This window comes from Dipteris shenzhenensis, chromosome 11, assembly GCF_047967505.1.
Source record: "Dipteris shenzhenensis isolate YYH24624 ecotype China chromosome 11, Dip_SZ_1.0, whole genome shotgun sequence".
Lineage (NCBI taxonomy): Eukaryota > Viridiplantae > Streptophyta > Polypodiopsida > Gleicheniales > Dipteridaceae > Dipteris > Dipteris shenzhenensis.
The window spans coordinates 20,862,898-20,934,986 of NC_141606.1; the positions used below are offsets into that span (position 1 = coordinate 20,862,898).

The 72,089-nt window shown below is 44.7% G+C and overlaps 1 protein-coding gene across 1 annotated transcript; it reads left to right on the forward strand.

The window, feature by feature from the left end:
- Window positions 1-18,751: 18,751 nt before the first annotated feature.
- LOC147896754 (ATP synthase protein I-like protein) lies at window positions 18,752-55,098 on the forward strand. The gene is made up of 9 exons (XM_087381618.1): window positions 18,752-19,303; window positions 19,410-19,465; window positions 19,559-19,643; window positions 19,752-19,847; window positions 20,096-20,176; window positions 20,284-20,375; window positions 20,500-20,595; window positions 37,278-37,346; window positions 54,778-55,098. Exons 1-9 carry the CDS (start codon window positions 18,932-18,934, stop codon window positions 54,896-54,898), a joined length of 1,068 nt encoding a protein of 355 aa, XP_087237744.1. The 5' UTR covers window positions 18,752-18,931; the 3' UTR covers window positions 54,899-55,098.
- The last annotated feature ends 16,991 nt before the right edge of the window (window positions 55,099-72,089 follow it).

Consider the following 72,089-nt stretch of genomic DNA (forward strand, 5'->3'; position numbering starts at 1 on the left):
CCCTATCCTTGTCCTAAACCCTACAACCCTTTTCTAAACCCTTGAACTCCCATGGAGGTGAAAACCTCCACCAATCCATGTGATCAACTCTTCTTCCTCACTTAACGCACGCTAAAACCTCTTTCCACACTTTAGCCTACACCTCTCATCGGAATACAACCCGAGGACCTATGCTACAACGAGCGACGACATGATTGTAGGTGACCAACACCCTCAGACCTTGGAAATGAGAGAAAAATGACAATATTTTGGCACCGCTGCCAGGGAGGTTAGCGCCTAGAGCAAAAGTAGATCACGTGTTTGCTTGTGGAAGAAAGGAAGACCTTTGAAAACCACCAAAGATACATCTCTCAAGGCAAAGGAGTATGAGAATCCTTTGAATTATTGCTATATTATGGGATTCGACTTAGTTGCACACTCCAAAATGGGGACTTCCAATAGCACATCAACTACGAATCACAAAAATTAACTCTCTAATGCCCTAATTTTCAGTCACTCCACCTTCTTTCCATCTTCGTTTCCCCCTCAGTTCCACCACACTCCTCAATTTCGTCCATTCCCACCACTTTCCATTCCGTCACCTACTCTTTGCTCCCCCCACATTTTCCTTCATTGCTGCCTTTCCCCTTTTGTTCTACGGTGCCTCCCCTCGGTCCGACTACCATCCTTTTTTTAAAAACAAAAATTCGTTCTTCCATTCCCTTTAGGAATCCCCCCTCAGCCCCTTTGTCACTCATCTTCCCCTCACCTCTCCTCCCCACCCCCTCTACTCTTATTCCCCGCCCCCTTATTCTTTTATTATTATTAATAATTTTATTATTGTTATTATTTTTTATTTTATTTGATTTTATTTATTTATTATTATTATTATTCATTTTTATTTTTTAAAACATCTCTCCCCACCCCTCTCCTCTCATCCCCCGCCTCATTCTTTTTTATTTTTTTATTTTTTATTTTTATTTCATTTTAATTTATTAATTATTACTATTGTTCTTCTTATTATGATTACTATTATTTTTACTATTATTTTATTTTTTATTATTATTAATTTTCAATTTTTTATTATTAGTTTGTTCTATTCTTTAATTCTTATTTTCTTATTATTTTTATTTATTTTTTAATATATTATTTTTAAATAAATTTTTATTTTATTTTTATTTTTTATTATTAATTTTTATTTTTTAATTTAAATTTTCTATTATTATTAGCACCCACCCCCTCTCCTCTCTTCCTATCCCCTTGCAATAGAACCTCTCCCTCACCTCTCGAGCCACCCCCTCACCCCTCCACTCTAGACTACTATTCCCCCCTACACTCGCTATTCACCCCTCGGTTCTAGACTACTATTCCCCCCTACACTCGCTACCCCACCCTTGCTGCTGCCATCTCTCCTCCCCACCCCTCCCTCTCCTCCTCTCGATTGCACCCCACCCCTATCGCTTCTCGCCCTCCATTGACCTACCTCCCCTATCCCCTCCTCTCTAAAGCAGCCCGGCCCCCTCCCCTCCTCCATGCCACTCCTTGCCCATGTCTTCCAACCCCTCCCCTCACCACTCCACCTCTCAATTGTAGCCCATCCCCCTCACCTTTCATTTCCTACTACCCCTCCCCTCCTCTCTCACGGTTTTCTATAGCAGCCCCCCTTTCACACCTCACTCGCCCCCTCCCTTGTGCCTCCTCTCCCTCTCTCCCTTGCCACGCTCTCCTAACCCCTCCTTGTTGCTCCTCGTCTCCTCTGCGTCTCTCCCTTGCCATGCTCTCCTCCCTCTCCCTTGACTCAAGTCTTACCTCTCCTCTACACCCCCTCACTCGGCTCTCTCAGCCCCCCCTCACTCCATTCCTCTCGACCTCTCACTGCAACCCTACCCCTCACCTATCTTCCCTCCCCCCTCACGCCTCTTTTCAGCTCTCAACAGGACCCCATTGCCTCTCTTCCCTCCCCTCTCAACCCTCCTCTCCACCTCTTCTTGCCCCCTCCTATCTATAGTCGCCCTCTCATGCCTACACCACAACCCCGCTCCAATCACCCTCCTACTGCCCATTCATCATGCTGTCATTCTATCGAGCTAGGCCCATTAGGAGGAGCGTCCATTAAACTCGGAGGCTCGCCACCACTCTGCTGCCCATCCCATGATCCCCCGTTGTGCCACCACCAACGGAGCAGGCGCCTTCACTGCCCCTAATGGCCTCTATCACCATCACCCCTCCAAGCCTTTCTAGCCGGCTGACGCCTTGCTAGCATAGCTTTTTCACCCCTTCTCCCTGCTCCCTAGTAGCACCACCACCTCATGCCCGCTCCTTCTACCAAGGACAAGTCAAAACCTAACAAAACCCTAACCCTAACAACTCATTAACCCTAACCTAACTAACCTTAGCCTAACCACAAGTTGTAGCCTTAGGTTAGTACTAACCAACTATAGTTAGTCTCTCTAACCTAACCAAAGTAATTTCAAACTAACCTTAGCTTGGTTAGAATAACACCAGGTTAGCAAACTTAACCAAGGTTAAATTTAAATAACTAGGTTGTGATTGGCTAGACTAACTAAACTGTCTAACAAAACTAAACTTAGTTAAGCTATTTAGATAGATTTAGTTGCCACAAGACTAGGGTTCATTCACACCTTGTCTTAAGGTTAAAATAGATTTACACATGAACTTATAGGCCAAGGACCCCCAAAATGCTCTCATTTCCACCCCCATTTTTGACTCATCATAACTTGTTCATTTGTGAGGCCCAAACTGGACCTTGTCAAAGCCCACCTTTCACACACCTAAAAGAGCATGTTTTGCATGAATTTTTCAAAACGTTTGAGATGATTTTGGGCATCATTTCCAAGGCCAATCATTGCACTGAATGCAAGCACATTTTGACAAAAAAATCATCATAACATTTAGTAGTCGTACGTTTAGAATTGTGTGTAATCTTCACCAGCAAATTTGGCTATTCAAAGGCAATGTCTGTACAACATTCTTGAAGATTTTTGGGCAATTTTGCTAAGGTATTACTCAAAGGGCAACACTACACTGACAAATTGTTTCATCAGCGATTGAAGAACTTCAACATCTAGACCCAATGAGGTCATCGAATCTTCATCAACACATTCTTTAAGTGCTCAATCTGACAAATTTGGTGGCACCAAACAATGGTTCAAGGCTCATATATAGATAAGCTGACATTTCAAGCATTCTACTGATCCACTGAATTATCTGGTCAATGTAACTAAGGGTCAACCAATAGTGAAGCACGATTATTTCTACAAGCTAAAAAATACTATCATAGAGAGAAATATGCCCCTAACGGAGCACTAGTTATTCAAAAGTTTTGTCAAGGGCTTGCATGAAGAAATCAAAGAGCAATTGGATTACTATGACTGCAAAACTATAACAAAGGTATATGATGCTGCAATGATGATTTAAGAATCAATTGAGAAGGATCGGGAAAGGATTGAAGCAATATTAGAAAGACAAGCTTCCAAATTGAATAATGACACAAGTGCAGTCGGCTCTAACTCCGCTGATGCACATAGTGCAAAGCTTATAGAATCATCAAACACACTGGACAATAACGAGGGCAATTTAGCAATGGTTTCAAGAGAAACCCCCTATCACTAACATGTGCACAATGGAAAGTCAATGCACAAGCAAAAAGAAAAAAAAGAAGATAGGAGCTAAGAAAGGTAATGTGAATGTGCAATCAACTGATGACCCAAAACCAACCCTCACAAAAGCTGATTGCACAAAGAGGGAAGAAATCCAAAGCATTACACCAAAAGGTTATAACAATGTCTCTTGGGTGATGCAAACCCAAAGTGTGGCATTCAAGAACCTATCGATCACCAGGGCTCTTCAAGTGCAACACTTTTGCATGAAAATGATGAGCAAATCATCCTCTGTGATAAATCTCAAAGATGGGTGCCAACCATGGAAGCAAAATTACATAAGGGCCATGCACCAAAGGATTTCCCAAAGACAACTACAAAGGTACAACCGTTGGCCCCACTCTCTTATCAAAACCCTCAAAGACCTACTCTTGACACATTCAAGAAGGGAGAACAACAAGGAATAGCCCCACTACAAGATCTACAACAAAAGGTTGTTTTCGAAAAGCTTGTGCAACTAGTGCATGAATTTCAGAATACTTGGCAACAATAGGTGACACAATTCACGGATCAACTACAACAAGTGCAGGATCAAAAGAACAACCTTACTTCATGCTATGCAAAACAAAACAATGAGATACAAGAGTTAAAAGAGGAGTTCATTAAACGCTAGCATTTGATAGCATCCCATATCAAAGATCGACACAATTTGTCAGACTTCAAAAAGGGAGAGTCAACAACATCAAGACAACAAGACGACTATCAAGTCAAGATGTGTTCAACAATAAAGATCATAGAAGACTCCAAAGAAAATCAATCTGAGTCAAATGGAAACCAACAAAATGCCAACATGAGCCATCAAAGAGAAAGAAAATGGTCCTTAACCAACAATGAGCATTCCTACAATCAGATGCAATCCAAATAGACCAAAAAAACATCTATCTGGGTACAAAAGAAAGATGTGCACTACTTTGTATCCAATATATATATCAACACTTGGATAGAAGTTTAAAGTGGGCATGGATCCCCAAAAGATGCATCATGCAAGTTGAGAATTCCCTTGCCCCAGGAAAACTTGTAACTCTTAATAAACCATGCAATGTGCTAAAAGAAGTATGGGTACCTCAATGATAGTGTGTAGAGCCTACAAGGAGTGACTCTATTACAACAAAAATAGGGCACACACTAGTCATGAAGTCATTGGTTACAGAAGTTTCTCAACATAAAGAGCTACAGCCATCCCAACCACAACTGAAATGCTTTCAATGCGTGAAGAGAATCAAACCCAAGGGATCGAAGGCAGAGCAGATACAAATCTACATAGATAGACAAAGCTCCTCTTACTACCTCTAGGCTCGATGATGAAGCCTTACAGCGCCATGTCAAACCACAAATAATTACAAGGTTTATCATCCATGGCAACAACGATTAAAATTTGCAGATATGATTCTCTCAATTTTGCACCTAAATAGATAGGTTAGGTCCATATACACATGCACAAGTTTTTCCACTTCAGACACGATAGATGCACAAATAAATCCCCATTGAAGAGGAAAGGCACCAATATGTCAAGCACTCAATCTAAAAATCAAGGCACAGTCCCCAGATGTCCTTAGGTGAATAGATGTTCATATTGGATATCTGCTTTAGGCAGCACTAGACACACAAAAAGCTCCAAGATTGCACTTTCATAGTCCTTAGGTGATAATAGGAAGTTGATATGAGCACCGCATGTGATATTAATGCAAATGAGTACAAAACCAAGTATACTCAAAGTTATTTACATGGTCAATACCAAAAGTTTGCCCATGGGCTCCAAATCCATACATGCAAGTCCAAATCCTCATCATTGACAACCTCATCCTTTTCTCTCTTACCAACATTCCTCTTGGTAAACAATGATCAAATGTGAAGATCCAAGGAAACATACATTCTATATAAATAGAATACATCCAGTAAAAGAGTATGTTTTTGTAAGCCAAATTTGATGCCAAACAATGTAATCAAACACAAGGCATTGCAACATCTACATACCATGTACAAGACAAAAAAGAGAAATGCCAAGCATTTTCAAAAGAAAAATTAGGTACACATTGTATTCAATACCCTCAACATCAAGTACCAACATTGTAAGACATCACTGACCTACAAATTCTTTTTGTGCAATCTACAAGAGAAGGGGAACTTTGCACACACTCAACAACAAGCCAAGGATTACTTGAATGAAAAAATCACATCAAGGTACATTATACCAACCCCAACAACCAAACAACTTCATGCAAGGAACATAGTTCAAAAAAGCATCGAATACCTGAGGATGGGTAATCAAATTGGTTTGGGGGAATGTTCACTGTGTGGCAACAAGGGCCAGAAATACAGTGTAGAGCAACAAAGATGAGGTCGGTGTGTGTGTGTGTGGAATAGTAGCAAAGTTCTTCTTGTAATATCATGAGCTTGAAAGATGGTTTGAGGAATCTAGTAAGGATAGCCAAAATCCTCTCTAGAAAAAATTCAATCATACTTGTAAAATCAAGATCTACAGAGAGAAATACTAAAACTAGAAAGAGAAAGGCTAAAAGCCTTCACTCTTTGAGGTATCTTCACAAGTGAAGGGACCCAAAGGTACCTTCACAAGTGAAAAGACCCACAGGTACCTTCACAAGTGAAGGGTCCCAAAGGTACCTTCACGAGTATCTTCACAAGTACCTTCACAAGTATCTTCACAAATAAAGGGACACCCAAAGGTAACTTCACAAGCGAAGGGACTCACATGTATAAATATCTCTCAATGGAATGAAGCTCCCACTCTTTGGGGTTCAGTGTTCAGTTTCACTTTGGTGTTCATGTGTTGTTCTCGTTGGGTCCATGCTCCCTGATTGTGATAGCATGCTCTAACCTTGCAAATCTCCCATCCTCCTCTTCCTCCCTTCTCCTCTCTCCTCCTCCTCCTCCTCCTCCCTCCTCCTCTGCTTCCTCCCTCCCTCCTCCTCCTCCTCCCCCCTTTTCCTCCTCCTTCTCCCTCCCTCCTCCTCCTTGCTCCTCCTCTTTCCTCCTCCCTCCTCCTCCCTCCTTCTCCTTCCTTGTTGAAGGCATAGCTCCACCCACGAGAGCACTAACCATGGGATAGCTTAAATACACCTCTGGTAAGAGGGAATCATTAGAACAAGGTAGTGGGGATCATTTTGTAACTGTAGGGACAGTTGTAACTGTCCCTAATAGCACTCCTTAGCAGCTTGATCCACCACATAATGTTTTTGACTAGGACTGTTACATTTTGAAACTTACTGTTGCCTTACAACAGTCGGACTGATATCAGATGGCTATAAAAACTTGTATCAGCTCCTATTGAGAGTATGAGTTGTTGAGTTGATGTATTCTCTATCAAAACATAATATATAAGAAGCATACTACCTTTTGCAAGATTTCCTCTTTGTCCTTTTTACATCTCGTGATAGTCTTTTATAGTCCATCCTACTGTTGTCTGACTATACTGTCTGACTATACTCTGACTACTGGCACCTTATTGTCAGGAGTGGAGATGTGTTTGTGTTTTTCACTTGCCTGAAGGCACTTTGAACACTATTGGCGATCCTGTCAACGTTCCTATCTCGAATTACCGTTGTTTGCTAAATGCACAACAACAACCACTGTCAATTACGATGTGAAACAACAAACAGAGAAACATCCAAACAACAACTCCAAAAAACATCAAGCTCACAATTTTGTCATAGGATTGCACATGTGTGTACAAATCTGGCAAATATGCCCACGATTACAAACGGCATTAGAAACCACATACGGTAGCAAATGTCAAAAAATATAGGAAAATCTATACTAGTGAATACACTCGTAGAGGAGGATCTCTAAATGCTACTTCAGCATATGTGCATATCCCTATTAAAGGCACTAATCCAAAAAGGAGAACTTGGACTAGATTGTATGCAAGTTATCATTCAGCGGCAACTATAGGAACCATGGTTTGAATCCAACAAGCGTGTCAACAGTCAAAAGATAGTTGACAGTCGCTCCTATTGGAAAAGCGATGTACGGCAGCAACATCAACAACGCACCAAAACAAGCACAATACATCACAATCGGCAAAGAAGATCACAGCATCAACATTACACTTCTAGTGTTAGAATAGCACGCAAAGCTGAGCTGACAACAACGCATTTCTACCACCATTTTCCTTTCATGGAACAACTAGCTCATGTCGGATAGCTTCGAAGAGGAAACGTCGCCTCGCCATATCGGTATAGCATATTTTACACAAAATAGAGCTCGGGTAGAGGCTGCTTCCCAAACAGATGATCCAGAGGATATCTTTCACAACCCTGATTATATTCCTAGTGGAACAAGTTCCTCTAATAATTCCGTACATAGCCAGGAAGTGCATGAAGCAAAAACTGAGCTAGAAAGATTGATACTCTCCACTCCAACACAGGAATTACTCCAAAGGACACTTACCACTAATATTGCAGCCAGTGTCTTTGTGACTGCAAGGAAGCAATTGAATTTCAACCCTCTCCCACCACCCCCAAAGAAGAACAAAAAGAAGCCTATCAAAGTTCAAGTTCAAGCTCAACCTCAGCACAAAATGCATAACCGATTGGTCAAAGCTGCAAAGTTTATCGACAAGAAAGGTCAAGATTTTGACAGCCATGTTGGGCAATTTGAGACAAGGTGGATAGCTAGTGGGTTTGGACAACTGCCAGATGAGACCAAGAAAGAGCAATTTGCTGCGACATTCAAGGGTAAAGCAATGAATTGGTTTATGTAGTATGGTATTGCACGATTTAGCACATGATGAATTAAAAATTGCTTTCTTAAGTCATTTTAGAAAAGAGAAAACACCATAGGACATTTTGAAAAAGCTAAGAACAATGAAACAAAAAGATCTCATGGTTGAGGACTATTCACAGATGTTTAGAAACCTCAATAGAAGGCTAATAGCAAATCAAAGACCTACCGAGGAGCAACTAGGAGACTATTTCTTCAAAGGAATAAACAAGGAGTTGAGAACTGCATTAGCTGGCAAGGACCAGCTTGGAGGAGCAAATGATTTTAACAATATGGTGGAAGCTGCTTAGAGAGCAGAGAGAAGACTTGGTACATCATCAAAATCCAAGAAAAAAAAGAAACGCCATTCAGATTCAGATACAGACACAGATAGTAAAGCAGAGGAAGATACAGATGAGGAAGACGACTCATTAGAATATGATGAGGATGATGAGGAATACTCAAAGAAAAAGAAGAAAGACAAAAAGCAAAAGCTGAAAGAAAAGTCCATAGCAAAAAAGACAGCAGAGAATATCTCCAAGTTGGAGAAGATGATTAAAGACTAGCTACTACAAAGCTTAAAGTCACCCCCACAACAACAAAAAGTTCCATGCGAATTCTGCAAAAAGGATAATCACAACAAAGAAAGATGCTGGTACAACCCCAACTACAGAGGCAGAGTACCACCTTACATTCAACAAACAACAGAATTAAGCACCAGCAATACCTGCTAATCAAATAGCAATAGCAAGACCACCACAACAAAGATATCAGAATGCAGCTCCAAGAAAGGCCGAATCAACAACCATGGGGGAACTAGCAGCAGCAAAGGCAAATGCAAGACCAAGCTTGCACCTACTGTGGTATGGATGGCCATAGGCAAGGCCCACCCTATGAGCTTTGGTGCAAGCACAGGGAAGAGAGAGGTATACCCATCATTCAATATGATGAAAGAAACAATCAAAATCATCAGCAACAACCTCCTCCAGGAGTACATATGGTCTATCTCGAGCCCATCCATCAGGAGTAAAACTACAATAATCAATACAATCAAAGAAATGTTCAGGCTTTGGCAGTTACAAGATCAAAGAATACAAAGCCACTACTTGGGCTAGGAGATGCCCCAAGGGAAACAGCCAGGCCAATGAACTGGCCAAATCAAACTGAGACAAGAAACAAAGCATTGCAACAAGTACTACAGAACAACGCATCACAAGATGTCAGAAAAGAACAATGGAATAACAAAAACAAAGGGATAATGTAGTATCAATAGATTTGCCGACAACAGAGTTCGCCTGTACACCACAACAAAGCAACAATCATGCTACAAATTTACAATGCAGTGGCAATTCATCAGGATAGTTTCCAAAAAAGATCCCACATCCACAAAATACTTAATCAAGTCAAATTTTTGCTCTAGAACAGAAAACAAACTTTCAAGTCGAAATAGCATCGGAGTTCCCAGAATTAAAGAATACAACTGAACAACCAGAACTAGGGCCTATGATCTAGGCCAAATCAACTCAAGGTAGTAAAGCTACTACTACAAAAGCCCAAGAGATGTAGCAAGACACTAGCATTCAAAATGAGGACAACACACTCTTTTGAGTTAATGGACTCCAAGGTACAAATAGAAGAGTCACCTCCAACACAAGCTCAACAACCAAGTAATGATGAAGAGGAAATTCATGATATTTACTCCTCAACAGTTGAAGATGTTGACTACCAAGTACCACTCATTGATGTAGACTACAAAAGGCAGAGAATCCTAGACGTATTGGTTAATGGAGGCTCAGGTGTCAATATCCTCTCAGAAGATTTATTCAAAAAATTTTGCTGTAATGAATTGGTTCCAGCTCCATTCCAGGTGAGGATGGCTGACCAAAGGAGAATTCAACCTCTTGGAATCCTGAGAGGGCAAGAGATTACAATCATGGGACTCACATTCACAATCACATTTGTAGTACTCCAAATGGAGGAAAAAGATTCTGCTCAATGCTTTTGGGTAGGCCATGGTTAAGAGCTGCCAAGGTCAAGCAAGATTGGGGCTCAGAGAGAATCACTATCAGGAAAGGGAAAAAGAAAGTTAAAATCAACTTATCCTCCAGAAGGTGTTTTCCAAGAAAAACACCGCCATTGGAAGCAGAAGGAATCAATATGATTCCAAATTTTGATGAAGACGAAGAAGAAATTTTCCTCAGAAGGAATCCCACTGTTTATCCTATTTTTGAGATTGATGTTATTAAAATTATTGATCAATATACTAATTCAAATCAGCAAATACCACATTCCAACACAGATCCAATTGCTGCCGCAAAGAACAAAGTCGAAAACTAGTCGGAGCAGGTTTTCACAGAAAAAAAATACAACAGAAGATACTGATGCAAACAAACATGATACACCAGAGGACATCACTTCTAAGTCAACAGAACAAGCAATCATGGAGGCAGAAATACAGTTTGAGGAACATATGCAAAAAAGTGCAAGAGTTAGGCAGGATGACTTGGAGGAAATGAACTTGGGAAACAATGACAACCCACAAACAGTCACGGTAAGTTCAAATCTCTCTCCACCTTTTAAAATGGCACTCAAAGAATTACACTGATATGAAAGGGGTAGATCCTAAATTCTACCGACATAGAATCAATCTAAAGACTGATGCAGTACCAATCATACAAACCAGATATAGGATGAATCCAAATTATGCCAAGCTGGTCAAAGAAGAGATTGACAAGCTATTAAGAGTTGGTCTCATATTTCTTGTAACACATGTCACATGGTTATCTCCTATTGTCATTGTTCCAAAGAAAAATGGGAAACTAAGAATCTATGTAGACTATAGAAAGTTAAATGTAGCCACTATCACTGACCCATTCCCATTACCATTTTGTGATTCATTACTTGATGTTGTAGCTGGACATGAAATTTACAGCTTTTTGGATGATTTTAGTGGGTACAACCAAATCAGAATGGCTCCAGAAGATAGAGATAAAACTACTTTTGTCATAGAATGGGGTGTGTTTGCATCAAATGTGATGAATGCCCCACCTACTTTTCAAAAATATATACAAGAAGTATTTGCAGAGTACCTCACATCTTTCATGAAGGTATTTTTGGATGATTTCTCGATTTTTGGAAAAATGGTGGAACACTTAAATTACGTAGCACTATGCTTTGCTAGATGCAGATTTGCTGGTCTCAGTTTAAATCTCAGTTTAAATCTAGCAAAGTGTGCTTTTGTTGTTAGTAGACATATTATCTCACAACAAGTAATGGAGATTGAACCTAACAAGGTTTTACACTTAAAGATTTCTAGGCCAAATCAAATGGCATTGCAGATTTCTAAGATACCTTGTAGATATTTGTTATCCTCTCACAAAGCTAATTAGAGATACAGAACCATTCCTTAGGGGAAGTCCTCAAGAAGATGCATTCAGCATTTTGAAAAAGATGCTCATAGTGGCACCTATCCTACAACCCCCTGATTGGTCTCTTCGTTTTGAAGTATTTGTGGATGCCTCAGATTCAGCAGTTGGTGTAGTACTAATGCAATAGAAAACACCAAAATGGTTCTGACCTGTGTACTATGCAAGTAGGATCTTAAGCAAACATGAAAGAAACTATGCAGTTACAAAAAGAGAGGCACTTGGTATGATTTATGCATTGCATAAGTTTAGACATTATTTATTGGTTATTAAGGTGAATTTTCATGTTGACCACTAGGCTTTGATTTATTTGGTAAATAAACAACAACTAACAGGAAGGCTGGATTCTTTTGTTACAAGAGTTTGATTACATTACAGTGCATAGACTAGGAAAACAGCATGCCATAGCTGATTATTTGAGCAGACTCTAGTCAGAAGAAGCTCCAACTGGCATCCCAGATGAACTCCCTGATGCAGGTATATTTATGGTAAGAATAGAAGAACCACCAAACTATATGACAAGATCTTATTTTTCCTTACTGATGGACTAATTCCAAAAACATTGAGTAGGGATCAAAGAAAAAAGTTAGTATTGCAAAGCAGACCTTTCCTTATCATTGCTGGAGTATTGTACAAAAGAGGTATTGACCAGGTCATCAGAAGGTGTGTCCAACACCATGAGCAAAAAGCTGTGCTAGCAGAGGCACATGGAGATCCAGCAGGAGGCCACTTCTTAAGTGATATCATGGGCTAGAAAATCTTGTAGGCTGGATTATGGTGGCTCACAATATTAAAAGATGCACACAATTATGCCAAATCGTGCTTGTCATGTCAAAGGGGTGACACCAATGGATAGTGACAGAATGCCACATCAACCCATTCTTCCATTAGGACCTTTTCAAAAGTGGGGATTGGAGTTAATTGGACCAATCAAACCTCCAGCCAAATTCTCAGGTAATCAATATATCCTTGGTGCTACTGATTATTGCACTACATGGGTTGAGGTTGTAGTATTGAAGGTATGCAAAGCTAGAACAATTGCACATTTTTTGTATCACAATATTGTAACCAGATTTGGTGTTCCCAATTGAGATTGCATCTGATAGAGGAACCCATTTCATTAACAAAGCCATTAGAAAAATGTCCAAGATGCACATGATGTTGCACAAAAAATCCACATCATATTACACACAAGCCAATGGATTGGTTGAAAGCTCCAACAAGCTCATGAAAAAAGTTTACAGAAGAACAATTGCTGATCACCCACAGGATTGGGATCAGCATTTAGATTCAGTGCTTTGGGCACTCAGGACAGCACACAAGGTGGCCACAGGGTTAACACCTTTCAGGCTGGTGTATGGTTGTGAAGCAGTGGTACCCATGGAGTTTGTTGCCTCAGAGTAACGATGGACAACAAACTTTCACCAGAAGACTTCATCAATGCTAGGTTGAAGCAACTTTTACAATTGGATGAAGATAGATTGGCTAGCTCTCATACAACTGACATTATTCAGAGAAGAAGAGCATCCTAGATCAATAGAAATATTAAATTCAAGCTTTTCAAAAAAGGAGACTTAGTGTTGATGTTCAACACTAAACTGGGCAAAATGCCAGGTAAATTCAAATTAAGGTATGATGGCCCATTCAGAGTGATTGATACCTATGAGCAAGGAACATTTTTGTTGGCAGACCTACATGGCAACTCCTTTGAAAAACCAGTCACAATGGTTTTCGACTAAAGCCTTACATTGGCCCTGATCCCACACAGGCGAAAATTAACACAATCTTACTGTAGAACCCATCTGAGGTACACAGTTATTCGGTCTTTGTTTCAACCTATCTACTCACTAATAGGGTATCATGTAGCTTTCCAATGAGGCCTTCAAAGATAAATACAGTACAGATGTCTGACAACTCTCAGAATGATCCTAGCCAGCAATCACATGAACAGCAACTATGAGTATAGTCCGACCCAATTTTGCTAACAATGCAGTAGAGATATGGCCACACTTTGAATACAGTTCACGTATACTCAAATTACCCTACAAAAAACAAGTGTGATGTTGCAAGTGAGAAGATCAAGCCACAAGATCAAGATGCGATGAGTTATACTCCAATGATGTTCCAACATGTTTTCAACCAAAGTCCAACAAAACCAACAGAGAACTCCGCCGCCGTTCCGACAGGGACCACACTATGCCAATCCGACTCTGATCCACTGCACATGTGCCGCATGTGCCTTTTTTGCCTTTTTGGAATCCGACCAAGGTCCGACACCTTGTTCGCGTGTTCAGTCTCGCATCCGATCTGCCACCCCAGTCCGACATACGTCCGACCATTGTGTCCGCCCCCTATTCAACCCTACAGTCTAACTTCGATTCTCCACAGGCATCGCAGCAAAGTCCGACTACGCTACGCCTATCTAACCTCACTCCACCCTCCGTCTACCAATTCACAGAACACACTGCTCTAGCCATACCGACCCGACAACACCCGTATGTACATAGCATCAACTGTACAAAAATCGAAAAGGCAGCTCACACAAACTACGCCCTCACCATGAGGAGGAGCATCATCACCGACCCAAGCCTTACCGACCCTATGATGCACACTCATATAAACAAGGAGGGATGGGAGGTGGATTATACACACACCCAATCGCTGCTTCATACTACCAGTCTAGCACATGCGACACTCCCAGTGAATCTCCAGACAAGCCCAGTGAACGACAGCTTTCGCACACAAGCTTCCCTTCAAATGGCTCCCAAACACAGTTTGCGCCTTACAACTCCCTTGCCTTCCGAAACATAGGATTCGTCACTTGAGCTCCTTCACCGAGCTGCTTTACTAGACGACGAGATGGGTAGAAGCAAAAAGTCCCTGACTCCAGCCAAAAAGAGCCCTCGCACAAGCCCAAATGGGGAGAAGGCGATTCTCATCACAGAGAATGAGGAGACCGAGTCTGATGATGAACCCCCCCCAACCACCACTAAAGAAGCAGATTGTGACTGCCAGTTTCGCAAGCTTCAAAGTTTCTCTAGACCTCAGCAAAAACAAAAAATGGTTAAAGAAGATAGGCCTACTACAATATGCAAGTGTACCATGGACATCCTGGAAGGCCCCGCAGGATCCTCTCGCACAATATGAAGCGTTCCAAAATTCAAGAGGTATTTTAAGCAACAATCTCATGGTGACACCAGAGATTATCTCCAAAGTTTTTCAAAAACCTTTGATTAGAGAGGAAGTTGCCTACAAGAAAGATGTCGATAGTGAGATGCATAAAGAATTTGGACCGCCTGAAACACAGAAGAATTATTTCTTTGTGAGTAATGTACAAGATACAGGCCGCCGCCAACAATTGGTATGGTACTTAGAGAGAATGCAGCTGTTGGTGAAGCCCAACACAATGAGCCGACATTCATATGCAATACTCCATGCAGCAGAAAAGGGCACACAAATCAGCTGGGCTCACCTATTGCATACACGTCTCATGGGGGAGATAGCAAAGAAAGATGAGATTTCCCAATTTTGTTTTCGAGGACGTAAACCATTCTTAAGGGGAAGGGAATGTTACATCAACCATAATTGCGTAAATTTGAGGCGGGAGACCAAGAGGGCTTGACATTGCAACAACGGACATGCAATTAAGGCCTAGGCAAAATAGATCTAGCATTCAGAGGGATGCCAAGAGAGGTTAAAAGGGTAAGGGCCTTGGAAATGACACTTGGCATCATAAGGAGTGCACTGGGCATGGGGGAGACTTCTAGAGGCTCCACAAAGGTAAGAGAGAAAACAAGGAGTACTCTGGTATGTCATGGTCAGGTGGAATTGTACAAGAACAAGCCCTCTGAGTCGTATCCCTCATGGTAAAGTCTTCAAACTCCTTGGTATCCTGATGGGTTTTGGTATCACCATGAAAGACAGATGGGACTGGGACTAAAAGGATACCTAAGGTCGAATGGACTTTTTGCACTAGGCCCAAAGAGGAGGGAGGTCTAGGGGTGGTCAACATAAACATGGCAACATCCAAATTAGCATCAACGTGGACTATCAAAGTAATACTACATCGTGAGGAAGATTGTGGGCTCAGCTTCTTTCCAAGCACTTTGCTAGTGTCCGCCCCACAAGAAACTCGAAGTGAAAAAACTACCTTGTGCTCTCAGCGTTATGCTACCCTGAACCTTGTTCATCAAAGGGCAATCATCTATAGAAATCCGTGTGGACTGCATATGAACTTTTTAAACCGCAGATAGTGTTCTCTGGGAAAGGCTCCTTCATGATGCTAGACTCCATTTGGGTTTGAGCAATCCATGGATGAAGACTTTGAACTAGGAGGGAGGATGTTTAAGAAGGGGCTGAAATCTCAAGGTGAGTGTAATGGTACTCTCACTAAAATGGTTACACCGCATTTGAGAAGGATCTCCCTATAGGACCCATGTAAATCCAAAAGCCTTCAAGAAAGAGAGCCATCACTACGTGTCAATTAGGACTCTTGCAATCTCTTCGGCTTCCCTCAGTCTCACTCTTGCCCTCACTGTCCTCACGGCGAGTCAGCCTGTCAATTCCACGGTGCTCTAGCTCAACCTCGATCTTTCACCAATCTTGGCCTCTCTGTTCCAAGAGTATTTCCCTGGGTTTTTTTGCATCAACCGCTATAGAAGCTACTTCAAGCATATCAGACCTGCTAGAATGAGCGCTTGACTACCTGCCTGCTATCATTTTCTTTGACACCATATTCCGTGTTTGACCTCTGCCAATCATGACCCGTATCAACAAGAGCATCTTTTGAGCGCTTTCTAGATTCGTAGGGATTAGGCTTGAGCTTTGAACATGTTGGCGGCAATAAATATGAATGCCTGAGGAAGAGTTTGAGTGAACGGGGTAAGTAATCTTGGCACCAGCTCTCGGATGTGGAGGTGGAGCCATACTCAGAGGGCAGGTTCGATGGAGCAAGGACAAGGCGCCTCCTCTGTGGCTCTTCACAAACTTGCTCTTTCCTCGCCCAACTAGCTGCATCTACGCTCACCTCTTGGTCTGCTGCTGGTCGCCTCAAGCTCGTGACTACTATAGTTGAAGCTTCAAGGTTATTCCACGCCTTGCTTATGCTCTATTCGACTCCACAGTTATTCAACGCTTCTTCTGGACATTCCTTGCAATACTATAGACCATTGCGGCTATCTTCAAGTTTTAGAGATCACTCCTTGCTCTAATTCCATCTGCTAATGCTTATACTACCGTCTAAGCTTAGCCTGGCTTTTCATTTTCACCAACTTGAGATGCTCTTCTTGAAGCAATCTTTCTGCAATCTTCATTGAGCTCCTTATTTTATCATCGCAATTCCCTACACAAAGACTCGAGCTTCTCCTTGATCAAAAACCTTTTAGCTAGTTCCACAGAAGCAATGTTAGCTCATTCTGATGGCATAGATTGAGAATTCCATCTTCCAGTGTGGTAACATAAATGCCACCTTCTATCTCCCTGTCTTTATCCTCGGGCTTTGATACCAAAATGAAGATAGAATGCACACAAAACACACAAACAGAAGAGAAATGCTCATGAACTATGCTCTTTCATTTATGGGGGAGAGAGCCACATTACTTCACTTAGGGCCTATTCCCATTGCCAGTTAGGGAGCACTCATTAAGGCTCTTAAAGGAGTGTCCACATTAGTGTGCATTCCCATTAGCATTTTTAGAATGTAGTTAAGTTAAATCTCCTAAATGCCGTTAAAAATGTTTGTAAATTTAACCCCTTCAAAATAGGTACTTTAAGGACTTTTAAGAAGAGAAAGAAGTTGGAATGTGAAAATTTAATGGTTAACTTAAGGTGAGCAGTGGGGATGATACTTTAAGCAAGATTCTTGTTAAGAAAATTTCATGTTCAAGATCAACTCGAAACGATACAACATGGGTACTCATTTCAAAGGACTTGAAAAGAAGAATCCATTGTGATCTTAACTTTAAAGAACTGACTTTGGATCGATGAGATAAACCATTTTGTACAAAAAATGCCCGAAAGTTTTATTTAAGACCACTTAGTACATTTAATAATGGGTTACCAATGGGAACATAATTTCCATTTTAAGGTTAACTTTAACTTAACAGAACCATGGAATATTTTTTTAGTACCACGGTATGCCTAATTCCATTGTTTGGAAAGAGGCAAACAACCTCGATCCCCACTACTCCTGTGCAGATTCAATAACCTATTGCCCATTGTCCCACGTTCTCGAAGCAAGTCACCACTATAAGAGCAAATATTTCTCCGATATGCTTTGCTCGTTTTCTTTTTTTGGGTGCAAGTTAACATGGGAGTTGTTACAAAGATGTGGGCTTTACGACCAATATGCAAAAATATGATTATGACTATTAACATCCACGTAATATGTGAGTATCTTATCCTTTCACGAGACTTATTCTCGAAACTTATATTCTTGGCGTTATATTCTTGGTGCCTAGGGAAGGGCTTGTTCTCTCGGATTATAACTCTTTGGGGAAGGAAGCGCGCCGCCTCCTTGCCCACACTATGTGTGGTTATAATAATTATATATTATATATTATCATACGAATATTTTCAATTGCTCGTCCATTCAAAACTACATGTTTTCAATCTGAATTCTTACAATATTCCTTCTTTTGATGCAAGGGAGCAAGGAAATCCAAGCTAGATGCCAAATCAAAAGAAATCGGCGCCTTTATTCATATGATTGTAGTCCATGTGACAATATTGTATAGATTGCAATGAGGATCGGTTATTATGAGCTCTTGTGAGTATCGTCTTATTCATGTATTTGTTGGGTTTCAACTCCCAAAATGCACAAACAATATGGGCATCACCAAGTCAATAATAAATTAGTTTGTTGGGTTTCAACTCCCAAAATGCACAAACAATATGGGCATCACCAAGTCAATAATAAATTAGCACCTAAGTTGATAAAATGCTAATGTAGAGTTTGTACCGTTGTGCTCTATGAATGAACAGGTTGCGTGCAGCAAATCTAGTGCTTAAAAAGCTATTGGATGTGGGATTAAAAGGCTATTGGATTTGAGTAGAGAATCTGGACGTGTGGTTGGAGGAGAGGAGGCACACACAAAGTTGCATCATCATCATCATCATCATCACCCAGCAATGGCGATCCTCTACACTTCGTATGCCTCATCACGCCCATTTTTCGAAGGCTCCGTTGCCGCATCCTCCCGCATCAATCGACCTTCCATCCCCACTGCTAGCGCCTCCACTTCCTACCAGAACGACGATGCCCAAGAAGACGATCAGATTGTCAAATTCAGACCCCTCAGACGACGGCAGCGTTGGCAATGGTCCAAAGGCGATGCTCCCGGCGAGTACGGCGGCCCTCCCCTCGACTTCCGGATCAGACGTATGTGGGGAGAGGCTGTCAAGGATCCTATCGTCTCCACCGACGATTACATTTGGAACAAAGATTGGCAGAGTCATTTGTTAGCTCCCAAATCAAAGGAGCCTCCCGCTCCAGCCTCCACGGTATCGGGATCTCGACATTCCGAACAGAGTGGGCGCTTCACGTCACTCTTTTTCGCTTTAGCAATTCCTATTTCCGTTGCGTCTTACTCCGTTCACTTGCGCACAGGAACAACAAGATGGAGCCGGGTTTCTAAGCCTCAACCGAGCAATCGCGCTTGATAGGTCCGGACTTTCGTTTGCCGTTTTGATACCACACTTAATAGCATTGCACTTTGTATTCATCATCGCTCATCCTGCTTGACTTTGGACTGCCAGCATCGATGTGGATCTAAGCAAGGAATTATTGAAGCCTGTGAAGTCTGTTCCTGAAGTGCAAGTAGAGGCTATCCTCACAGATGAGGTATACTAAAGTCCAGCTCTATACTTTATCTACTGCTTCATATGGTGTGCCTTTTGCTTTCAGACATTTAAATGAGCTTCTCGCTGTGGCCTCGCTTTGAAAAAAAAGACTACCAAGCAGGATAAACCACGTTGGAGAATGGCTCCTACCAGGGGTGAGCAAAAGCAATGGGCACGTGCTCGTAAGGCTGTCCCAGGCGGAATGGTATGTTACCAGCGGTGCTTTTAGACATCGCTTTGTGATACAAGAATCTTTGTGGACTGGCCAATTTACATCCAAGAGTTACACGATTGATTTTTGTGTCGATTACCCTTGTTTATTCCCTTTCTCTTAGTCTCTTCATATGGACCTGTTTAAAGCAGTTATCATAAATAGATGTCAAGATGGGGAGTTTCTTAACTTGAACGTGAAGGCAATTTTAAGATGTTAAGATGTGGAGTTGTTCCTGCCAGGCAATGTTGATTTCAGAGGTTGACAAAGAACAGGAAAGTCCAAAGAAGCTGTCTGTTGTGGGCAGGCAAAATTACCTTCAGGTAAGATCTTTGGTTGAAGTCATTCCTTTGAGTCCTTGGGCTGTGGAAACTGGTGGAGCAAGGCCACAGGGTAGCTAACCTAAAACAGCTGTACTTTTGGCATGCAGCTGAAGAATAACTTGTTCCTTCTTACAACAGTTCTTGGAGGTGCAGGTGCTGCATGTGCCTATGTGTTATACTCAGCAGAAGTTTCCATCAGGTATATCTTTATTGAGAATGAGTATGCTTGTTGTGCCATGGGAAGAAAATGGATTGAGTTGTCATTCAAAGGTGATTGTTTCTTCTTTGATTCCAAAAAAGGGGTTTATTCTGAGTGTGCGCAGCTATGGGGTTGGACTAATTGGAGCGCTAGTCTACATACGGATGTTGAGCAACAGTATAGACTCTATTGGCAATAGTGATGCTACAGGTGCCATAAGGTATGAATAGGGTGTGATTCTGTTTGAGTCTATGCTTTGTGCTTTTACTTCTGGTTTTTTAGAGCTGCTCTCTCTCTCTCTCTCTCTCTTATACTTTGCATGGCTGCATACACTCCCATACATGTTGCGCTCCTCTAAACCCCAACCTCTTCATTTTGTGCCTTGCAATAGTTGGTACGATGAGGAGTAATAGTTGGTACGATGAGGAGTGTAAGGCTCTTTGCCGACAGCTATGACTCAAGGCCAAATATAACCTTCCGAGTGAACCAGACACAATACACGAGTATTGTCATCTGGTATGCCTGAAGAAGCAGGTATTTGTCCGTTGAAATGAGGAGTTACTAAACGTTTTATTCAGCAACAACTCCAGGGAGTTTTCGCGCAAGTTCCTTGAGCGGAAATCACTCTCACCTCTTACCGACACTCAAGTTTGGCACACATATGCACACAGCCTTTACGATGTTCCTCACCAACCCGTCCCTCACCTCTCGCACTCACTGCGCCCGGCCACCTGCACTCTGTTTACCAGAGGTGGTGTCAAGGATGTGGCATTGAAGCTCCACAATGGCCGAGCGAAAGATCACGAGGGACTTTGTATTGAGTTTATTGCATATGGGATTGACATCCTAGCCCTGATCGTAGTAAAGCTATTCAGCGACACAGTGTGCCTTGGTTTCCCACACGCATGGATCCTTAACACTATCATTCTTATCCACAAGGTAGGGGATCCCATGAGCCCGGAAAACTATAGGACCATTACGATTGGGCATGTCATGTCGAAGATCTATGCATCAGTACTTGACGCAGAGGTCAGCTGGTTTGCAGAGATGTAGTGACTCAGGGCAGACGGGAGGGCATGATTCTGGCGGGACCATGGGACCATGGATCACATACCCATACTCAAGAATGTCATAGAGGAGGCCAGATTGTGGAAGTAGAGGGTGTACTGTTGCTTTGTGGATTTTCGCAAAGCTTTTGACACGGTCGAACACGCCTCATTAGGTGCTTGCCGGAGCTAGGATATGACCAGGAGATCATTTGGGCTGTTATGGCGCTTTATGAGAGAGTTTTAGGCCGAGTTCGGACGGGTGCCAGGTTGATAGAGGAGATTATGATGTTGAGACTGGCATCTCCAGGGTTGGCTGGCCGACCAGCTCCCACGCAGCAAGGGGCCAGAGGGGGTAGGCTGGCCGACCAGCCCCTGGCCGACCAGGCTCTGGCTGACCAGCTGGTCGGCCCAGTTGGCTGACCGACCAGGCTGGTCGGTCTAGGCCATCTGGCCGACCCCCCCCTGGCCTTCCCTATAAAAGGGACTCCCTCCCTTTCTCATCTTCACCACTTATTCCTGCAGCTCCTCAAGGCTCTTGTCTTCAGCCTGCTCCTGGCCATCCCCATCGGAGCCTCCTCTCAGCTGTTCTGTTGGCTGCCCACGCTCCCTCAGCAGATCCTTCCTCTTCGGGGCTCCTGCCTCCTTGCTCCAGGCTTCTACAGTTCCCCTCGTTCCAAGGTTCCTGCCTCTTCGCCCAGGCTCCTTTGCTTCCTCATTTCTAGGCTCCTGCCTCCTCGGTTCAGGCTCCTCTAGCCTCTTCGCTCCCAGGCCCCTGCCTCTTCGCTTCAGGCTTCTTCAGCCTCCGTGCTTTCAGACTGCAGCCTCCTTGTGCCTCTTTCATCTGCTTCAGTTCAGCCCCTTCTGCAGCCTCCTTGTGCCCCCTTTCCTCTGCTTCAGTTCAGTCTCTCCTGCAGCGCCTGTTTCATATCCTGTTCAAGATACCTTGTATTTCAGTTGCTGCCCTGGTTTATGGGCTGAGTTACAGCAGATCTGTTTGTGGCACATCTTGTTATCTCTAGTGTTCTCTGTGTGGTTCTGTAGCTTCAGTTTGTTTGCATCTTCCGCTGCCATTTTTAATATGGTATCAGAGCACCAGAATACTCTCTGATCTTGGAACTCCTGTATTGATGAAGTTGAAGAAGCTTGTCCTCGTCAGCAACTCTCTTTCCCGCTGACTACAGAGCTCTCTTCTTCCCCCTATATCTTTTTTTTTGCTGCCTGTCGGCAGCCCTGTTCTAGACTTTGATCTGTTCACCAGCCCCGTTTTCTTCAGCCCTTGGTTGCTGTCCACTCCCTGGTTTCAGTTATGGCTGATGAAACAAAGGATTCTACTCCGGATCTTCGCGTTCCCCCTATGTCCAGTTTCTTTCAAGAGTCTGACAAGCCTGTACGCATTCCCACTCTTCCTACATTTCCAGATGCTCGGCAGTTAGATGGGACCAACTATTCTCTTTGGAAAATTCAGATGGCGTCTGTATTGGAATCTTATGATCTTGCTGAGTTTGTTGATCCCGGGATCCCTCGTCCGTCACCTGAGGAGGAGCCACATGCTTCTCTTATCTGGGACAAATTGAATGCTCGTGTACGCTCGTTCATCTTTCTCAATTGTCAACCAGGGGTTCTCAATCATATCAAGCACCTTACTTCTGCACGTGCTATTTGGGAATTTCTTGATGGCATGTATCTTCGCGTCACTCCCATGAAACGTATCTCCTTGGAAGTTCAGCTTCGTCGCCTCGATCCAGCTACTTCCCCTTCCATACGGGACCACATCAATAAAATGCAGAGCATGCATCAAGACATCCTCCATGCAGGCAAGGCTATCTCCTCCGAAGATATGGCTATTACTCTCTTATCTCATGTTATTACTGACAGTCGATATGCAGCATTCTATTCTTCTCTTATTACCTCTGGCCGCCTCAATACCATCACTTGGGAGGAACTTGTCCCCATGATGATGGATCAGGAGGAACAGTTCATTAAAACCTCCGATGGTTCTTCTGAGGCTCTTGTGGCCCATCGTCCCAAACCTCGATCCAAGAATGCCCCGTCCTCTGCCACTAACTCATCTTCTTCAGATCCCTCCAGTGACCGCCCTGCTCCCAAAGGTCATTGCAATCACTGTGGCACTCCTGGCCATTATTGGCGCAATTGTCCCTACCGCAAACACAAACGAGCTGACGCACCCCTGGCCGCCGCGGCTGATGCCTCCCTTACCCCCACTCCTGCATTTGTTCACCTTGAGCTCTTGAATTCGGTACCCCTTCCTGCAGTAGAGTCATTGGCTCTCCATAGTTCCGATGCTCGTGAATGGATCGTTGATAGTGGGGCCTCTCGGCATATGAGCCCCTCCTCCTCGCTGCTCTAGGATCTCACCCCTCATTCTGGTCGTGTCTGCATCGGCGACAAGCACTCTATTCCTGTTCATTCAGAGGGCTCTCTTGATATTATTCCTGATGGCAAAGGGGGTAAACACTCTTCTCGTGTTCTTTATGTTCCGTCTCTCGGCTTTCATCTCCTTTCGGTTCATCAGATTTGTCAAAACAATATGAAGGTTGAGTTTGAAGCGGCCTCTGTTACCATCCGCGATCGTGCTACCGGACAGCCGGTTTGGACCGGCCATTCTACTAATGGTATCTACAAGCTTGTTGCCCTTCCCTCCCTTACAGGAACCTCTCTTGGCGACCTTTGGCATTATCGGTTTGGTCATCTACACATTGATGCTCTCCATCGTGCTTTCCGTGATCAGCTTGTCCTCGGCCTCCCTAACGTCGGCACTCGCCAAGGTCTCTGTCCCTCTTGTATATTGGGCAAACAACATCGCGAGCCATTCGCCCATCATGCCTCTCGCCGTGCCACCGTTCCGCTTGGTCTTGTTCACCTCGACCTATGTGGCCTTATGCAGATTATGTCACTGGGGGGAGCCTCGTACTACATGCTCCTTGTTGATGACTTCAGTCGCTATTCTTGGATCTATTTTCTTTCTCACAAGGATCTGGCTTTCAGTCGTTTCCAGACCTGGCTAGCCCTGGTGGAAAAAGAATCCAACCACTCGCTCAAAATTCTTCGTGCTGATAAGGGTGGTGAGTTCACCTCTCTCGAGTTTGATCGGTTCTTGAGTAGTCATGGTGTCAAACGGGAATTTGCCAACACAGGTACCCCTTCTGATAATGGCGTGGTTGAACGTAAACATCGTACCGGCGTTGAAATGGCTCGGACCATGCTAACTCACAGTCAACTCCCTCAGTCTCTCTGGGCCGAGGCCATGATGACCGCAATCCATACTCTTAACCGCTCTCCGACATCAGCAGTCCCAGGCATGACTCCTTATCAGGCTTACTATGGATCTAAGCCCGATGTTTCCCATTTTCGGGTATTTGGCTATGATGCTTATGTTCATATTCCTAAATCTGATCGTGGAAAGCTTGATCCTAAGTCCCACAAGCTCTTGTTCGTAGGCTACAACTCCGTCTCCACTGGATATCGCCTATATGATCCTCACCGCCACATTATCTCCGTGAGCAGGGATGTCCTTTTCGACGAGCAGGTCCTTCCACCATCCTCCGACTCTCCTCCTGTTCTTGGAGATCCGTCCGATGCCCCGGAGCCCTCTCTCCCTCCACCTGCCTCGTCCCCTGTTACATCACCTCCTATTCTCTCTCCTCCGCCTCCTTCTCCGGCTCCACCCTCGTCTGCTCCTCCTTTGGAACCCCGCTCGGTCCGTGTTTCGCGATGGCTCATTGATACTCTCCGCTCCTCCGGTCTTGAGGATCCCTACTCCGAACCACACCCTGATGATGGGCCTCGTCGCTCTCATCGCCACCCCCCACCGTCCTCTTCTGATCCCCTCCATGTCAATTACGCCCTTATGTCTCGCATCCTCGCCACTCGCGAGCCCACTACTGTTCCTCAGGCTCTGGCCCAACCTCATTGGAAACAGGCTATGGAAGCGGAAATTCATGCTCTTCTTCGGAACCACACCTGGGACCTTGTTCCTCGTCCCTCACACCGTTCCGTAATCGGTGTCCGGTGGATATTCAAAACAAAATACGCCTCTGATGGTTCTATCGACAAGTATAAAGCTCGGCTGGTGGCTAAAGGCTATGCCCAACGACCCGGCATCGACTATGGGGAGACCTTTGCACCTACCGCCCGGATGAGCACCATCCGAACGATCCTTGCTCTTGCCGCCCACCATCAGTGGCCCATTTTTCAAATGGACGTCAAATCTGCATTTTTGAATGGTGATCTTCAAGAAGAGGTATATGTGGATCAGCCACCCGGCTTCATTAATTCTCGTTCTCCTTCCATGGTCTGTCGCCTTCGCAAGGCCCTCTACGGTCTCAAGCAAGCTCCTAGGGCCTGGAATCAGCGTATTGATACCTTCTTCTGCCGCCAAGGACTTCATCGCTCTCTGACTGATCCCAATCTTTATCTCTTTCATGAAGGACAGCTTCATACCTTCATCATTCTTTATGTGGATGATCTAATCCTTACTGGGAGTCATACCAATCATATCCTTGCCATTAAAGTTGCTCTTCAAACTGAATTTGAGATGACGGATATGGGCCTCCTCCATTTTTTCTTGGGTCTTGAGATTTGGCAGACTAAGAGGGGGTATTTTGTCTCTCAGCAACGCTATGTTCACGAGCTCCTCGAAACTTTCCACATGGCTGACTGTCGGCCCATCACTTCTCCCATGGATCCCAACTCTAAACTCTCTGCTTCTGGGTCCACTGCTTATCCTGATGCCTCCCTCTACCGCCAGCTTGTTGGTTCTCTTCTCTGGCTACTTAACACTCGACTGGATCTCGGCTTCTCTGTCGGCACCCTCAGTACCTTCATGCAAACCCCTTCGCTTTCTAATTGGCAGGCTGCTCGATGTCTTCTCCGCTATCTTCAGGGGACCTCTACTTTCGGGCTCCTATATACTGCCGGTGGTTCCTCTCCTTCCCCGCTCACTCTCCGAGGTTGGAGTGACTCCGATTGGGCTGGCGACCCCGATTCTCGCCGCTCTACCACGGGCTATGTTTTCTCCTTTGGCTCTGCGGCTATCTCCTGGTCCAGTAAACGCCAACCCACGGTCGCCCTATCTTCCACCGAGGCTGAGTATCGGGCTATGTGTAGTGCCACCTGTGAGGCTGTGTGGCTTCGGCGCCTTCTTCTCGATTGTGGTTTTCAGCAACCCGCTCCTACCACACTTTTTTGTGACAATCAAAGCTGTATTGCCCTTGCTCGCAATCTGGTTTTCCATGCTCGGACAAAACACATCGAAATTCAGTACCACTACACGCGAGAGAAGGTTCTTGACGGTACCATTTTGCTCCTCTTCAGCACCACTTCTGACAACGTCGCCAACATTTTTACCAAACCTGTTTCCCCTCCCCTTCTCCAACGTCATACTAGCTCTCTGGGTCTTGTGCCACACCCTGGAGCTGAGAGGGGGTGTTGAGACTGGCATCTCCAGGGTTGGCTGGCCGACCAGCTCCCACGCAGCAAGGGGGCCAGAGGGGGTAGGCTGGCCGACCAGGCTCTGGCCGACCAGCTGGTCGGCCCAGTTGGCTGACCGACCAGGCTGGTCGGTCTAGGCCATCTGGCCGAACCCCCCCTGGCCTTCCCTATAAAAGGGACTCCCTCCCTTTCTCATCTTCACCACTTATTCCTGCAGCTCCTCAAGGCTCTTGTCTTCAGCCTGCTCCTGGCCATCCCCATCGGAGCCTCCTCTCAGCTGTTCTGTTGGCTGCCCACGCTCCCTCAACAGATCCTTCCTCTTCGGGGCTCCTGCCTCCTTGCTCCAGGCTTCTACAGTTCCCCTCGTTCCAAGGTTCCTGCCTCTTCGCCCAGGCTCCTTCAGCCTCCTCATTTCTAGGCTCCTGCCTCGGTTCAGGCTCCTCTAGCCTCTTCCCTCCCAGGCCCCTGCCTCTTCGCTTCAGGCTTCTCCAGCCTCCATGCTCTCAGACTGCAGCCTCCTTGTGCCTCTTTCATCTGCTTCAGTTCAGCCCCTTCTGCAGCCTCCTTGTGCCCCCTTTCCTCTGCTTCAGTTCAGTCTCTCCTGCAGCGCCTGTTTCATATCCTGTTCAGGATACCTTGTATTTCAGTTGCTGCCCTGGTTTATGGGCTGAGTTACAGCAGATCTGTTTGTGGCACATCTTGTTATCTCTAGTGTTCTCTGTGTGGTTCTGTAGCTTCAGTTTGTTTGCATCTTCCGCTGCCATTTTTAATATATGAGTGCCATTGAGTCAAACAAGGTTATCTGCTATCACCAACCTTGTTTGGCCTCTACATAGATGGGCTCGAGACCTTCATGGGAGCACTAGGGGGGTTGGGTGCTCCCTTGCCGGTACCCTGATTCAGATCCTCTTATACACAGATGATGTGGTACTAATGTCCTTCCAGAGGGCCTCCAGAGACATTTGGATGCATTGCAGGCCTTTGTGTGAGTCACATGATTTGAAGCTCAACCTTGGTAAGACCATGATTATGATCTTCAATACATCTTGAGGAGCCATGCACTGGGAGATAGATCCCCAGTTGGGATCGTCTCCTCACATACTTACTTAGGTGTTGTCTTCTCTGGCTCGACTTTGAAGATGACACCGACAATGCAAGCCCGGTTGAGCAATGGCCATGCCTCACTTGCCCAACCGGAGAGACACTGCTTCCACTCACACTTTCAAGATCCTCGGACTAAGGCTTTTCTCTTTGACTCCTTGGTTCGACCAGGCGGCATATATGGTAGCCCTTGTTGGGGACCCGACCTCTCAGACATAGAGTGGGCACAAGTAGAGCGACCATAGATTCTCTTGCTCTCACAGATGATTCGGAGGAAACCATTGGTGCCACATCATATCATTCAGGCTGAGCTTGGTGCTTCTCCACTGTAGCTAGATACAACATCCTAGACCATTACCTGACACCGTGTCAAATAGTATGGAGATTGCACATCGAGGAGATGTAGGCTGCCATGGCTGGCTCTGGCTTCGTCCATGAGTCTTGCAGATGGAGGGGACGGGAGAGGTTGGTATACACAAACACGTAGGTGGTTCGAGAGATTGGAACTCCACATGGATAGACTGCCCCCCTTCTAGTATAGCGTAGACACTCCATCTATCCCACTTGGGTACCACGAGAACTATGTCTTTGAGAGGATGTCTTATAGCTACACACATTTAGGACCTGGTTGGAGTCGAGAGAGCTTCTAGTGAAGCTCAATGTCTACAAAGATCACTCCTTCGCATCTCTGAGGAGGGCTTCATTGTCCCGCCAAAGTATACTCAGATCCACTTACCACACTCATTGCGGATCTCCATCGGGCAGTTTTGAGTATCATCACACCGACTTAGTATCAAGAGAGGCAAGGCACGACATACTCGGTAGCGGACGGACATGTGGATCACACTGGGTGACCTCCCATCCTTGTTCAGAGCTCGGACACAACCCATGGGTGTTACAGTAGCCTTGGTTGGGCGCAGAGCCATTGCCAGGAGATCAAGACGGACATCGCCCACAGACGTTAGTGCTCCATCACTGGCTATGCTTCAGCACGACCTTGCCCCTCACGAGCTCCCCTTGACATTTACACCCTATGAGGCCTCATTGTACTGGCCAGAGACGGCATGCCCTGGTGACATGCCCTGGTGACGTGGATTGATCAACGTGATGATGAGGGTTGTGATTATGATGATGATGATGATGACGATGATGAGGTTGATGATGATGTTACTACTGATGATATGACTATGCACTACTTAGGACTTAGCACTCAGCATGGGTGATGACACGCGTTTGGTAGCTCCACCCTTTTTGCTTGTTTTATCAGGTTTTCTACCAGTCTCAGAGACCCATCAGTATTCCGTAGACTATAATAAACTTTCTTTGTCTCTCTCTCTCTCAATGCGAAAAAACATGACATGCTTGGCCTAGGAGCTGAATTGATTAAATGGGGTGGAGAAACTTTTGACGGCATCAATCACAAACATGTTAATGGAGAAGGTTTTCCCCATCATTGGCAATGTAAAATAATAATTCTGATATATAAAGGAGCTAATAGAAAAGAGCAATGAACTACCAGACAATCATGGTAAGCAGTTGATGGCAAGCTATTTGGGACTGGTTTGGAGCAGAAGTTAAAGCCAGTGGGCAGACTATAATAACGTGAGAGTACCATCAGGGCAGGGTTCATTCAACAGTGGATCACTTATTCAATATGAAGTTAACTCGTAGAGGGAGCGCAAGGAAAAGGTGATCTTCTGTTATGCTGTATTGTCAACTTCAAGAAATGATTTGACACCATGCCAAGGCAGAAGCTAAGGGATAGAATGTTAGCTTTGAAATTCCACAGGGATATAAGAAAAGCAACTTTAAGATTACATGAAATGTTTTGGTAAAGTTGTCAAGATGCATGGTAGAAGGCTCATAAGGGAAAGAAAGAGGGTGAAACAAGGCTGCCCACTAACTTACCCCAAGTATATTCATTCATAGATGATCTTGGAAACTGGATAATGAGACAAGAAGGAGAAGGTTTCCAAATAGCCATGCATGTCATCATCGGGCGCTGATGACATCAGTGGGGATGTCATAGTAGCTAGTCCCTGCTACGCGTGATGGAGTTTATGGTTTTCAACCTTGTGAGTGACTATCATGAGATTGAAACTGCACTATGTTGTGTTTAGAGGATGAGTTTGGGAATGTTCCTGGATGCATCTAGGTATATGCATGTCATAGTTTTACTACTTATGGAAATGATGTGCTGATAAGTCTAATCTCCAAAGAGACTTGAACACAGACAAGACCAAAGTGATGATCATAAACTTACGTTGTAGTGGATTGCTAGGAGGACTCTATGTTTCGGGTCGTTGGGCTTCACCTTAACGTGTTTCACATCTTGCTTTCACTCAGAATGTACTTAAAGTTTCAGCACAAGAGGCTCTGCAGCAAGCTATTAATACGTACACTGGAGCACTTCATGCATCCTCGAAAGGTTTCTTTACAGGTTCTTCAAAGGACCCTGCTCATCAGATTGGCTTCCTTTCAAGTGCACATCAACTGTTCTTCAGCTGCAGTGGGTGAGCTAGTGACAGAGCCCGAACAGGTTGCAGCGACAAACACAATGACTCTTCACTTGTCTGGATCTTCAAAGATGCAGCAGATACATACAGCATTGTACGAGCCAGCGCCAACAGCCGATGCCCCCAGAGCTACGAAGGCTCCAGTATGGGTTGAATTACCTAATCTCCCTCTTGCTTTATGTAGCCAGGCTGAGAGGCTGTTTTCCAGCTTCGGCAATGTCTTAGGGGTCAAAAAACAAAACATTTATTAACCCAAGAGCTCACCCCCGAGTCTATGTACTTATGGATCTTGCAGAAGAGCTTTCAGAAAATCTGCCTATTTATTCGAAGTCCTCTCCTAGCCCAGCCCCTAGTCTATAAAAACTTTGGCAACATGCTTCCTCTATCGAGTAGCAGGACACACAGTCAAGGATTTTCCGCGAATGAAAGGCCTTAAGACTTTTACTTCTCAACACGATCAGCCACTTGTGACCTTCGAATGGGGGACTGTTAAATCTACGTTTGCAAGCAGTCTCCCTTCCAAGCAAGGCGATTCAAGCGGAGGCAATGAGAAAAACAGCCGCGACTACAATGCCTTCCTGCTGCTGCAGATTCACATCTTGCCAGGCCTCTTCCAGGATCTAGATCTGCTCCAAAGCCTTCCTTACAGCATGCTGATGTCATCACTGCCTCAGGGCATCTGTTGCAGCCTGCAAACCCTGCGCAATCTGGTCCTCTCCACCCATGGACAGACTTGTGGCACTTCCATGTCAGTTCTGCCCTCCAAGAGAGCCTCCATTTGCCAAGTACTCTTGTCTCTATGCTGCCCACATGGCAGCACAGTTTGCTGCCGGTGTGGCAGCCCCAAATCTATTTCTTTTGTCCTATGGTCCCCCAATGCACTCCTCATTTGGGGGCTCAGAGATGGGGAGGTGACCTCATTCCAACAAGGAGCTGTAGAGGAAGCGTCTATCAACAAAGAACAAAGGTAAGGGTAAGCCTGGCAAAGGCAAGGCCAAGAAGGACAAATTTGATGACGGAGCGGACTCTTTAGAGGAAGAAAATAAGAAGAAGAGGAAGAAAGAAAAGAAATGCTTCTATTGTGATGAGCTAGGGCATTTTGTGAAGGACTGCAAAAAGAAGAAGGCTGATCAGAAGAAAAAGGGGGCCAACTAAGAGTCAAAGGAGTCAAAATCAGCTCATGTGGTGGTCAGAGAGGAACTTTTCTTGGTGGCTTCTCTTGGTGTTGCTAAGATGAGGTATACAAACCCTGGTGTTACGGTCAAGATGTCTGATATTGAGAGATGGTCAGAAGAGGAGTAACACAGGTATAGGGTCCAATAAACCCTAGGCCTAGTTGGCAAGGATCTAGGATTAGATCTGAAGACAGCGTGGGGTCTAATCTGGGGCTAGGGTTAACCTAACGATAGACCTAAGCTAGCGGATGAGGTTTAGATCACTAGTAGTGAGCTAGCCTGCTATACTTGGCAGTGGAGTGCTAGCCAAGTCAAGGTAAGCCAAATTGGGCTGAGGCTTGACCTTAAAGCAAGGGATGCTTGCTTTTTTTTTTTTTTTTTTTGCAAAAAAGAGACTTCTATTAAGTAAGAAAGAAACTCACTAGAGCAAGCTCTGAGCGGAAATACAACATCATGAAATCATGAGGAAAAATAAAACCCCCTCAAAGTGAGGTGGAGCCTCTGTGCATCTGGCTCTCCAGATATGCCAGGATGCTATGCTCGCTAAAATCTCCCAAGAAGTATCCACAGAGGCATGTATATTTGTAAAAGGAAGGTATGGTACCACCTCCAACGAACAGGACTCACTCTGATGATGTCGAACCAAAATGGCCCGAGAGGAGTCAAGTCTCTCATAAAATACCTGAGGCCCTGTAAGAGAAAGCCAAGCCACAGAGCCCCATGTCATAAAGAATGTGGAGTGGGCAAAGTGACTGAAAATCCTGGCTACCCCCATCCAAATCATCCTTGCCTGTCTGCAATCCCATAAACAATGCTGAGTAGTCTCCAAAGCCGAGAGGCAACGAGGGCAAGTAGGGTTGTCTCCGAACTTGGATCTCCAAAGGTTCACTGTAATCCCACCATGGATAGAAAGCCAAAAGAATAGAGTGATCTTTCTATTCTTGTGGGATTTCCAGAGTCTCCTCCAGAAGCATCTCTGGAGATCCGCAGTGATATCAAATGTTTCCCAATGAGGAACTCTGGAAGGTCTCCAACCTCTACTACTGAGCTGAAATCTCTTGGCATTACTGACCGTGTAATGAAAGAAGTGGATGCTCTTCTCTCGATGCCTCTCCAGGGTCCCACTACAAATACCTAATGGGAACTCCCCCGTAGAGCCAAAGCCTCCAAGACCCGATGGAGAGTAGCTGGGGGTCTGGGTCGAGGAACCACTCTGAATTTGATCCCTGCACCAAAAGACCTACAACTCTGATAGGCTGAAAAGAAGACTCAAGCAAGATGTCCTCTGTGGATCTGAGCAATCTGCCACCATCATGCACAGTAAAAACTAAAGCATGCTTCTGTGCATCTCGAAAGGCCAAAACCTGAAGCGGAACACCGTCTCTCGTAAAAGTACCTGCCCAAGTGGAGCAAGTGAGTGGCATATCATCTGTGTCTACCCACTCCTCTGGAAGGGATGCCTCAATTTGCAAGATCCTCCCTTCACTCCCTCTGAGATGTCGTGTCAACTGAGACTTCGTCTCCTCTGGAAGCCTACGGAAAGCTTTCCAAGACCCCAAAGATGATGCAGGTCCCCTCTCCCACCTGGACCACTGCATGTAGAGTGAGGCACCAAGTGGTCTGCCATGATCATCTAAAATACTATCATTCCACATGATGGGTTGCCTATCAATCTCTTCATGAGTGGAAGGAGAAATTCTCCGAAGAGTGCTCCTGAAACTGGCCCATGCTTTCAGAATGGCAACCATGAGAGGGGACGAAGGTGATCTGAGGTGTGCTGTGGTGAAGATCCACCTAATACTGCTCATCCAGTCTCCTCCTGAAGAAGGTGTGCACCTCTGTATGTTGCTAATAAGAAAGGCCTTCCATGGTTCCTGCCCTAGCATAAGTCCCCGCACCACCATCTTGCATAGTAGAGCTCTGCACTGTAAATTAATATTGAGACCCCCTTCCTGTGTAGGGAGGATGAGGGTCTCCCAAGCCACCCTGGCTAAGGTATCTGCTGTGCCATCAAGCCCACTCCAAAGAAAATTTCTGATCGGTCTCCTAAGTTGAGTGATGTAGTCCCTAGAATAGCACCAGCAAGAACAAATAAACCATGCCGTGGCCAAGAGAACCTGGTTGACCACCACAACTCTAGAGGCAAGATCCAGCTTGGCTGAGCTCCAAAAAAGGAGCTTCCTCCTGATGCTCTCCAACACGGGAGCAAACTGCTGCGTGGAAGAAATATCCAAGCCGACCTGGCAGCCCAAATACCTGACAGGCACACCCCTTTGAACCCAAGTGAATCCTATGTCAAGCCCCCAAACTGGAGTGTCCTCATTACTGATCCAAAAATCATTGGATTTATGCCAATTTATTTGTGCCCCCGCCGCCAAGCAAAATAAATCCAATGCTGTCCTGAAAGAAGTGAGCGTCTGTGGAGTGGCATCCAAGTAAACTGCTGTGTCATCTGCCAACTCATTGTCAAGTAACTCCTCTTCCCTTCTAATGGGAAGTCTCAACCCAAAGATGTCAGCTTGAGATCTAACATAGATACTCATAGCTTCGGCCACGAACAAAAAAAGGAAAGGAGCAAGGGGGCATTCCTGATGGACTGATCTGGAAATCTGAAATCTCTCACCCCTTACCCCACCAATAAGTACCTGGCTGTGGGCTGATCTGTACAAGGAGGAAACACCTCTGATCCAAGCATTAGTAAAGCCAAAACGTAGAAGGGTGCCCTCTTAAAAACCCCAATCTACTCTGTCATAAGCTTTCTCAAAATCCAAAAGTAGAATGGCTAGATTCTGGCCGCTCTGCATGGCCCACTCTGAGGCTTCCCAGAAAGAGAAAATGTTATAAAAAATGCTTCTGCCATGCACAAATCCCATCTGAGTGTCATGAATAAGATCTGGGAGAAGGGGCTGCAATCGGAGGCTGATTGCCTTGGCCAGAATTTTGTAACAAGTCCCTAGAAGTGTGATAGGCCTCCACTGGGACACTAGATTTCTGCAACCTCCTTTCGGGATAAGGTGGATGAGACCATTTGTAAGTGACCTGGGCATATCACCAGTGTCCCAAATACCCTGCAGGGCTGAAGTAATGTAGTCTCCAATCATATCCCAGAATGCAATGAAAAAAGAGGGGGTGAGGCCATCCGAACCTGGTCACTTGCCCTTGTGAAGGGCTGAAAGTGCAGTCCTGAACTCTGTGTTGATGAAAGGTGCATCAAGCAAAACATGCATATCTGGTTTCACCAACAAAGGGATGCTCTGCCAAAAAACTTGTCTAGCATCCTCTCTATCCCGTGTCTCAGGATCAGCAGTAAGAAGGACGGCATAAAAATCTGAAGCTATGCACAAGACATCATCAGGATCTGTCTGCTGATGAGCCCTTGCTGCAGCAAGGCGCTCCTGAATCCAAGCATCTGAAGGCTGTTTCTACTCTTCCCTCTACAAAGCTGCCAACTGCTGGCGAACACCAATCTCACGTCTGAGAATATCTTGTCTCTTGGTACGAGCAACTGAGAGGTAGAAGTCGCTAATACCAGAAAGGGCAGTAGCTACCTGTGATGGCAATGGCTGCCCACCGTGGACATGAGAAACCCATATCTGCAGGGCTGCCTCTGTAAGGTCCTCTTCTGTGTACAAGGCATCTGGAATCCTAATGCTGGCAGATCGGCCTCTCAAATGAGGCTCTGAGATAGCCAGCACAATAGGAAAGTGGTCTGAAGTGGAAATCCCAGCAGCAATGCATACCGATCCACCTCTGTCAAGTGCTCAATCATCTACATAGAATCTGTCAATGCGTGCATGAATAGGCATCTGCTGCCTCCTGTTCGATCAAGAGAACAGGAGGGACTATGGCTGAATAAGAAAGGCATCATCAAACCAAGTATCTCTGCCACAGTAGTGAAAAAGAAAGGCATCCCAAGCTGCTCTCTCCAAAGAGAGAAGTCCTCCTTCTCTACCCCCTTTTTTGTCTGACGGTAACTCTACCATGTTTAAGTCATCTCCAATCACACATGAATCCGCAATGGGGGCCCAAGAGAGCAGATCCTTCCACATAACGACACGTTCCCCTCTAATGTTGGAGGCATACAGGTTAAGGAAACCAACCTTACACCCTCCAATCAAGAGAATAATCCACTGAGCTCTAGAGGGAATAATGACTCCGTGTCCAACAACCAAGGGGAGAACCGACTGCGAAACTGAAATAGAAGTGCCCCCCTGGTGCCCAAGGCAGGCGACCAAAAAGTATGACCAGAAAGCAGTTTGCTAGATTTAGAGCAATCAATGGCATCCAACTTGTGTTCTTGGATAAAAAGGATATCAATAGCACCTCCAGTGACACCTGGATGAAGCTGATTCCGGATCAGTTGCCTACGGCGACGGTGTGGAACTCCGCCTAGGCCCTGTATGTTCCAACTGACTATCCTCATGGATAGGAGGATGCTGGATGGAAAGGCTTACTCGACCTAGTAGAGGAGACCAGCTTCCCCTGGGTCGAAACACTCCTGCCGAGGGCAGGAAACTCAATAGGTGAAAGGATCCCTACACCTGCTGAGGGGGAGGCCCTGTCGAAAGGAATCCCAATGACCGAGACCCCTAAGGTGGAGGGCACAAACTCCATGGCTACGCTAAGAATATGGCTAAAGTCAATAAAGTAGGGTACCTAGCCTATAAACATAGGCTAGGGGCTCATTATTAGGGGTCCGGAGGATGTAATCCTCAGTGACCAGGGTCCAGGACCTACTGGCGAGCGAGCAGTAGTAAGGGGAAAGGGCTTGTGGATACAAGTTTGGACTCTGAGGGTCGGCGGTGGCTCAAATGAGCCTACGGTTGGGAGGTGAGTTGCTAGCTCCAACCCTTTTGGGTTCAGTCTATGGCGGATGCCCTAACCCGGATGGTTGCTTGTAGGCTTGACCTATGTTCTGATAGGGTTTTTGGTTATGGAGTTGCCATGGATACCCCACCAGGGTCTAGGGTTGATTAGACATGGCAAGGGTTGTTTCATACATTGTTATATATAGAGAGAGGCTTAGTGTTGGGACACATTGATTAGTACTTGGATTGTGGATTCTGCTAGTGGCATGGTAGTGGTTAGCAAGATAGTTTGATGCATCCCTCATGGATGGGGCCTTTGTGGTATGGGATGTTGAGGTCTTTTGAGCTACGGCAAGGCCATGGATCCATGGATTTTTCCTATGACCTCCGCTAATGCCTCTATAGATGGATGGTGAGCTTCAAAGAGTGCACTCTACGGTTTTGGTTACTTTCTTCTTTATTTCTTGTTGCCTTTGTGTTTTGTTTATTTGACGTGTTTTAGTAAGCATTGGGTTTGCCCAAGAGATTCAACGGGTCTTTAACAGCCCTTTTGCTGTATTTCAGTGCATTGCTGATCATGTATCTTAGAAGAATGAACTAATTTTAGTCGGTATACTTTTGGATGGATTTCGATATAGTAGTTTTTTACATTAATAATGTTGTTCTCTAGGACTTATGCTTTAAATCCCTTTAAACTGATTTTTTAGATCCTTTATATTTTGGTTCTTAGTAGCTGTAATTATTTGCTTCGCTAGGGAACTAAACATGTCCCATTGTTTGGATGTTGTTATATTTGATGTAGAGGAGCGTTGGGCCAGCCACGTCTTTTGATACCTGTCGTTCTCGTGATGCTTTTCAATCGGTGGAATCAGTAAGCTTTTTCTTTGATTTTTATTTTCATATTTGGTATGTTTATTTCCTATTGTTATATGCTGTGCATGAAAGTTTACCAAACTACATTAAGAGGTGTTTGTATCTTCACGTATGTTACATGTAGGTACACATACACATAGCATCAAAACAATATACTTTACCAATGTCAAGCTATAGGAGGTGTCAATGAAGAAGAATGATTAAACTTTTTAAAATCTGGTTTTCTTAGGATAGATAATTTCCAATGAATATATCCTGATTCCTAGACGATAGGATAATTATATTTTCTCGAGAAGGATCTCTTTGATATATTGTAGAGCTCAAAAGTTTGTCATGCAATCATGATTTAATTCCTCGGACAATGTATGTCCAAAATGTTTGTTGCCTTGGCTTGCTTATTAATATGTTGCTTGTAGATGTTCCTTATCCCTCTTGCCAACTTGCTAGACTTTATACCCACCTTTTGAAAGGCGACATGCAAATTTCACCTTGTGAAGTTTTCGTCCATGTTGCAGCCTACTGGTATTGCGATAATTCTTTCTATCAAGTGGTGCGGTGCCCCATCAGCTAGATTTAGATGCTCGTCTGGGAGAGACTAAAATGAAATCATTTAGTCTTCACAAGTAGTTGTAGCTTGAATGAAGAGATTTTGGACTACTTTTTGATTAGCCTTCTCTTTTAGTGCTACCCTTTGTCATGGCTGAGTCTTCCCTTCACCTCCAGAGTGCCGACAGAAACTTAGTACGAAGACTTTGTATAAATGGATGCTCAAGTATGTGTGGGTGTGTGGATTTGTATGTGTGAGAGTACACCCATGTTGGGCGCTGATGACGTCAATGGGGATGTCATAGTAGCTAGTCCTTGCTATGTGTGATGGAGTTATGGTTTTCAACATTATGAGTGACTATCATGAGATTGAAACTGCATTATGTCGTGTTTTTAGAGGATGACTTTGGGCATGTTCCTGGATTCATCCAGATATATAGATATATAATGCCAATAAATAAAGGCACATTATAAAGGTTAAAAATCTGGTAACAAGAAGCAATGCAGAAAACCTACGTCAGCTAGCATGATAGGATAAGGGATTTGCACCTCAACCTACGATCCTTCTATTAAGGTGTTAGAACTAACTGCTCCAACCTTTGGACATGCATCTAGGTGTAGATGCTTAACATGTAAGGCCCCTCTATGAGGAGAAGCTAGCTAGGTCAGTTGATGAATTTAGCCTTCATGGTGGCTTATTGGGACCTGCTGCTGTGATCACCTTGACAAGGGCTACATGACCTTAATATTCTGTTTCTTCCTTGAAGAACTCACTCTATTAGGATCGAGGAAAACCTTGTTTCCTCGAAGCAAGTGCATAACGGTCAAATATAGGCTGCTCAAAAGATTGAAGATATTCAGCCCACTTGATTTGTCCAATAAATGCAATGCTGAGAGAATTGGTGATCTGTCTTGACCTTGAACTCAGATCCATACAAAAAAGGCTTCCAAAGTTTGAGAGCATGCTCAATTGCCAATAACTCTTCGTACGTGTTTTACTTTGGTTCAGCACCATGGAGCTTGACTTTTGAAGGCTATTGGATAATCTTCTTGCATGAAAACAATTTCTACAGACTCACCAATCAAGTTGGTACAGACTATGAAGATCTTATCAAAGCGAGAAGAACTAAGATTGGAGTAGAGGTTAATGCACTTCTTAAACTCTCAATTGCTAGTTGATGTCTTATTCCAGAAAACGGAAGACGACTTCTTTAAAAGGGCAATTGATGGAGAAGCAATTGTTACAACTCCTATAGTAGCTTAACACATGCCTAAGAATGTGTTGGGGTTAAGGCCCTGTGCCACCTCATGTACACTTTTTTGTTACAGGTTACAGTGTGAACACGGTTCACTCCGAACTGGTTCCACCCAAGTGTCTATCCTAATATATTCTTGAGGGTTGTGGTGTGCCGTTGCTTCTTGATTCACACCCACCACTCTTGTGGTCTTGGTCTTGCTCTCCTCCACTCGCTTTCGCTTCAACTGGTATCAGAGCTTTGGCTCATCATCTCTATCCTGCGTCCTCACCCTCAGCCCAGAAGTTCCCCGTCTGCTTCCCGTATCAGACTGGTGGCTTCGTCCATACAGCGTCAAGGCCCCTACAGCGTCAAGGTCCGTACGTTCCGTACAGCGTGCACGACGAGGAAGTTCTGATACAGACGCGTTTTATTCTGACTGCCCTACGCGTTCTTTTTTTTCGTTGGGTCGCATTCCGCTGCTGTTGCGTGGGAACATCCTTCTTCGAGGTATTTAAGACGTGGTTTGCAGGTACACTTGACATTTGTCAAGTGGGCAGTTGGATTGTGTGACATTTAGTCACATTGGGCAGAAATTTGAGGATTTGGTGCACATCGTGGTGCATTCTCGGAACTTGCAGAAATTGCATGCAAGAAATTTGGGGCTTTTGACGCTAGAGTGCTTGTACGCACTTGTGGATGCCTATTCAACGAAATTTCTCTTCAATAGACGCCAAAACAAGGGGCTTTTGCTCAAATTGGTGTCATTGGCTGTTGTAGACAGTTTTGGAAGGGGATTCACATGTCTATGTGTCAAATGCATTGACAAAAGAGGAGATTTTGCAATCAGGTCAGTTTTTGGTAAATGCTTCTTGTTGTGGACAGCGCATTTGTACACTCTTGGAGAGTGTGAAAACTCAGTTCAGTTCTGAGTTTAGCCTTGTGACAGTGTTCATATGCCTATTTGAGGTGGGACAGTTTGCCCAAACACCTGCTAAACAATCTGGGATATTTGTGTCACTTGATCATTCATTCTACAGTGACATTTGGTCACTTGTCAAGGCTCGGGGACCTTTGTGACAGTTTTGTACAAGTGCAGGCCAATTTTGGAAGAGATTTGGGGACTTTTAGAGTTTTTTTTCTTTTACTGTTTTTTTTTAACAGTTTTGGAGAGTGGACAACATTGCATTTAGTCACAGCACATGACTTTGAGGCTCTCTGTGCCTTAGGTGTATTTATTTGCTCCTATTTGGGCTTATCATCATGTCTTCAAGCAACGAAGGAAACTATTAGAACATCGAGAAGTTGGAGGGGAATGCAAATTTCTGTTATTGGAAGAAGCAAATATACATGTGTTGGTCCAGAAAGATCAAAATATGCCTATCAAGTATAAAGGGATCAAGCCCGATGAAGTTAGTGACCTTCAGTGGGAAACCATGAATGAGAAGGCCAAGAGTACCATTCTTTTGACCATCTCTAAGAAGATCTAGTTCAATGTAGAGAATGAAGCCACCGCTTACAGCATATGGAAAAAACTTGAGTCCCTTTTCGAGAGTCAGAGTGCAGCTAGTAAAGTGTTTTGGTTGAAGAGGCTCATGAAACTAAGCATGAAAGAGGGGACAGCCCTCTCACTTCACCTCAATGAGTTTCACTCTATATTCAGCCAACTCACAAATCAGAAAATGAATTTTGATGATGAGGTGAAGGCCATTTTTCTCGAGTACCCTCCCTGACAGTTGGGATACTTTTGCTACAGCCATAAGCAATTCAGCCCCTGCCTTCACAGGATTGTCATGCCAAGATGTGGAAAGCGCTCTTCTGCAGGAAGAGGTTAGGCGTAAGAATAGCAGTGAAAATAAGAATGCAAGTGCATTGGCTGTGGGCAGAGCTAGGCAGCAAAATAGAGGGGAAAACCAAAATAAAGGGAAATCTCACAGTCAGTCCCGTCTTAGGAAGGACCTTGAATGCCACTACTGCCATAAGAAGGGGCATATTAAAAGGGATTGTTTTCAGCTGAAAAACAAAGGCAAGGATAAGGAAAGAAAAGAAGAGAACAAAGATGCGAAAAGAGATGCCAAAGACACCAAGGGGAAGGCTAAACTTGAGGAGCTCAATGCAGTGATTAGCAGTGATGAAGATAATGACGATGTCATACTTGTTGCCTCCTCTGGTGATAGTTCTTTTCTTGTGGCCAATGATGGCTCGTATGCACAGGATTGGCTATTAGACTCAGGTGCATCCTATCATGTTACTCCTCATGAGCAGTGGTTTTTTTTTTTCCGAAAAAACAGTGCTGATTATATTACTTCGAAAACAAGATACACGAGGTCAACTTTGCAACTTACGGGGCTGCGTTCACAAATCGGACGCAGCCCTAAAAGAAAACAAAAATGTAAAGCTCTCTCTCACGGAGGGATCAGGCGAGTGAATGAACAGCCAGAGAGGTGGTGAATAGCGCCACTGAAGGCCCTGCGAAGTATGCTCGAAGAAGAGGCCTTGCGTATCCCAATCACGGAGGAAACGTCTCCGCTTCTCCCGGCCAGCCCGGGAATCTCCCTGTATCTGGTCCTACTGGCCTCTGAGTGTGTGTATAATCTCACTCCAGATGTCGGTCATGACCTGGGCAGTCGAAAGAGAGGTGCCACCGAGGATCTGCGCGCAGCGCGAGGTCCAAATGTGCCAGCCAGCGATGCTGCTGATAATCTCCCAGACTGGCTGCCTCTCCTGAGATCCTGTATCAGCCTCTGCCAGGTGCGGCGGAATGCCCTCGAGCGGCCCCCAAGTCCCCTGTGTGATAAGGAACGTGGGGTCCTGCGGGCCTGCCTCGAACAACTGATGAAAGCCAGGTGCGGTGCTGCACTAGCAGAACGCGCCCCAAGTGATCAAACCTAGCTCTGGTGCTGCGCGAGTAAGGATCCCGAAGGTCCACCTCCACACTTCCTGGGCGCGAGTGCAGCTCCACAGGCAGTGTTTTGGTGACTCCTCGTCCTCATGACAGATCTGACAACGTCCATCCTGACCAACCTGCCGCAACCAGCTCCCCACTGGAAGACCCTTGTGGGCGAGTAGCCAAAGGAAGTAGGAGATCTTCCGCGGCCGCCAGCTCTCCCACAAGGCCTTCTAGAAGGCCTGCAAAAATAGCCTGGAGATACCCTGAGCATACCAACTGGGCCGCTGAGTGGGCGGTCGGCTCTGCATCCTCCCGAGAACTCTCCTGCCCAATGTCGTGCTGTAAGCGAAGAAAGAGGTCGGCCCCTGGCTTGTCACAACCTCTGGCCATCTCCACTCTCCTGGGTCCCAATCAAGCTCTGACAAGGCCCGCCCTTCCCAGAGCCAGAGTCGCCATAATTGCCGCTGATCCTGCTCTATACTGGGATCGGTCCGCCAAACCTTCCCCACGAGGCCTACGACCCGAACCCTCTGCCACGGGAGGAGGGGGTCGATGAGCACATCCTCTCTCTTGAGTCGGCCGTCCCCCAAAACCGCGAAGGAAACAGAGGTGTCGTCCATCCGGCCTGCAACCACCAGTGGGATGCCACGGGGGGTGAACTGTCCCAGCGAACGGTCATCACCAGGCATGAGGATCTGAATCTCGGGTGGAACCAACCAACCGGCTGGAATCGCTCCGTCTATCTCTGTGCGTCTCACCTGAGCTCCACGGGCACCTCCAGCTGCGGCTGCTAGAGCAACGGTCTCCAAGTGTCTGTACGTGTCCCTCCAAACTCGAAGGGACCGGGCTGGCCCCCGCATCCAACCGTCCCACATGATATGTGATCTCTCCCCCAGCTGAAGGCCCAAGGCATCTCTGACCTGATCGTTCCAGATGAGCGGCTGGCGGTCGATCTCCTCCTGACAGCTAGGAGGGGACTGTAAGAGACTGAGGCGGAGCCGCCTCCAAACCATGAGAAGGCTACGAATGAGCGGGAAGCGGGGGTGAGTGAGCGGTGCAGAAGTGAAGATCCACCTGAGGGACGGTAGCCACTCTCCACCTCGGCGCGGGACGCAAGAACCGATCCCCTGCTGAAGTAACATCTTCCACGTTTGCCCCCCCGGGGTCAAACCGCGGATAACCAACTTGCCCAGCAGGGCCTGACTCTGAAGCTCAGGATCGATGACCCCCAAGCCACTCTCAGCCTGCGGAAGAATGACTGTCTGCCAAGCTACCCTGGCTCTGGTATCTCTGAGACCATCCCCCTCAGACCACAGGAAATTTCAGACCAACCTCCTGAGCTGTGCCACGCTGGATCTCGAGAAACACCAACAAGAGGCCACATACCATGCCGTGGCGAGGAGAACCTGGTTGACTACAAGAGCACGACCTGCAAGAGAGAGCTTAGCAGTGCTCCAGAAAGCCAGCTTCCGTCGAATGGAATCTAGCACCGGGAGAAACTGCTGAGCTGGCGTGATGTCCAGGCCGACCTGAAAGCCGAGATATCTAGCTGTCTGTCCCCGCGGGATCCATCTGAAACCCAAAAACCTCCCCCACTGTGAGCACGCCCTGGGGTTTGTGAGAAAACCAACTGATTTGTTCCAGTTGATTTTCGCACCGGCTGCCGAACAGAAGACCTCTAAGGCCAGCCTCACCCTCTCCAGCATCATCTCATCATCCTGAACGTACAGTGTTGTGTCATCTGCATACTCCGAGTCCAGGAGCTCCGTGTCCTCCCGGATGGGAAGGCGACGAACACCCCGGATCCCGGTCGACCTCGCCCGAAGGTAGTATGTCATGGCCTCGGCGAAGAAGAGAAACAGGTAAGGAGCGAGGGGCAACCCTGACGCACTGATCTCTCCAAACGAAATCGCTCTCCCATCTTGCCGCCGATGATGACCCTGCTGGAAGCTGTCCTGTATAACGCTGAAATACCTTGAATCCATCCTACTGGGAACCCTAGTCTCTCCAGAGTACCCTCCAGGAAGGACCAGTCCAGTCGATCGTAGGCCTTCTCAAAGTCGAGAAGTAGGATGGCTAAATGTGACCCACTGTGCTGAGCCCACTCCGTCGCCTCTGAGAAGGTGAAGACATTATCCAGGATACTGCGATCCTGGATAAAGCCTGTCTGAGTGTCATGAATGAGGTCAGGAAGTAGAGGTCGAACTCTGGCGCTGATCATCTTGGCAAGGATTTTGTAGGCAGTGGTGAGGAGAGTGATCGGACGCCACTGACGGATCTCCTGTCGATCTCCTCCCTTCGGGATGAGGCAAATCAGTCCCGAGGAGAGGCTCTCTGGCATATATCCGCTACTGAAAATCCTCTGAAGGGCTGCTAGGAGGGGCTGATGGATCTGATCCCAGAAGGAGGTGAAGAAAGCGCGAGAGAGCCCATCCTCGCCAGGGCATTTCTGCCCATCGATGGCCATCAAGGCCTCCAGCATCTCGTCAGTAGTAAACGGTGCCATCAACGTCGCCTGCATGCTGGGCTGAACAAGGGCTGGAATGTGCCTCCACACCTCCTCGCGGGAACGTCGAGTACGAGGGGCAAGCTGCTCCTGCTGGAAAAGAGTCCTGTAGAAGTTGGTAGCCAACCCCAAGACCTCACCCGGATCAGTAACGATGTGTCCCTCCGCTGTCCTAAGACTCCGTAGCTGATCACCTGCTGCTCTCTGGCCATGCGTCCTGAAGAACTCCCTGCTGCTCTCTGGCCATGCGGCGCTGGAGAGTCTCCTCAAGAAGGGCTTTGGCTCGAAGGGCCTGGATCCGAAGCTCCTCCGAGCCCGGGGCTGCCTGCTGGAGTCGCTGAATGGAGGCGAGGTCCGCGCGAAGAGCTCTCTCTCTGCCCCACCACTCCTGGCGAACCTGAAGCGCTGCGAGTTGGCAAATCTGGCTGGACTCCTGCAAAGCCTGCGCCACCGAATCTACCAGATCCACGCACTCGCCCCAATCTCTGTCCCAAAGGCCACCGATACTACTGCGCACCTCCCTCGAGAAGATGGAATCGGGAATCCGGCACGAACGGGGAGGAAGGGACTGATTTGCCGAGTCTAATGATAAGAGCACAGGCGCGTGGTCGGAGAGTGTCGTCCCTGGCACTATACCCGCCTGACCACCTCTGCTGATGGGCCCAATCACTGACATAAAATCTATCCAATCTCTCCAGGAGTCTGCCTCCTTCCCTGCGGAAGCCCCATGAGAAGTCCAAGCTCCTGTGCCAACGGCGGAAGGACGGGTCTCTCCAGCTGTCCCTACCTCCTGTCGCGAAGATAAAGGAGTCCCAAGCGGACTGCTTTGCCTGAGCCATACCTGTAAACTCTGGTCCTCTGCCCTGCTGGTCCTCCAAAGTCTCCAGATTGTTGAAGTCATCTCCAACAATCCAGGAATCCATGTCTGGGAGAATCCCTGTGAGTGTCCTCTAGAAAGTGGCTCTGCATTGGAGGTCTGTGGGAGCGTAGATGTTGAGGATTCCTATTTTGGAACCCTCCAACTCTATGCCAACCCAAAGTGCACGGCCTGGAATCAACGTACCATGACCAAAAACTCCCTGGGCAAACAGCTCGCACACGGAAGTACAGACACCGCCACTCCTCCCTTGTGCACCAATCGAGGGCTCCCAATAAGTGTGAGAGCGTCCAGGGAGGATCTTCCCGCAGCTACGGGAATGAGCCACTGAAAGCTTATGCTCCTGGAGCAGAAGTATATCCAAGCGACCAATCACTGCTGGTTGAAGTTCCTGTCTCAAGATGAGCTTCCTAGGACCACGGGTGCCAGAAGAATGAAACCCGTTCACGTTCCAGGAGACAAGGTGTAAGCTCATGGTGAGGACTGGTAGGCTGCGAACAACTGTCTGCTTGCGGCTGATGTCGATGAAGAAGCTGACATTTCGGAATGGAGGCGCTGACGCTTTTGACAGGGTTTGGAGGGGGAGGCGGGGTCGTCCTGCCCGTTCTTCAAAACTTTTAGCAAAGGCGTGAGGCCTTTAGTGCCATGGACAAATGCTTTCTCGAGCCAACTCGAGATCTCTGAGGTAGTCATCTCGTAGAAGGCTCGGAGTTTCTGAGGAGTCCAGGCTCTGACATCCTGGGGAAGGGGCCACGACAGAGGGGGCCTGAGGATCACAATCAATCTGAAGCGCTTGGCGGCGTAGCGCCACCGCAGGCGCACGTCACCCTCGGACCACTGAGTCTTGAGAAGCTGTCCACCCGACGGGCCTATCCAGGAGCAAGCCTGAGCGTGCGTTTGCTCTCTGAGAGCCTCCCAGACTGAGTCGTCTGTCCAAGTCTCGGTGCCGTCGCTGAGAAATGTGAAAGCAAAGCTAGGGCCATCCCTCGGGGCCAAGGTTGCGATCTTCCCATCCGCCCCTTTACGGAGCAGGAAGATACTGATGTCGAGACAAGCAGGGAAGGTCCCAAGGTCGGCCACATCCAAGTAGTCCCAGGGGCCAGATCTGTAGAAGTCGCGAGGAAGCTCTCTCTCCTGAAGCTGAGGCCCGCCAGAGTCTGCAATTGAGGGGGTCGGGCTAGCAGACAGGGAAGACTGCTCCAGGGGTGGTGTAGACTCGAGGTGTCCTGCCTGGGGTGGGGAAGGGGGAGGAGGTTGAGGGGTAGGCAACTCAGACTCCACGGAAGCGACTAGCGGGGGGGTGGAGGAGGGGGAGTGGGGGCTGCCCGCGGCTGAGGAATCATCGGTATAGCTGACACTGCAGGAGAGCTGAGAGGGGCGAGGGGAGGGGGATGGGGCTGAAATTGGGACAGGGGCTGAGTAGGAAGAGGAGGGGGCTGAAGAGGAAGAGGCGGGGGCTGATGCTGCGGGTCGGGAAGAGGGGGTGCGACTGGGGAAGGGGTTGGGGCTGAGTGGAAGGGGGCTGGGGAGCGGAAGAGAGGGGGACCTGAGGTTGCGGAGGGTGGGCTACAGTCAAAGAAGAAGCTCTCCCAGGACCCTGGGGCGGCTGCCTGTCAGGTCTCTGAGGCGCTGCTGCAGGTTGGGTAACCTCTGCCTCCTTGCCTTTTTCAGAAATCTTCTTATTCTTTCCTCTTTTCCTTCTGACCTCGGTCCAGCCGCCAGCCATCTCTGGACTAGACTCCGTCTGCCTCTGCTCCTCCTGACGTGGCTGCCCGGAGGGGGGGGAGGGGGCGGAGGGGGGGGGCGGGGGGGGCCGAGAGGAGCTGGAGAATCGTGGACAAATAGCAGCCAGGTGCCCAAAGCCGTGACACCTCAGGCACTGGCCTGGCTGTCCTGTGACTACCATGCTCTGGGTAATGCTGCCAGCGTCTATCACGATCTCAATCACTGCGGGGAGAGTCGCAGGGTCTGCCACAGCCACACGGACTCGGGGGGCTCCTGCCGCAGTAACCGCGTCGACGAAAGTGTCATGCATTACCCAGCCAAAGTGGGAGCCCAGGTTTCTGACTATCGGCCGCAACTCAGCAGCAAGGCCTGGAAAAACTAGCGTCACTGGGTGGCGAGGTATGCGGAAACGAGCATCAAAATCCGCTGCGCTGAATCCACGGTACCAAGGGACTATCATGATGATCTTTCCATCCACAGATGTGGGGGAACCAGCAATCAGGTTGCTCGCAGCTTTCGCAGTGGAGAGTTTAAGCGAGAAGATGCCCCTTCCCATAAGGGCCACCTCCTCGATGTGGCTGTCCTCTAGCATGAGAGTGGACTGGAGCCAGTCCCCTGATGGCTGATTTGGAGGGAGAGTGTCCAATGACTCTGCCATAGACGGAAGTAAGGGCAAAGTCATTGGCAACCTCTTGTACCCGAGACAACTGCTGCTCTGTCAAGATAACGCGGTAGGCATCTGGAGAGGGAGGGTCCGGTTGGGCCTCCGGTTCCGGGCAGGGAGCGGCCATACCGCCAAGACAAACTGCGAGACCTCTGATGAAGAAGAGGCTGCCACCCAAAAAGGGGGGAGATAGACGAGGGGGTGGAGCCTGGGTGTGACGAAGAAGGGTGAGGCGAGACGAAACGAAATGAGGCGGGTGGGGGAAGCGGAGGCGAAGGCGGGGGCGGAAGGCGGAAGGCGGAAGGGGTGGAGGGCGGATGGCGGAGGCGAGAGCGGAGGCGGAGGTCGAAGGCGAGGGGGAGGGACGGCGGTGGAAGCGAGGGCGGGGGGCGGAGGGGGAGGGGGGAGGGCGAGGGGCATGGGCGGAGGTCGGAGGGGCGGAGGGGGGTGAAGGGCGAGGGCGGAGGGCCGAGGGGGGCGGAAGGGCGAGGGGGCGGGACGGAAGGGCGGAGGGGCGAGGGGCGGGGGGCGACGGAGAGCGAGGCGAGAGGGCGGGGGCGTAGCGAGGGGCGAGGTGAGGCGGAGGGGCGAGGCAGGGGCGGGCGCGGCGAGGGGCGAGACGAGAGGCGGGGGGTGAGGCGAGGGGCGAGGCGAGGGTCGAGGGGCGGAGGGCGTGGGGGTGAGGGCGTGGAGGCGGGGGTGTGCGGCGAGGGCGAGGGGGGTAGGCGAAAGCGAGGGGGGGGAGGGCGAGGGAGAGAGGCGAAGGAGGGTAGGGAGGTAGAGGCTGCGGGAGGGAGGGAGGGGGGCTCGCAGGAGCAGGAAATAACTTGTGTTGATGATGACCTCCCCCTCATGAGCAGTGGTTTGCTTCGTATGATGCAGGGAAGAAAGGATGCGTGAAACTTGGGAATGATTATGCCTGTGACGTTGTTGGCATTGGAGATGTGCATCTAAAATTCCCAAACGGTTCTAAATTTGTATTGCACAATGTGAGAGATGTGCCACAGCTCAGGAAGAGCTTGATATCCACTGGGCAGCTTGATGATGCAGGGTATCTCACCCAATTTGGTCATTCTATGTGGAAGGTGCTTAAGGGAAATATGGTTGTGGCCAAGGGCTGCAAATCAGGCACCTTGTATCCATTGTATGTTGAGGGTGTTGACGCTAATGTAATCCATGTGACCGAGCAGCCACACACTTCATTGTGGCATAGCCGGTTGGGCCATATAAGCCAGAAAGGAATGAAAGTATTGTCTTCTTTGGGTTACTTGCCGAGACTTAATTTTTCTGATTTTTCAGCATGTGATCATTGTATTTATGGCAAACATAAGCAATCAGCCCATAAAAAGGCTGGAAATGTTAAGCAAGAAGTCCTAACTTTGGTGCATACAGATGTATGTGAAATGCCCAACCTTTCTTTGGGCGGTGCCAAGTATTTTGTCACTTTTATTGATGATGCATCCAAGAAGATATGGGTCTATCCCATTAAGCATAAGAGTGATGTGTTCAAAGTCTTCAAGACTTGGTTGGCACTTGTTGAGAATCAGACAGGAAAGAAGCTTAAATGCCTCAGGTCTGATAATGGAGGGGAATACCTCTCAAGGGAATTTACTACATTTTGTGATGAGAAGGGGATAAAGAGGGAGTTGCCCGCTCCCTACAATCCTCCACAAAATGGCGTGGCTGAAAGGGCAAATAGGACCATTCAAGAGAGGACTCTTAGAATGCTCTCACAAGCAGGATTGACCCATGGTTTTTGGGCAGAAGCTGTTAAGACAGCAGTACATCTCATCAATAGGTCACCCAACAGGGCCTTGGATTTGAAGGTACGTGAGGAGGTGTGGTCAGGAAAGCTACCCTCTTACAAACATCTCAGGGTGTTTGGCTGCCAGGCCTTTATGCATGTCAGAAGGGAAATACGCAGCAAATTAGACCCAAAGTCACGCAAGTGTATCTTTCTTGGGTATGGTGACAATGGAGAGATGGGCTACAGGTTGTGGGACCCTGAATCTCACAAGATTGTGAGGAGCAATGATGTGATTTTTCGAGAAGATAGGATGCAAAAACAGCCTATCAATACCATTGGAGTGAGAAGAGTTATTTTTGAGGAGGAAGGACCTCCAGGACAACCACAAAATGCCAATCAAAATGCTGTCCAAAATGGTCAAAATTAGCAGCCACCTCCGGCTTTTAATGCTCCATATTATCCTCCACAGGAAGAGCCACAAATGCAGCCTGAGATTCAGCAAGATGTGCTTCCAGAGCAGCCTGTACAGCCCCAAAATATGCAGGAACAGCAAGCAAATCAGCCACCTAATCAAGATGGTTGGGTTAGGCGGAGCACCAGGGTGTCCCGGATGCCTGACAGGATTTTTCCAGGGGTGAATGCACTTGATGATTACATCATGATGACAGATTGTGGTGAACCCTCGTGCTTTAAAGAAGCCATGAAGAGGGAGGACGCAAAGAATTGGCAGAAAGCCATGGTTTCAGAGACGCAATCTCTTGAGAAGAATCAGACATGGAATCAGTGCAGTTGCCTGCAGGCCAGAAAGTCCTACCATGCAAGTGGGTTTATAGGTTGAAGATCACTCCAGGGGATGCTAAGCCCAAGTACAAAGCAAGATTAGTTGCTAAGGGGTTCAAGCAGGAAAAGGGAGTTGATTTTGATGAAATCTTTTCTCCTGTAGTCAAGATGACTACATTGAGGACTGTTTTAGCTTTGGTTGCTTGTCAGGACATGGATCTTGTCCAAATGGACGTGAAGACGGCCTTCCTTCATGGAGACCTTCACGAGGATATTTATATGCAGCAACCAGAGGGATATCAAGTCAAGGGAAAAGAAGGGCTTGTATGCAAATTGTAGAAGAGTTTTTATGGGCTCAAGCAGGCACCCAGAGAGTGGTATCACAAGTTTGATGCTTTCATGAAAGCACAAGGATTCAGACGGTCTGATCATGATCATTGTCTCTACACTAAGAAGGCAAGAGATGGTAGTCTTCTTATACTCATTCTTTATGTGGATGATATGCTTATTACTGGGAAGTCATCTATTGATATGAATGCTTTGAAGGCAAAACTGCACAAAACCTTCGACATGAAGGATCTTGGTGATGCAAATCACATTCTTGGTATGCGGATTGTGAGGAACAGGTCAAAGGGTTTACTCTATCTTTCTCAAAAAGAGTACATTGGCAAAGTTCTGGAGAGGTTCAATATGGATAAGGGGAAGGCTTTGAGCACACCCTTGCCACCATATTTGAAACTCAGCCAAAAGGACAGCCCTCAGTCAAATGATGAAAGGGCTCAGATGGCCAAGGTTCCTTATGCTTCTGCATGTGGCAGTGTGATGTATGCCATGGTTGCTACTAGACCAGATATTGCCTTTGCAGTGGGAGTGGTCAGTAGATATATGGCTAACCTCGGTAAGAGGCATTGGGAGGCAATTAAGGGTATATTGAGATACCTTAAGGGGCCTCAAGATGTGTGCATATGTTTTGGCAAGCAAGATGCAGAAGTGCATGAATACACAGATTCAGATTATGCAGGGCATGCAGACAACCGTAAGTCCACCATGGGCTACGTGTTTACTTTCACAGGTGGTGCTATTTCATGGATATCCAGGTTACAGAGATGCACAGCATTGTCTACCATGGAGGCAGAGTATATTGCAGCCACTGAGGCTTGCAAGGAGGCCATATGGCTTTCACGTCTGGTGGGAGACTTGGGTTTTTCAGGGGATATTCCTTCTTTGCATTGTCATAGCCAGAGTGCTATTATGTTGGCAAAGAATCCGGTCTTTCATCAGAAGACCAAGCACATTGATGTTAAGTACCACTTTATTCGTGAGGTATTGCATGACAACTTGTTAGAACTTGTCAAAATCCATACTGATGATAACCCTGCGGATCTTTTCACCAAGATCTTGCCAGCAGAGCGGTTTGCACATTGCAGGGCACTGATGGGTGTTGGATAGGCCATATCTCATGTTTTGGCCTTGTACATTCTATATGTACTTGCTGTTATTTCTGATTTTTTGAGGCACATTGCCTTCAGGTGGGAGGTTGTTGGGGTTAAGGCCCCGTGCCATCTCATGTACACTCTTTTGTTACAGGTTATAGTGTGAACACGGTTCACTTCGAACTGGTTCCACCCAAGTGTCTATCCTAATATATTCTTGAGGGTTGTGGTGTGCCCTTGCTTCTCATTCACACCCACCACTCTTGTGGTCTTGGTCTTGCTCTCCTCCACTCGCTTTCGCTTCAGAATGATCTCAACTAATAAATATTCTTGTGAGTAGGCTATCTTAGATGATTATAGGCTTCTTGGGATCTGCCGTGATCCCCTGGGCCCTTGACAAAGACTACATGACCTCAATATTCTATTTCTTTCTTGAAGCACTCACTGTTCTTAGGATTGAGGAAAAGCTGGTTTTCTGGAAGCAATTGCATAATGTTGTCTAAGTGTTCCTTATGCTCCTTAATAGTGTTACTATACACTAGGATAACATAAAAAAGAACACTAGAAATTTAATGAGGTATGGCTGTAAAACGCTCCTTATAAGTCTTCCTGATGTGACAGGAGCATTTGTCAGACCAAAAGGCATTAGTAGAAATTCACAATGGTATTTATGAGTAGGAAAGGCACTCTCTGCTCATTCTCCTTGATGATATCCAGATATAACTTGCTGAAATTGTGCCTCTTTCAGCACATCAAGTAGATAATTCAGTAGCGGTTCTTTGTAAAGACTCTATAATTATTGCAGAACCATCTTTCTTCCATACTAGTAGCACGAGTACTGAAATTGAAAATATTGGGTTTTATCAATCCCTTATACACAAGTCAAGCATCGCTTTACATCCGATTCGTTCAATAGGGAGTCTACATGGAGGTGGAGACCTAGGTTCTAGTTTGATAGAATGATTTCAGTATCGATTATTTGTTAGGACTCTATAATCGTTGCACATCCTAAAAGAACCATCTTTCTTCCGTACTAGCAACACTAGTACCGAAATGGAAAATATGGGGTACACTGAACCCTTTATCCAAAAGTCAAGCAATCTGTTGCTTGACATCCAATTCATTCAACAGGGAGTTTACATGGAGGTGGAGACCTAGGTTCTAGTATGATAGAATGATCCTTGGTTGACGAATGGGCATATGAAAGGTAGAATCATCAATAAAACGATCATCGTATGGCCAAAGGAATGTCAGCTTTCCCCTCTCTTCAGGAGCTGAAGGTTGCTTCCCATCCTTTAAGGCAGATAAGATGGCAACTGGCATCCTGTTTGAAGCTTGCTGATTTATGTAGAACTAATGGGTTGAATGGGAAGAACATCTTTATCTCCTCGAATAAGGGTCTCCTCCCTTTATGAATGAAACTACATTGATGTGTATGAGAATTGATTTAAGCAAATGTCACAACTCTAAGATTTGCACAAAACCATATCCACAGCAAGCAAAGGAGCCAACATTTTGCATCTTTATGCTTTTGAACCTTGAAGAAAACTCTCTTCACAATGCAAGTATCTTCTCCTTCATTTCCTTCAAAAGCTCTTGAAAGAGTGAATTCTTATGGGATGAGGCTTCGCATGCATTATCTTGATGACGCAATCAATAATTAGATCATAATTACCACCTTTGTCAAGAAGAACTACAATCTTTTGCCCATTAACAAATCATAAACCTTAAGAAGGATCATATGGTCTGGATTGATGAGTTGATTGGATTCCATAAATAGTGGAAGAAGGTTTACCGTCTTCTCTTAACAAGGAGGTAGATGCTCCCACCTGCTTTGTTCCCTTTCTCTCCATGAATTTTGACTTGACAAGCAACACTAGACACTCACAAAATGGATGACCAGCTGCCTTTTTGCACCCAAAGCACCTCTTTGCTAAGGATTTGTTCTTTTCTCTCTTTCGACATTGGTGGCATCAAAACATACGGTTGGGAATTATCTTTCCTTGCTGTAGTATTCACCGCTTTGACTCTTTCAGTTTTAAATGAATTTTCTAAAATACTCCCCTCTTGAAGAGCTAGACTTGTTAGGAGTGCAAGGATTTATAGATACGGAGGCTTCATTGGGGGAACCAAACCTTTTCGGATTCGATTCTCTCCACAATGTCAGCAAGCTTGATAGCTTGATTCAAGGTGTTGGAGCAAACAATTCAAGTTCATAATTGATACTCAGCTTGGGATTTGTTGTGTACTTAATGTCTTTATCTTTCTTACTCATTTTCCTAAATTCGAAGGGAAGTCTCAAGCACGTTGCATGAGGGATCAATTTATATTTTCACCCTTCAAGCCTTGCTCCTCTTAAAACTACCAGGAATTTTTTCTCCATGTGTGGGGATATTATACTGCTTGCTGGTGAGTATTTGTGTCTCTTTTCTATTTGCTTAGGGTATGGCACTCTAGTCCTTATGGTCCTCCTGTTAATTTTTCTAAAATGCATTTTGATTCAAAGAATGTCCTTCCATTCTCTCAGAATCAGGGCTCAATATGATTTCTACAATAAAAGGTGTATACTATAGTCAGTGGTATGTACATATCCCATGGCAGAGTGAAAAAGGCACAGCTGAACAAGACACCATCTGCATATTGTTAAACCTTTTTATGTCTGTGGGGATTATACCTGTTCACGTCTTCACTGGCTGAAAGGGATAATACCTATTTATTACATACTACCAGGCGGGCTTACGTAGCTATGCCAAAGCGTGTTGTTGTGATAAGCTGAAATTGTGTGTAGTGGAGCGAAAAGATTGGAAGCTATTTTTCTATTAATTATGGAATATATGAATTAAAAAAGAGAGAACATGGATAAGGAGAATGAAGGCTGTGGCAAACTTCAGGCTGTCTAAGTCAAAATTTAACTCTCTTTCTTTTCTCTTGAACTGGGAGAAAGGAACTCAGGATTTCCTTGTTTAGAGCTGTTTGATTGGTCTTGAAGCCTTTGTGACAGTACAGACTCCTGCGTTTGTCTGCAGGATACTGACCCCGGAGTACGGCTTTGTGCATTTACAACTAATACCCATTCTTGTCGGATTCTTCACCTACAAGGCAGCAACTGTCGTTGAAGTATTCAGAGATATTTTGCAAGATTCCTGATAGATAGGACTACTCTGAGCATCTTAAGGGTTTTGTTAGTGACGCTAAAGGCCAGCAGTGCAGTGGGCCAATGTTGTAGTCTAGCAATAATTTATTTATTTTTCATTATCTGAATGTGGGATTGTTTGTTTACTATACAATGTATCCAAAGAAAAGCATCCCCAATGAAGATCAAAGATTATCTTTCGCTTCTGGTACAAGGCAAGGTTTGTTTTTCTTCTAGCCTTATGTTGCTTTTCCAGTCCATTTTATATAGAATAGGTGGCTTCGTTGGTCAAATTTGGTGTTTAGGTGTTAACAATTTGAATTGACTGAATGTGGGTTTTATTGTTGCCAGTTTGAGTCAGATTCGATTGAAGTGATTAAAAGGGAATATTTCCCAGCATGTGTTTTCATGTCGCTTCCTTTATCTAATCGTTTGAATCTTTCCTTTAAAGCGTTGTACTTGTGTTTAGCTTATTTTTAAGCTCATTTTTCAGCCTACCTTTGGCTTATTCTCCTGACTTCGTTTTATGGAGGAGAATGAGGCTGTTTGTTTGTATTCCTATCTATAAAAAATGGTGGATCAACTAAGAGTTTGAAGATTGCATATGCATGACCACTCTTTCTACTTCGTTCAAAGCTTATTCAATTACTCGGTTGAAATTGTTTGTCCTCAAAATTTTGTAAGCATGCTCATGGTGTGTTTAGATTCCAGCGATGCAATCATCCTTAACCTTTCCTTTCAAAGCAAGATTTATTCTTATAGATTGCCAAGTAAATGAATTCAAGTATATAATTTTGAATAGTGGTGATCTTGAGATTTTTTGTGCGCTAAGGGAAGCATATTTTTGTTGCATCTAACGTCTATCCTATGTTCCATCTTTGCCCATTGACATGGAGAGATCATTGCTTCCTTTCAATGCGTGATGTGCACTTGTGGACTGTTTTGAGGTGTAGAGTAAATGCACATTCGATTAAACAAAACATTAAGGGAGAAGGGGAAGGAGGAGGAGGAGAGGGGGAGGAGGATGATTATTTGAGTGAGTGTTTCGAGCTATTTGGAGAGGGTGAGGGATTTTTGTGAGAATGAGGACATAGAAGAACAGGAGGCAGTGGATAATATATAACGGATACGTGATCAAGTTTAGCTTTAGGCTTTTTAGGGCATCTTTTAAGGTTAAGGTTATAAGTAGCAAACCTTTCCTGTTACTTGTTTTAGCAAAATTTTCAAAATGCTGCATTTGTTGAATTGTCTTCACATTTTGTGCATATAGCAACTCCAAATTGGTTTTAAATTCAACGGTCTCCTCTCTTGCCCAGCTATTTATATATAAGAAGTGTGAATACTTTAAGTTTATTACAAGGCATATCTATGAAATCCTAAACCCTAGATCCTATATCCTAAAACCTAAACCAACATGTTACTTGAATTAGTAAATTCTCTTGATTCTAGCAAGAGGTGGTTATATCCTAGCCTATTGCTTGAGGAATAGGTTGTCTTTATGTTGAGTTGGCATGCTCAAGCAACACCTTGGAGTGAAATTAAACTTGTAGCTTAAAACAATAGAATCTCTTGATTACAGCTATGGGTTGTGTTGCAAACCAACATGTTGCTCAAAGCAACAACTTGTCTCTGTTGTGTTGTATTCAATCTATTGCTCAAGAAACACCTTGGAGTGAAATTAAACTTGTAGCTTAAACTAACTAAAAATCTGGATTTGTATGACAAACTAACATGTTGCTCAAACAATAGCTTGCCTCTTTGTTATGTTGCATGCAACCTATCGCTCAAGTAACAACTTGGAGTGAAACTAAACTTGTTGTTTTAATCGATAATGTCTCTTAATTCTAGCAAGAGATTGTGTTACATGCCAACCAACAAGTTAGTTAAAAGACTCAGCCTAAGCAATAAGTTTGATGCAACCTAATGTCTTGCTCAAATTTGATATTTTTAAAAATTATGCTAAAATCTTGGGGTTTTTTAAAAACATATTGCAAGAAGGTATTTTTACGGTAGGTAGCCTAGAGAGCAGTTTTCTTTTTTGGAGCCCTTTTGAAGCCACTAGTCACAATTATAGAGAGTGATCCTCATGAAGATCTAATGGTGTGAATCTTATGGATTGCTTTAAGCCAATTAAATTACATGTTCCAAATTTGTGGTCCTAGCTTTTGGATTTTGATGTTTCTTCTCAAGTGCGTTTTTCGACATGACATACGTAATGATGCAGATCAACATTAACAAGGTGCAGATGAAATAATTTGAGGATGGCAATTATAGCATCATGGCTTCGAACTTAATAAGAACCTTTTTCAATTTTTGCTTTTCACTGTAGAGAAGATTCAGGCCCCAAGAGAGGATGCAAGAATCAGGTAGGATCTTGTTTTTGGTTCGTCTTTACTTACTTCAATGACAGAAGCAATCACTAGAAGAGCTCTCTTGTCATCGATAGGAGCTAGAGCTTGTCAATGTTGTTAGAGTCTTGACAATTGTGCCTAGAGTTGGAGTTTGACGATTGATAAGGTTTTGCGTAGCCAACTATCATGATTTAAGGGGAGTAGGATTTGCAATCTCTGAATCTGAGGTTTCTTCTTTGATAGTGCCACAAATATGCCTATGATAGTTGTGGAATGCAATGTCGATGTCAACACACAGGACCAAAACTCTTGTACTCCCCTTCACAAGGCAGTTGATGCTACTCCTTTACACAAAGCTGCTAGGGCGCGTTATATGTCTCCTTGAAAGAGAAGCTAATGTGTACACAGGAGATGAGAAGGGGACACACGCCTACATGTGGCTGATGCGGAGAGGAAGGTGAGAGTCATGAAATGTCTGATCTGCATCACGGTCAAAGTCACAAGAGGGTGAAAATAGTGTAGCACTCGTGACATAGAAGAGTTGCTTGCCCAGGTTTGAGCTAATGCTAAATGCAAAACATGTGACCTATCGAATGATGAGGGACGAACGGAGTGGAGGTCCATATGACATCAAGAGCAAACATAAAAGTTGGGCTTAACAAATCACGTATTGAGACACCAGTAACACCTCTCTCAATTGCTCTAGAAAAAGGTTTGGATGAAATAGGAAGCATCCCTCTCAAGATGCCAAGATTCTGATGCCCAGCATACAATCAATGAGCTCAAAAACATAGCGAGGACACAGCTTAGGTTGCTCAAAAGGTCCCAGAACTAGGAGGAGACGTAGGGGAGGAGGTGGAGAATGAGGCATTAGGGTTGGAGGAGGATCCGAGGGTAGGAGGTGTAAGGTTAGGAGGATGACATACGAGGAGGAGGAGGTTGCATAGGAGATTAGATTTTGTATGAGGGTAGGAGAGGAGGGGGTGGTGTATGAGTGGTTGTACGAAGAGCATATGAGCTGGTAGGATGAGCACACGAGGCTCATAAGAGGAAAAACCATTGCATTTGTTGGCTGGATATATGTGAAAACACCTCTAGACATGACTTTCTTAAATTAGATGGAGCAAATGGATCTAAGACCATCGAGAGTCGTTGGCGTGTCATTCAGCTTATTAACTTTTGGTCTCATGGATGGATGGGATGTATGTTCGTGATTGCTGCTTGAGATGGACGAATGCATTAGGATAATGTAAATGTATCACAAGAGCGTGGACTCGGGTAAAAAATAAGGAGGGAGCAAGATTATGACAGTGTAGGTCAATGGGCGAATCTTACCCCATATAGAGTTATAAATATTAGTCCTGCTACCACTTTTCGAGTGAATTTATCAAAGTTGAGGCTCTAAAAATTAGCCCACCTTTAATTTTGGGCTAATTTATCAAATTTAAAGCTCTAAATATTAGCCTAGCCAACTTGGGAAAGCCTCTAAATTAACCCTTGGGCTAAAATTCGCCCCTAATTTTTTCTCTAGCATGGAGGGGAAACCCATTGATCCACCTACTAATTGATGTCTGAAGTATTGGTAAAATAAAGGGTTTGCAATTCCTCTATCAATTTCAGCATAGTTCAAAAATAAGGTGTACCATACTTTAATACGCCTTCTCTTTTGAACTTATTTTTCCATGTTTGCAAAATGCGAAAGAAATTTACATAATTGGTGCGTGCAAGATGCTGATTTGTCAAATCGTAATACGAATACAACTATTGACATTCAATAATATTCTAGTATCTTATCCATTCATGAGACTTATTCTCACTGTCAATATTCTTGATGCTCAAAAACTTGATGCCTAGGGAAGGGCCCGTCCTCTCAGATTTAACTCTTTGGGGGAAGGAAGCACGTCGTCGCCTTGCCCACACACTATGGTTATAATAGTTATATTATATGTTATCATACATATATTTTTAATTACTCATTCATGTAAAATTGCATGTTTTCAATCTAAATTCTTACAACATTACTCTCTTTTATTGCATGTTCTAGATGCGAGGGAGCAAAGAAAGCCAAGTACGATGCAAGATCAAAGGATGTCAACACCTTTATTCATATGGTTTTACGCCATGTCACAATATTGTATAGACTGCAACGAGAATGAATCATGAGCGCTTGCCTTATTCATGTATTTGTTGGGCTTCAACTCCCAAAAGGCACAAATAATATGGGCATCACCAAGTCAGTAATAAATCATTGGCCGTGACATTTTGCAAGGAGGATGGGGTCCAAACGAACCCTGTGTTGTCATTCTTTTCCTTTAAAATTTTGATAAATGGTAGAAATTGAGTTCAATTTCAAGTTACTAGTTACGTGCTCCACGAGCAAATCTAGTTTTTCTCCAAACCAATTTAGGATTCAGGATGTATGGCTAAGAGTTAAGGGTTTAAGATTTATGATCTAGGGTTTAGGATATATGGTTTAGTGTTTAGGGCTTAGGGTTTAAGGATTTATGGTTTAAGATCTAGGATATAAGATGGAGCGTCTAGGGATTAGCATTTAAGATCTAGGATTTAGGTTCTAGGGTCTAGGGTTTAAGATTTAAGGTTTAGGATTTAAGATCTAGGATTTAGGTTCTAGGGTCTAGGGTTTAAGATTTAAGGTTTAGGATTTACGATTTAAGATTTAAGTTCATGGTGTGGGGTAGATCTAGGATTTAAGATATAGGATCTAGCATTTGGGATTTAGGATTTAGGGTTTTTAGTGTTGAACTTTGGGGTTTACGATTTGAGTCTAGGGTTTAGTATATAAGATTTAATCTTTAAGATCTAGGATTTAGGGTTTAGAATTTAATTGAGAAAGTATTTTTTTTTCATTTGATACAAAAATTGACGATTTCTGGGATTAAGGATTGAAAGTTAGAGACACATTATGTAGACTTGTGTTTTCCCTAAGTTTCTAATCTATTTTCCTAAAACAAGTATTCACCCTAATAGAGGATGTAGATCTAGTATTATACGAGAACAATGAAGTGGTAGTCTTTGGATAAATACGTAGTCTTGATGAGTATGCCATTTTCAAGATTGTAATGAGAGAAGATGTATACTTATAAATCACCAATTTGATTCATATCCATATGGAGAATTTGAAACATTGAGTGATTTGTTACAATGCGACATTCTTTATTTAAAAGCACATAGAACCCTTTAGGTTTAAGATGAAGTCATTCCAAAGACATACTTTATGATGTCAAGAAAACTTAATTGTGAGGCCAAAAAAGTTGAGATGTCTTGCTCTGGAGAAGTATTAGCGATTGGCATAGTCAAGGGCTATGCTCAAAGTCTTCTTTGTTGGTAGGGATATTTAAGTAGATAAGTGAAGGTGTCATTCAAAAAAAAAAGGAAAGTATATCACATTTATAGGTCCATAATCCTGTTAGATCAGGGTTAGCTTCTTGAAATCAAAGCTGCCCAAGACAGTTTTCCTTTTTTGGGGGGGAAGGGGGGCAAAATGTTGTTTGTATATATTGATATTAAAACATATTTTGCAATGTGAATCCATAGTTCATCAACCTCCATAGAGATGCATAGGCAAAAACCAATTCGGAGCAAACAGATGAGTCACAAGTTTAAAAGCTTTTACAATAAAGAATATGAGTAAATCAAGTGTAGGGATGTATGCATGTTTGGTTGGTACACTTTTTGTGCTTAAAAGCATGTGCTAAAAAAAAACTCTTGTAGTACTTTTCAAAAGGGGCTTGCAAAAAAGGAAATTTACTTGGTGGGATGCAAAACAAATGTATCTCTATTATGCAAGAGTCATGTATGTTTTAAACCATCATGACACACCACTTCAATTGTAACTACACACTTCCCACTACCTCTCTTGCAAGTTGGTCATTCTACCTCTTCTCTTTGCTTGCAAAATTCTGTGGGTTTATGTCGCTGTACCTTGCTTTCCCACTTCCTCCCATGAAGTCTCTTGCTCTCACTCTCTATTCTAGTAGCCGCTTTGTCTCTATACTAGTTGCCTCTTGAATCACAAGAATGTCTTGCTCATAAATTGAGCTTCCACAAAGAGGTTCTCTCGTATCGCTATAGATTTTCATGAGATTTCAGCATGAATGGCAAGAATCCATGAAATCTTACACACATGAATGTCCTAGAATGGGAGTGACTCGCAGTGTTCACTGAGCCTAGAAAGAGCAAGGACTATAGAGTGAAGTCCAAAACTAATTACGAGCCCAACCTTCTACGAGAAGCAATAGATAGATTTGTATTATCGGGTTTATCAAGAGGTTTCCCCCAATAATCAATTTGGAATTGCATTTGTGATGGGTTTTGCCCTTAAGCATTCCAGGGTTGCAATAAACGCCAACATAAAGGACGCTTACATTGTGAATTACTTTATATCATTGTTTTGTTAATGAGTTTGACGACATGTGGGATGCTGAGTCCCCCAAACAATTAAACCAAGAGAAAGTGCTGTTGTGACAACTACATTTGTGCTTTATGATGGGTTTGACCTTGCATTTGCTCATCATCAACATTCCCTGATTTTCCGTCCACCCATACAATTCCATTATCAACAACAAATTTTATTCCGTTAAGGTGAATTTCTTGTCCCCCCCCCTCCCCCCCACCTTTTCCCCTTCCACTCACCACTACCCCCTCTCCACGACCACCAGCACCACCACCCTTCCCCCCCCCCACCTTTCCCCCTCCACCCACCACCATCCTCTCGTCCCCAACCCCCCTCCATGAAACCCTCCCTCCACCCTTCCCTACCCTCCCTCCTCCAACCCCCCCTCTCCATACCCTCCTCCCCTGCATGAACCCCCCTCCACCCCCCGCAGCCTTGGGCGTTGCATGCCTGTGCCCACGCAGCCTGTCGCCTCGGCTCCCGCGCTTATCGCTCACACATGCCATGTCGTCGTCTATTGCCTCGTGTGCCGTGCTCTCCTCCACCTAATTTCACGTGCCACACCATTGCCCGCCGCCTCACATGACATGCCCCACGCATGCGTGTCACCACCTCGTGCACACACTATTGTGCCACCTCGATAATTGCACCGCCACCTCCTACACTCATTGATCATGCCTAAAGCGCTGCACTACCTCGAGTGCCGGCCACACCACCTAAGGTGCTGCATTGCGCATGTCGGGCGTTGGCCGTGCACCCGTCTGCCACCTCACTGCACCATCGCCTACCACACACATCCCAATGCCTACGCACTTCCTCTTCGTATCGCCATGGCACACGCCCATCGTTCTGTTTTGCCACATCACACGCCAGCGAAAGGACAAGAGAGAAGAGGAGAGAAAAGAGAGTGAGGAGAGAGAATGGAGAAAGAGAGAGAGGAAAGATAGAATCTAACCTTAGTCTAATAGGAGCTAATCGTAGTACCTTAGATTAAATTAGGCCCAAAAAGAAAAAGAAAAAGAGAAGAAAAGGGGAGAGTGATAGAGCTCATAGGTAGTTAGGGATGTTTTTCTAGGTTAGTTACCTATTTTTACCCCTTCTTCGAGGGCTCATATCTTGGCCATTTATAGGCCAAATCACACCTGATTTGAACCCAAATTTCATGCACAAAAAGGATTTATATCAAAAGAAAAATTTCACGTAATTTTACCATCATTTTGGGTCTCGATAGTCGCCACTACGTAGGCATTGATTTTGACCCGTTGATTGCATATTTTTTTGCCATTTCGAGCCACAGCTCAACCCCCTCCTGGTGAGGACACAAGTGCCTCAACTATTGAGGAAAATATCCTCAAGCTCCCAATTTTGCTCCAATTGTTCCAGTGCAACAACTGCAACCTGGAGAGCTAGAACCTCACTCTGAGTATGAAACAGAATATCCTATGTACTACATGGATGGTGCCGAAGGACTCATTCTGGTGTATGCTAATCAAGTAAGGCCAACCACATATCGAACACCAATCAAGTGTTTTGATTGTGGGAAAACCCACCACATAGTGGAATGCCCACACAAGGGTAACCCCATTACATTTCAACCTTTGTGCAGAGAATGTGGAGTTGGGCATGCATGCATGAACTATCCACTAAGAGCAAAGCTTCAACCAACCAAGGAAGTAAAACCTGAAGTACCCCTTGGGATGATCAGTGTGGAAAATCATAGTGTGGCTACATAAAGTGTGGTATGGCAGCTAGTCTTGATCATAACAAGACAGCAAAAAGAAGCAACATGAAAAAAAACCCTTTCCACTCAAAAAGCAAAAATCCCTCTAGCAAAACAAGCAATGCCAATCCCACAACTCAGTGAGGCCCAATGCATGTATGGAAAGTGCCACCCAAGAAGTAAAGGAAGCATACCCCAACATTAAAACTGAGAAGGGGAGAATTGGGGTCTCCAAAAGGCCCCCAATTAGTGTTTCTTAATTTCAAGGGATTAGTGAGGTATTTGAGGTGTACCAATGGGAGAGCTCCTTTTTGTGGGGCAATGCCATGGTGAGGTGGAGGGTGGGTAGACTTGCAAACATCCCCTATTGGCTACTCCTCTTACACTAAGGACCACTCAAACCATCCTCCCCCCTCCCCCCCTCAACCCATGCTTGACCCTCCTCCCATATGCACCTCCCCCAAGCAATCCTACAAGTCATTCAAGAGGCGATGAGCCTTCTAGGCAAATTTCCCCCCCCTCTCAACTTGTTGAAGGCCTGCCCCCTCCTCTTCTCTAGTCCAGCTCCATTCTCCCTCCATTTTTCAAATGTGGCAACTCATTTGGCAGCTTCTCTGCCCCCCTACTTTGGTCCACTGTCTTTCTCCCTCTCCAACACCTCCTGTAGCAGCTGCTCATTCTCTCTCCATTCGTAGCTATAGCACCTCCTACAGTAGTTGCTCATCCCCCTCTACTCTTTCTCCCTCCATTCCTAGCTATAGTACCTCCTCTAGTGGCTTCTCATCCCCCTCTGCTCTTTCTCCCTCCATTCCTAGCTACAACACCTCCTGGAGCAACTGCTCATCCCCCTCTGCCTTTCTCTGTCCGTTCCTAGCTACAACACCTCTTAGAGCTGCTCTCCATCTTCACTTGCACCTTCTATACCTTCCCCCCCTTCCCTCTCTCTCCCTCTATCAGAGCTGCTCTCTCCCTCCAAGCTGCACTTTCAGGTCCACTCTTGCTGTTGTGAACTCTGTACAAGCATGGTGGGGAGACCATACATGTCCTCTGTGTCCCATAGGAGCAAAAATGCACTGGGTGAATGGGTGCCTTGCACCTACAGCTTGAATGATTGCATAGTCATGAGAGGATTTGCCAAGGGTACAACATAAGCTTCCCAAGAGCAAGAGAGGTGATTTTTGCATGAATGGAAGGGCCGCATCATGAAGTTCAAGCTTGGGAAGAAAGGATGGCTTGCAAAGGTGCAACACATCTACATGGGGAAGGACATGCGCCTTCCTCCGTCAAGCAGTCAATCGACAATACAATCACATTGTAAGTTTGCATTTTGTGTAAGATTTCTAAGTGTAATGAGTCAGTTTGAAATTTTATTTTGAAATAGCACTTGTGCATAGCAGATGTATTTCCTTCAGACTTTGAGGAGTGGGAACCAGTCGAGTGCTTCTTAGGTAAGTTTACTACCATTCATGAGGATTTAGGAAGACAAATGCATGCTAGAGAGAAGTCCTCTGCTTTGAAACAGAGAATATCTATTGGTATAATGCCAAGTAAAGGGGTGAATTGGGGAAGCAGGTCAGGTGAACAAAAGGGTGATCTGTTTCAATGCCATGTATGTAAGGACAATGCGGTTGTCAAGTATCACATCTCCTGCCAAATGTTATATTTTGCTTTCCAATATAGGCGCTGGAAGAAAACAAGAGGCAATTGGCTCCCCCTTGACTCTAACAATGATGATAATATGGGGGTAAGTTTATGTATTGATTCTCATTTAGGAGATGTCAAGAATGTGATCGTCCCATCACAATGGACTCTCAGGGATGTGCGGGAACACCTATTGGTCATGGAGGATGGCATGTCTGAGTCCTTTCACTTTACCTTAAATGGTGAAAAGGTAGGAAAGTGTGCAGAGAAGCGCATGCATAGTGCCACTTTTATCCCTCCTGCAATATTGAAGATGGTAAACAATGTGAGGTGGAACAATTGTGGATTTTGACATTTTCCAATTCATAGTGGTGCAATTAATTTTGATGTTTTGAATGGTTTTGTTTCATGTCGATGTCAAGTATTGCCCAAAAAAATTATAATTCATTTTATTATTTGTATTTAGAACATTTGGCTATATATAGGTTATTAAGTTACTTTAGTTTCAAAGTTTCACTATCATAGCCATAGTCCTCCTAGCTACCAAACTACCATGGATTCTGCTAGGTCTGCTTTCCACGATTTCATATCCCGTACTCCATTAGTTATTAGAGAGGAGGAGTTATTTTTAGTCTTTGATAAGAGCATAGATGTCCTAGGTACCTACTTGGGAGCGCGAGACGATTTTGAAAACCTCATCAAGTATATGCAAGACCACATCACAAGTTTTGCATATCAACTTGATGAGTCTACAAAAAGATGGGTCCCAGTTGATTATTTGAAGTACTTGTTCAATCAAGAACCCAGGTTTGTGAAGTGTTTAGATTGCTTTCGAGCCCAACTCACACCCCTAGGGTTTAGAGAGGTGGACACTGATGACCTCCTAGCATGTGGAGTCATCGGAAACACAGGAAATAGGTTCCTATCCTGGGAAATGACCTTTATTTTCCTTCTCTAGGAGGGACAAATGGAAAAGGAGGCCTCAACCTCAAGCCCTGACCCTACCCCTGCCCTTGCCGATCCTCTTATTTCTATAGATGATCCCAACATCTATAATGAAGAGCCCATTCATAAAGAAGCTGAGGAGCGGGAAGCTCTGTTGGCCTTGGAAGTGCTCCAGAGACCTCCTTAACCCCATTCTACTTCTCAAATTCCATCCACCTTGGGCACCACCTCTATTGACCCCGCAACAGTGATATGGTTTCTTGCTCCCCTTCTTGTTAATGGAGAACAATACCTCTTTCTCCATGACATCGAGGTTATGTTTGGTCTTCGGGAGACAAAGCTCTTGGTGTCCCTTGTGGATATGAGGTGGACACAACTATGCAAGAACCTGAGTTTTTGGGAGCAAATGATTCAATAGAAGAGGTTCTTGCTTTCACACTAGCCAAAATCAAAGATGCAGACAAATCGATCTACCTCGACCTACCTAATGTTCCAAAAGAAGCCTCCACATCTCACTTCGGACAGTAGGAGGCCTTTGGATCAATCCTCATTGACAAAGAGGAAGGGATTGAGCATGACGATTCCATAGTGGTGGTAAGAAACTATGAGCTTTGAGTTTCTTCTCTCTTGGTATAATTTTGCTTTATCGGCGTTCTAATGTAATGTTGGACTGTTGCACGAGGCATTTGAGGTTGACCTCTTCTCATCTCGGCAATGCCTTGTTCGCAATAGCTTCGGCCGAGAGATCACTCACTGGCACATTACATTGGCCAAGCAAACGAGCGCTTTGTGGTTATCCCACAAAGGTTGAGATCACTCACTAACACATTACCTTAGCCAAGAAAAAGGGCGCTTTGCAGTTATCCACAAAAAGTTTTTGCGACAAAGCACTGATGACCTTTTGAAGTGCAAGACCTTGACATGAGTGATTGGTCATGTTGACATCAATCGAAATGCTGACAAGGTCACTTTGGTGAACTGCTCAATGCTTTTGGAACCAATTTTCAAGGCATGACATTAACGGCGGCAGGAGCCATGTCCCTGGATAGCAAACGACAATAATGTTGATGCTTTATCAAGTAGGTGTAGATCTAGGAGTTTATTTGGGAATTCCAAGCTCGATATTCTTAATGTTTTAGAGAAGAGAAAAAGGCTGTGAAGCCTTATTGTACATAACTTTTATTTTATATGAATACCGATATACTTTTTCTACAGTCTTCCATTTTGTGTTCTTTTACAAAATTTATTTTATATTGTCATTGTATTTTGTAACTTAGTTGTTGTTGCCATTAATATTTTCATTCAATGTTTTGTTCAAAAGCATGCTGTCATATAACTTTTTGCACTATAATGGTCATTTTTTAGCAATCCAGCAAGAATCTCACCTTGGCACAAAAGGGTTAAGTGTTCAGCATCGCATGGGGAGCCTAGAAAGGTCAAAACCCTCTATGGCACGTATGGAGCCCCGTGCAATGCTGAACACTTTTCCCTTCTATGCCACGTTAAAGAAACATCATTTGACCACTCAAATTCAAATTGAACTTGCATAAACTGATGGAAAGCATCACATAACATGCATAATAACATGGGAACAGTGATAGAACATGTTAATCCAAATGGCATTACTTTAAATTGATAATGCCCATACCTAGTATGAAATGATGACTTAGGGACATCCTCTTCCCGAATTCATACTTGGTGATATCCCGACCTTAAATCAATTTTAGTAAAATATTTTGCCCATTGCAATTGATCAAAGAGCTCATCAATGCGAGGCATAGGATATTTATTTTTTATGGTGATTTTATTTAGTGCTCGGTAATCTATGCACAAACTCATACTACCATCCTTTTTCTTTAGCACCAATAAAACTGGTGTAAACCAAGGTGAGCTACTTGGTTGAATGTCGCCCTTCCTAAGGTATTCCATTAATTGTCTTTCGACCTCACGTTCTTCCATTTGACTAAGCCTATATGGGGGTTTACAAATAGGGATAGATCAAGAATCCAATCTATTTTATGATCTACTTCTCTCTCAGAGGGTAAACCATCGGGCAAATCAGATGTTAAAACATCTTTAAATTCAAACATTAAATCATCGAAAGAAGATTTATACTTTTTAACATTATAAAAAACAATATTACTTCTTTTCGATGTAGTAGACATAAAATCACCAATAAAAGTAACTTTAAAGAGATATACCTCGCATTCTTCTTGGTGTAGTAGTCGTTCCAATTCCATCGAACAAATAAGAGGAGAGTTGAGCACATCATGTTCTCCTTGAATTTAGAAGACTCCACCCTCTTTTTCAAACATAATGAAGTTATTAAGATAACTCCGCTGTAAGCTATGCTCAAGGCTATATAGCGATTCTCAACCAAGCACTACGTCTGTTTAATCAAGATGCATGATTTGGAAATCCAAGGCATCCTTGATAACCTTGAATATCCACTTTTACACCATGTATCATGGTGTCCCAAACTTTATCACTGCCCTTTGCCAAAGAGACCACATATTCATGGGCACTTGGACTCTCAGGCAATTTTAATTTCTTAACTAACAAGTAGTTCAAGAAATTATGACTTGCACTATCATCAACCATCACTATTACTTGTTGCCCCTTAATTTTTCCATGCATCCTAATTAAATCATGAGGACCAAAGGTGGGCTGCCACATTACCGATGATGGACAACACATGCGGGTGCTATCCTCATGATAGACCTCTACCTCAGTGTACTTTTCAGTACCATAAAACGGCGACACTGGCACCGCATGTACTTGTTTTTGTGGAGGTCTATTTGGGGATTTAGCTCCCACTTGCTTATTTTAAGGCAGTTTCAAGCAGCATGGTCTTTTCCCAAATATTTGAAGCAAAGATTTTCTTGCCTAGCCCTTTCATAATCCTCTTTCTTTAAGAGAGAATAATTTTGTGTTTGAGGTTTCTAAGGTGGTGTGAGGAACCTCCTTCTTAAAGTCCCCTTCCATTTCAAATTGGGAAATTTATTGAACTTAGGAACAAATCCTATTTGCTTTGAAGTTCCAATTTTGGATTTCCCCATCGTATCGTCATATATTTGAGTATACTTAATTGCTTCCTCAAAGGTTTTGGGAGAATTTCTTTTCACCTCAACCTTATGTCTTTGAGACCTCTCACGCAACCCCTTATCTTTTGGAATTCATCAAATCCCCTCAACTTAAGGACTACCGTTCACTATGTACTGGACTAGAATGTTTTTACCCATTGTGCAATTGTCCCAAGCCTCCCAAGCTCTTTTTAATTCATTTTTTGGTAATTTTTTTAAAAAGAAGGCTTGTTCAAACTCAGCCCAATACCTAGGAATTCTATCATTTTCCCTGAGGCTCATCCACCATTTATAGGCTTTATTTCCAAGGGAAAGACTTGCTTCCATGACTTGATTTTTAGGAGGGGTATTCCTAAGTCGATGGAAGTCTTGCCACTTTTGCAAGAACGTATTAATCATATCTTTATTTCACTCCTTTTCTTCCCCATTGAAAATTGGCAGTTTCAAGTCCTTAAGGATGTTAGAGGTTTCTCTAAGTTGAGAGGTGGAATTCTCAACTTGATTAGGAGGAATCGGTGATTTTTTTGTAGTCGTTACTGATTGAGAATCGACTAACTTGGTTATGGCTTCAGCGAGGATTACCAAAAAGTGAGCGGAGAAAAGCGAGCAGCCCCAAATAAGCGAGCAAGATTAAATAGGTTTCAAGCGAGTGAGAACCTCATCCAGCATCTTATTCCTCTCAATATCATTGGAACAATTGATGTGATCATAAGCAAATTAAACATATTCGAACAATGAAGGCATGCCTAAAACTCACAATTAACTTTTCTTTCATCCCCATACTATCAATTTGAGTCATTGTGGAGAGGTAGAGACACAACAATACATAAAATTTGCGATAAAAAAAGCAAACACTACTCAGATTGAACATCCACACAGCAAGATAATGATAGATCACAAGGTAGAATATATGACTGAAAATATGTAAACATGATCATGTGCTACATATACATATCATGTCTTTTATGCTTGCAGAAGATCATCCATACATTCGATCCAAAAACATGGAAATAGAACTAACTATGTCAAAAGAAAAAAAACACATTTTCACCATAAGGATTAATTTTGCTCAGTGAAAATACCTATGTAATCTGGACAATACTATGCTTTAAAAAACTTAGAGAGCCAAAAAAGGATTTTAGCCCTCCATACTTCTATTATGACCAATGTCTGAATGATAGTTCTATCGGAACTAGAAATGAATGCATCTAACCACTATGTTGAGTGCTCATCCAGTATCATGTAGACTATTATGTTAAACTCAATATGTGACCACAAACTCAAGCATAGGAGGAGCATGATTCAAGTGAAATAATTGGCAAAGACACTCTGTAACTAGTATCCTACTGCATCTAACGGAAAATATGCACCAGGCATTAACAAGCTTCTATTTCCACCTGTATAAGCAAACTCGTATCCTGTAGTATGAAAAACTTTAAGGAAAACATTGCACTTAATGCATCAAATAAGCCAGTGCTACTCATCATGCACAATCGAACAATCATCAAGGAAAGTCTAGTTAAGCAAGTTGAAGCAAAAACCAACTATCTATTCGGATCTATGTCGTGGTGTATCTGCCAACCATGAGTAGCAAAAGAACCTATGAAAAAAGCAAAATAGGGATTATGCCACTCTACCATGATCACTTCCATGCTACAAATAAGGGAATACATAGTCATTTTAGGGTACTTTTAGGGTTCATTCCCAACCACTAAAAAGAGAGCCAATGCTATCTATTTGTATTCATAAAATCTTTATGAAAATTATCATGTTCAATATAAGGATAGGAGCCAGCTCAATGGGTAGTCTTAAACAAATATAAATACTATTCGAATTTTAACCTTATGCAAAAGCTTTTTTTTTAAACACAAAGTAAAACTTGATTATACATATAGATGGGAATCAGGTCACCATTGTAAGTATGTATTTAGTAATTAAGTTGAAAATATTCCCTTAGAAAAATAGCTCAATCAACATAGTACCCATATTATATATCCAAAATACCATTAGATTGTTTTCATCACTTGTCATGAGTACTAACCTCAATTGGCATTATGTATTTGGGTCAAAATAGTTTTTAGTATAGGATATAATGGAGCAATACATTTATGTAATATCTAGTGATCATAGTTTCTAATATAGGATAAAATGGAGCATAGAGTAATGTTGTCATTCAAAAATGATAATATACCTTCCTTGACCATATACAAGTATCATGCATTCATAAAAAAAGTTAGTCATAAACTGCAATATAATGTGCCCATAATGCACGTACATTAAATCGTCACATGTTAGAATGTGAGAAAGGGAATAATTTAACTATGAAATTAGGGATCAATGTAGGAAATGGTCTTCTATGCACACATATATGCTAAGGGTCCATCTAATACAATATTGGAAATTGATGTGAGTATAAGTGTATGCATCCATCGGTGATGTATATGAGTGTATGCATCCATTTGTGATGTATATTGTTGTACTAATCCATGGTGCTTTATGGCTTGAGTTGTTTGTAGCGCAATTAATCACAACAATGTTGTATTTTTTAAAAGAAAAATGCCATAAAAATTTCATGCTGCAAAACACACACAAAAAAATGGCATTTGTAGCATTAATCCAAGCATTTCCTACAAGCAATCTCCATCCCTCCCTTTCCTGCTTGCTCTTTTGGCCACGTCCACCCTCTTATTGCCCTTCAAGACTGCCTCTTGCCTCCTCACCTCCTTGCTTCCTCAACTCCTCACCTCCTTGCTTCTTTGCCTTCTCACCTCCTTGCATCATGCTTGTTGCTGGCAATTCCAAGGCTGTCCCTCCCCTCATTGGCCAGCTCCTCTACTCCTCACGTCATCCTTCTCCTCATTTTGGTGTCTCCAATGAATAGCTTGGGGGTCTTGCTTTTGGAGGGGGGAAGCATAAGAATGGCAACACCTTAATGCGCTGTCATTTTTCATGCTTTTGCCACCCAAAAACAAGACCTGCAAAGCCCTTGCTTAAGCTTGAATGAGCCTCTTGATTTTGGGCGTGTTAAGCCATTTTTGACCATTATACCCC

Coding starts and splice junctions, on each gene's coding strand:
- LOC147896754 (XM_087381618.1), top strand. CDS start 18,932: ATGGCGATCCTCTACACTTCGTATGCCTCATCACGCCCATTTTTCGAA. Junction 19,304..19,409: donor CTCCCGCTCCAGCCTCCACG/GTATCGGGATCT, acceptor ACTTGCGCACAG/GAACAACAAGATGGAGCCGG. Junction 37,347..54,777: donor CTTTTCAATCGGTGGAATCA/GTAAGCTTTTTC, acceptor GTTTGTCTGCAG/GATACTGACCCCGGAGTACG.